This window comes from Erythrolamprus reginae, chromosome 3 (assembly GCF_031021105.1).
Source record: "Erythrolamprus reginae isolate rEryReg1 chromosome 3, rEryReg1.hap1, whole genome shotgun sequence".
Classification (NCBI taxonomy): Eukaryota; Metazoa; Chordata; class Lepidosauria; order Squamata; family Dipsadidae; genus Erythrolamprus; species Erythrolamprus reginae.
Window position 1 is genome coordinate 44,556,960 of NC_091952.1, and position 72,089 is coordinate 44,629,048.

Consider the following 72,089-nt stretch of genomic DNA (forward strand, 5'->3'; position numbering starts at 1 on the left):
TCAAAAGCAGCAGGTGCATAAAAATATACCCAATAGCTGATTTTTAATGTTGAGTTTTAATTATGGTTACATTTGCTTTGCTTACTTACTATTTGTTTTTATTAATATGTAACAATAAGTAGCAATACAATAGAGACCCTAACACTAATTAGCTTGAAACCAAAACCTTTATTATTCAACAAACAATCATTGAAAGTTGTGACGAAGTAGGTTTATAACCAATCCTCAAACTTGTGCTTGTTGCATCATTCCTTCAATTATGCGATGGGCACTTCACAACCTGCCCACATTTACAATTATCACATTCATGTGATCACCATTTGCAACTTTCACAGTCGGCTTCCAACAGTCAATGGAGAAGCTAGCAGGAAATCACAGGTCGTGATCACATGATGTTGCATTTAACAACTTAAGAACAGAAGTCATAAATCCAGTGTGGTCATGTGATATTTCACTTAATGATTGTGTTGCTTAGCGATGGAGTTGCCATCCCAATTGCAGTTGATAAGTGCGAGCTACAGTACTTTACAATACTCACTGTACTTTAATACACTTTTTTCCCAATGTTATATTCAATTCTGGATTACAAACAGCAATCAAATAATGCAGTTATCCTAAATTGTAATTAATATTGATAGTTTTTCCTTTCTTATTTCCAATCATCTAAGTTACCTAAATGATACAGTTTTAACATTCTTCAGTTACCATAATACTATATACTTATGGGGGGGGGGAGTATTTAGTCAGAGACCATTTGTGCAACTTCTCCCACTTAAAAAGATGAGACAATATTTTTTTTTAATTATTATTATTATTATTATTATTATTATTATTATTATTTATTAGATTTGTATGCCGCCCCTCTCCATAGACTCGGGGTGGCTCACAGCAATGATAAAAACAATATACAATGACAAATCTAATAGTTAGAATCTAAAATAACAATAATACATTTTAAAAAGTCTAAAAACAAGAAACCCCAATATATAAAAAACATACATACAGTCATATCATACACAAAATAAACTACATAGGCAGGGGGAGATGTTTCAGTTCCCCCACACTTGACGACAGAGGTAGGTTTTAAGGAGTTTACGGAAGGCAAGGAGGGTGGGTGCAGTTCTAATCTCTGGAGGGAGCTGACTCCAGAGGGTCGGAGCCGCCACAGAGAAGGCTCTTCCTCTGGGTCCCGCCAAACGACATTGTTTAGTTGACGGGACCTGGAGGAGACCAACTCTGTGGGACCTAAACGGTCGCTGGGATTCGTATGAGGAAACACATCAACTATTAGAGACAACATGAGAAAACACATCCAGAAAATCAAATTGTCTGATTTTTAATAAATTTATTTGCAAATTATGGTGGGAAATAAGTATTTGATCAATAATAAAAGTTCATCTCAATACTTTGTTATATATCCTTTGTTGGCAATGACAGAGGTCAAAAGTTTTATGTAAGTCCCCACAAGGTTGGCACACACTGTTGCTGGGATGTTGGCCCATTCATCCATGCAGATCTCCTCAAGAACAGGGTTGTTTTGGACTGGCACTGGGCAACAGGGACTTTCAACTCCCTCCAAAGGTTTTCTATAGGGTTGAGATCTGGCTAGGCCACTGCAGGACCTTGAAATATTTCTTACGAAGCCACTCCTTCATTGCCCATGCGGTCTGCTTGGCATCATTGTCATGTTGAAAGATCCAGCCACGTTTCATCTTCAGTGCCCTTGCTGATAGAAGGCGGTTTGCACTCAAAATCTCATGATACATGGCCCCATTTATTATTTCGTGTACATGGATCAATCGTCTTGGTCCCCTTTGCCCCAAAACATGATGTTGCCACCCCCATGCTTCACAATAGATATGGTGTTCTTTGGGTACAACACATTCTTTCTTCTCCAAACATGATGAGTTGCGTTTCTACCAAACAGTTCTACTTTGGTTTCATCTGACCATATGACATTTTCCCAATATTCTTCTGGATCATCCAAATGTTCTCTAGCAAACCTCAGACGAGCCCAGACATGTACTGCCTTAAACAGGGGGATACGTCTGGCACTGTAGGATCTGAGTCCCTGGTGGTGTAGTGTGTTACTAATGGTATCCTTTGTTACATTGGTCCCAGCTCTCTGCAGGTCATTAAGTTCCCCTGTATGGTTCTGGGATTTTTGCTCACTGTTCTTGTGATCATTTTGACTCCACAGGGGGAGATCTTGGATGGAGCCCCAGATCGAGGAAGATTATCAGTGGTCTTATATGTCTTCCATTTTCTAATTATTGCTCCTACAGTTAATTTCTTTATACCAAGCTGCCTGCCTATTGCAGATTCAGTCTTCCCAGTCTACAATTTTGTTTCTGGGGTCCTTCGACAGCTCTTTGATGTGACTGTTTGAGGTTGTGGACAGGTATTTTTTATACTGATAACAAGTTCAAACAGGTGCCATTATTACAGATAATTTTATTTATTTATTATTTTATTTATTTATTTTGTCCAATACACAATAAGGGTTTTAGTGGGTATATATCTATATACACATAGTAAAATACATGATGAAGGTTATAGAAGAGATACTCATAGTAAAATATATCTAAGAAATAATAGAAAAGAAGGTATAGTAATAGAACATATCAATGAAAGACTAGAAGAAGAGATATAGGAATAGAAGAAAGGAATAGGAGATATAGGAGAGCAATAGGAGAGGGGACAGAAGGCACTCTAGTGCACTTGTACTTGCCTCTTAGGAATCTGGATAGGTCAACCGTAGATAATCTAAGGGTAAAGTGTTGGGGGTTTGGGGATGACACTATGGAGTCCGGTAATGAGTTCCACTCTTCGACAACTCGGTTACTGAAGTCATATTTTTTACAGTCAAGTTTGGAGCGGTTAATATTAAGTTTAAATCTGTTGTGTGCTCTTGTGTTGTTGTGGTTGAAGCTGAAGTAGTCGCCGACAGGCAGGACATTGCAGCATATGATCTTGTGGGCGATACTTAGATCTTGTTTAAGGCGTCTTAGTTCTAAACTAATTTAATGAGTGGAGGACAGAGGAGTCTCTTAAAGAAGAAATCCGTCTGTGAGACCCAGAAATCTTGCTTGTTTGTAGGTGACCAAATACTTATTTTCCACCATAATTTGCAAATAAATTTGTTAAAAACCAGACAATGTGATTGTTCTGGGTGTGTTTTCTCATGTTGTCTCTCATAGTTGAGGTCTACCTAGGATGTCCATTACAGGCCTCTCTCATCTTTTTAAAGTGGGAGAACTTGCACAATTGGTGTCTGACTAATACTTCTTTTCCCCACTGTATAAATAAACCTTTTAAGATTTACAAAAACATAAGCAAAAGCAAAATAGAAATCACCAACAGAAACAGCACTTTCAATGTTGTAACTATTCTTTGTCTCCGCGAAGAGGTTTTCTTTTCCCATTACAGTAGACCTCCCCAATCTGATATTCTCCTGATCGACTGATACTACAGACTGCTCTCTACATGGGGCTACCTTTGAAAAGTGTTCGGAAACTTCAGATCGTGCAGAATGCAGCTGCGAGAGCAGTCATGGGCTTCCCCAGGTATGCCCATATCACACCAACACTGTGCAGTCTGCATTGGTTGCCGATCAGTTTCCGGTCACAATTCAAAGTGTTGGTTATGACTATAAAGCCCTTCATGGCATCGGACCAGAATATCTTCGAGACCACCTTCTGCCGCATGAATCCCAGCGACCGATTAGGTCCCACAGAGTCGGCCTTCTCCGGGTCCCATCAACTAAACAATGTTGGTTGGCGGGCCCCAGGGGAAGAGCCTTCTCTGTAGCGGCCCCGACCCTCTGGAACCAGCTCCCCCCAGAGATTAGAACTGCCCCTACCCTCCTTGCCTTTCGTAAACTCCTCAAAACCCACCTTTGTCGTCAGGCATGGGGGAATTGAGATATCTCCCCCGAGCCTATATAATTTATGTATGGTATGCTTGTAGGTATGTCTGTTTAAAAATGGGGTTTTCTTAACTATTTAAATTTTAAACTGTAAATTATTAGATTTGTCATGAATTGTTTTATTGTGTTGTGAGCCGCCCCGAGTCTACGGAAAGGGGCGGCATACAAATCTAATAAATAAATAAATAAGTTCTAATGCGCCATCGCCTCCCGACCGCCTTTTCCCAGCAGACTTTTAGCCATTCTGGCTATTTTTTCTGAGAACTATAGCCCCAACGCATTTTGAAGCCACCTGTTTAATTAAGACACCTTTATACCTTCTAGATGAATAACCAGAGTTAGTTATAAGATGAGCAGCTATATAAATGTAATAAATAAATGAGTAGACCTAAGTGCTAAAGCCCACTGCAACAATATCGCCCAAAAGGCTTCTAGAGTTGTTAACCTGATCCTACATAGCTTCAGCTCCAGCAATCTCACACTACTCACAAGAGCCTACAAAACTTTTGCCAGACCCATCCTTGAATACAGCTCATCTGTCTGGAACCCATACCACATCTTGGACATCAACACCCTTGAAAACATCCAAAAATCCTCGTACTTTCTCCGTTTCCAAAACATACCAGAGCAAGCAGAAAAAGATGTACCAAGTAAAATGGTGAAGATATTAACAGATAATTTACAACTAGATGAAGATGAAGTGAGAAACCATATAGATGAGGTCTACAGAATTCAGACTAACTACGCAAAGAAAAACAGAGTCCCAAGAGAGGTACACATACGCTTTACAAAAAAACAGCGAGAGACGAAATTTATAGATGTACCAGAAACGAGCAAATAATGTGTAATAACAAAGAGGTAATCATACTAAAACAGGTTCCTAAAAGAATCAGAGAGAGGCGTAGAGAATTTCATTTTTTGACAGCAAAACTGATGAGAAAAGAGATGCCATTTAGGTGGTTAATTCCAGAGGGACTGTTAATAACCTGGAAAGGCAAAAAAATCAAGATAGACTCATTTGAAAAGGCGGACAACTTCATATTTCAATACTTGGAAGGAGAGAATGTAAGCGGTTCTGAAGTAGGATCTCAGACCAGACAGGAAGGAAGAGAACAGAGGCAAGTAAGTGACGAAAGAGAGAAAAATCTTAGTCCAAGAAAGGAAGAAAGAGTGACAACAAGAGCGGCAGCGAAAAAACAATAAGAATAAGAAAGAAAAACAACAATAAGAAGGAAAAGGAACATCAACGAATAAATAAATAAAGAAACAAATAAACAATTTAAAGGGGGGGGAAGGGGAAAAAAATGAAAATCCTCAAAATCTTTTCAGTCAATATAAACGGGTTAAACTCTATTATTAAAAGAAAACAAACGATGAATAAACTACAGAAAGAAGAGGCAGATGTAATATGTAGGCAGGAAACCCATATGAGAAATCAAGATCGAAATCTACTTCAAAATAAGAAATTAGGAAAACTATTTACTGCTTTAGCAGACACAAAAAAAAGAGGTATAGCAATTTATGCAAAAGAGAGATTACAACCTGAATTAATATATGCAGATCCGGAAGGAAGAATTCTTAATTTGAAAATTAAAATTGGACAGAAATCAGCAGTCTTGATGGTGATGTATGCCCCAAACTCAAACCAGACAGAATTTTATCAAAAAATAACTGACCAAATAACACAATTAGGAGGAAAAATATATGTATTATAGGAGATTTTAATGCAATTCACAACACACAATGTTGTGGTGCAGCCTGAGGCTGCTCAGGGACCGGCTGCGTCTCTGCTGGCTCCATGCCCGGAGGAGGATGACAGCGCAGAGGAGGGGGCTGAACAGTCGGACGGGGGAGAGGAGAGTCAGGAATGGGATGAAGGAGAACAGCATGAGAGCCCCGGGGGGGGGGGGCTCTCCCTAGCTTGGAGTCACTAGGTGATGACGCACAAGCTGTCATTGACATGAGACAGAGACGTTCACAGCAACGAAAGGAGCAGTTAAAGAAATATTTTCACCCTTGAATTAGAAACAGCTGGGTTTGGGTGTGGTCCTCATCAGCAGGGTTTAAAAGGCAGGCAAGGCCTTGAAGCCATGTGGAGTGTTATCAATTGGAGTTGCGGTGACCTGTTTTGATTCTCAGCGTCTCTGATCTTGGCTTGTGGCCTAGCAGTCTGGAAGACTCGTGGGAGGCGTATGTTTGCCTCGTCTTGGCAGCAAGAATCTGGTATTGCTTCATGGACTATTGTCTTCGTGTATATATTTGAAGTTCCAGCGTTTTTCCTGTTTGTAAGGACATTTTCTGTTACCTGTGTTTTCCTTGAATTATATAAACTGTCTTTGCCTTTTACCAGTGTGTCTGGATTCTCTTTTTGGGTTGGTATTGGCTTCTGGAGTGACCCAGACAGAACAGTATAACACTCCACCAACCACCAGACACCTGGTTCACAGTTTGGGGGTGGTTTGTTTGTTTTTTCTTCCTGCTCCCTGCTGCTTGTTCCTTGTTTGGCATTTTTGCTTTTTGGGTTCTTGTTTTTGCCTTCCACCATGGCAGTTTCTGCAGCTGACATGCAGGCTGTGTTTGATGAATTGCGCAGGGACATTGCGCAGTTGACCCAGACGGTCCTGGTGTTACAACGCCAGGTGGAGGATTTGTCCCACCAGCCGGCCCCACCTCAGGCGCCACCCGTGGTACCTCCTCCAGCGCCTTTGCCGAGGAGGAAATGTTTTGTGGCGATACCAGAGAAGTTCTGGGGAGATCGGCGGCTGTTTTCTGCGTTCTTGAGCCAAGTGCAGCTGTTCATAAACGCCCAGATTGTGCACTTTCCTGGAGATGACCACAAGGTGGCGTTTCTTTGTAGCTTGTTGGCTGGCCCTGCAGCGTTGTGGGTGGCACCTTACCTGGCTCGAGATGACCCTCTACTCCAGAACTTTGCTGCTTTCTGTGACCAGCTCTGTCACCAATTTGCGGACCCGGTGCAAGAGCAGACAGCCACGCGGGCGCTGAAGCAACTGCGCCAGGGTTCGCGCCCTCTGGCGGACTACATGGCTGAATTTCGGTCCCTGGCTGGGCAGGTCCAATGGAATGAGGCTGCCCTGCTCGAGGCCTTTCAGGATGGATTATCAGACACTATGTTGGATGAGCTGGTGCATGAGGTGCTGCCCGTCACTCTGGACGCTTTGGAGCGGCATTGCCTGGCAATTGAGGCCAGGCTGTTGGCCAGGGAAGTCCGTTGAGCGGGACGGTCCAACCCCCATGCGTCAGGCGTCCCGCCGACACCTGTTCTACGGCGGGGATTGTCAACCGTAGGAACCCCGACTCCGGCCCCTGCGCCCCGACGTTTTCCACCAGCGCTGCCTCCACGCTGATGGATCGTGTTTCTGCCGGGGAGCCGATGGACGTGAGTTACGCCCGACCCCGCCAGACCCCGGAGGAACGGGGGTGTCAGCGGGCATCCGGGTTGTGTTTCTATTGCGGGGCCTCGGGACATTTTGCTGTGGTTTGTCCCCACAAGAGGCGGAGCACGGTGGCTGCCGCCGTTCCAGTACCCTCCAGCTCTCCTGTGCTTCCAGTAGCTTCCCCCGTTCAGTTCCAGGAGACAACCCCTTGTGTCACTGTTCCTGTCATGGACACTCTGATGGCGGGGCATTCGTCTGGACGTCCTCAGTCGCCGGAGCGGTTGGGAAACGAGGGGGGCCCGGCTTGGTGGCAACACTAGGTCGGGCGGGGATTCCCCTTTCTCCCGACTCCGCAGCTACTAACTCTGGACCGTTTCGACACCTGACGCTCTCTGTGATCCTGCATATTGCGCAACGGACTCGGACTTATCCAGTGTTGGCCCTCGTGGATTCGGGGGCGATGACGAATTTCCTGGATGAAGCCTTTGCCCAATGCCATTCCTTGCCCCTTTGCCCTGTCATCCCTCCGTTAACTGTTGAGACCATTGATGGGCGGGTGTTGTTGGCTGGCCCCATCCGTTTCCAGACCCTGCTGGTGTGGATGTGCATCGGAACTCATGAGGAGGCCCTACAGTTCTATGTCACCAAGGGGCTTCATTTTCCCCTCGTGCTGGGGTTGTTGTGGCTGCGCGCGCATGACCCGCATGTGGTGTGGTCCTAGAACCTTGTAACTTTCTCCAGTTTGCAGTGTGTGGACCACCACCGACATGTGTGCGCAGCCCATGGCCCAGTTGTTCCCGGGATCCAGTTACCTCGTTGCCTCGCGGAGTTCACTGATGTTTTCAACGAGAAGGAGGCGGATCAGCTGCCACCACATAGGTCGTACAACTGCGCCATAGACCTGATCCCTGATGCCAAGCTCCCGGCTGGTCATTTGTACTCCATGTCAGAGCCGGAGCTTGTGGCTCTCAAGGAGTTTATTGAGAAGAATCTGGCCAAGGGTTTTATTCGGCCGTCCAAGTCCCCCTTGTCTGCCCCTGTCCTGTTCGTGAAGAAGAAAACAAGCGATCTTCGCCTCTGCTGTGACTATCGGCGCCTTACCGCCATCACAGTACGTAACAGGTACCCCTTGCCCTTGATCCCTGAACTCATGGACCGGTTGCGGACGGCAACGGTGTTCACGACAATTGATTTGCGCAGTGCGTACAATTTGGTTCAGATGAGGCCCGGGGATGAGTGGAAGACAGCGTTCGGCACTCGTTACGGCCACTTTGAATACACCGTGATGCCCTTTGGTCTCACCAACGCCCCGGCCGTATTTCAGCATCTGATGAACGATGTGTTCCGGGACATGTTGGACCAGTTTGTTGTGATTTACCTTGATGACATTTTGGTATATTCCCCGGCCCATGCCATGCACTTGGGCCATTTGCACCGGGTCCTGCTCCGGTACGGGAGCAGCATTTGTATGCCAAGCTGGAGAAGTGCCAATTCTTCCAGACCACTGTCGAATTCCTCGGGCACATTTTAGCTCCAGGTGGCATTTCCATGGACCCGGGCAAAGTGGCCGCGCTTTAGTTTTGGCAACCTCCACGTCGGGTTAAAGACGTACAACGTCTCTTGGGGTTTGCGAACTACTATCATACTTTTATTCCGGGGTATGCCACATTAACCACGCCCTTGACTCGGTTGTTACAAAAACAAGTCCCGTTTGGTTGGAGGGAGGCAGAACAGCGGGCTTTTGATGCCCTGAAATCAGCGTTCATGGCTGAACCACTCCTGCGCCATCCTGATCCCGCTCAGCTGTTTGTGATGGAAACAGATGCCTCGGACGTAGCGGTTGGCGCAGTGCTCCTCCATGCCCATCCTCCTGGTGACATTCTGTTTCCATGTGCCTACTTCTCCCGCAAATTGTCACCCTCGGAGAGAAACTATACAATTTGGGAGAAGGAGCTCTTAGCAGTGAAGGCCACCTTTGAGCATTGGCGGCATTACCTGGAGGGGGCCCGTCATCAGATTGAAGTACGGACGGACCACTGGAACCTCAAGTATCTCCAGACGGCTCGGAAATTGAACCAGAGACAGATCCGCTGGTCCTTCTTTTTTGCGCGGTTCAATTTCCGCATCAGGTACACTCCCAGCGCCCAGAACCCTTGAGCGGACGCGTTGTCTCGCAAGCCGGAGTACACCCACCCGAAGGAGCCGGCTCCTCTGCAGACGATCCTTCCCCCTACAGCTTTGGCTGCGACCCAGGGCCCCGTGGACTTGTGTCGCCGTTTACGGGAGGTGCAGCGGGGGGATGGGTTCATAGCGCAGAGGGTGCAGGAGTTAACACCCAATTCCCCATGGACATTCCAAGATGGTCTGCTCCGGTACCGGGGGCAGCTGTATGTTCCCGCTGGCCAAGTGAGGGGCCTGATTATGGCCCAGTGTCATGACTGTCAAGTGGCGGGGCATTTTGGCCTTTTCAAAGCATTAGAGCTGGTCACTCAGACATTCTGGTGGCCACGCATCCAAGATGATGTGCGTTCCTATGTGGCCACCTGTGTCCGGTGTCATATGGCCAAGGGGGTGACTGGAGCCCTGCCAGGACTACTGCAACCCTTGCCCACGCCCGGGAGACCCTGGGGTGCCGTGTCCATTGACTTTGTGACCCATTTGCCTTCCTCTGCTTGCTTCACGGCAGTCATGGTGGTGATGGATATGCTCACCAAGATGGTTCATTTTGTACCTTGCACTAGGGTGCCCACTGCCCAACTCACGGCCCAAATGTTTATCAGCCACGTTTTCAGATTGCATGGGCTCCTGGATCGTGTGGTCTCTGACAGGGGAACCCAATCCCGAGTCTTCGGAGAGGGGCGGCATACAAATCTAAGTAATAAATAAATAAATAATAAATAAATAAATTCACAGCCTGGTTCTGGCGAGAATTGATGTCGGCCCTGAATGTGTCCATGTGCCTCACATCAACGCATCACCCCCAGACCGATGGAGGCACAGAAAAGGTCATAGGGATACTGGAGCAATACCTGCGGTGTGTAGTGGCGGATCGCCAGTCTGATTGGTCCCGGTTCTTCCCTGTAGCGGAGTTTGCTTTTAACAACTCCCGCCACTCCTCGACCCAACTCACGCCCTTTTTTGCAAATTATGGCTTCCATCCTCGCTTCTTTCCCTTGACCCTCCTAGATTCCCCGATGCCTGCTGCAGAGGACTTTCTCTCGGAGCTGCAGGCTGTCCACTAGATAAGGCCAAGGAGGACTATAAGAGAGTGGCTGACCGCTCCAGACGGGAGGTGCCCCCCTTGGTGATGGTGGATCAGGTGTGGCTGTCCATGAAATACATAGCCTCCAAATTACCTAGGCACAAGTTAGATCCCCGGTTCCTGGGCCCTTTTCCCGTCGAAAAGGTTATCAACCCGGTGGCCTACCGGCTTACCTTGCCGGCCAACTTGTGGGTCCACCCTGTGTTTCACCGTTTCCTGTTAGTCCCTGTCCCTCCCGATTGTCCGCTCCGTCCCAACGTTCCCGTGTTTCCTGCCCCGTGTGTTCGTGACCACCTCCCTGATGCCATGGTGCATGCCATTCTGGATTCCCGTTGGGTGGATGCTTGTTTCCAATACAAGGTGCAATGGGTGGAGGGGGACCCTGATGATTGCTCCTGGGTGGAAGCCGTGTTGCTGGACGCTCCCAACCTTATTCGGGATTTTCACGCCCAATTTCCCCAGAAACTATGTCCTCTCTGCTGGCAGGTGGGGAGGGGCCTTCCGAGGGGGGATGGTGTTGTGGTTCAGCCTGAGGCTGCTCAGGAACCAGCTGCGTCTCTGCTGGCTCTATGCCCGGAGGAGGATGACAGCGCAGAGGAGGGGGCTGAACAGTCGGACGGGGGAGAGGAGAGTCAGGAATGGGATGAAGGAGAACAGCATGAGAGCCCCGGGGGGGGCTCTCCCCAACCAGTAGCTTGGAGTCATTAGGTGATGATGCACAAGCTGTCATTGACATGAGACAGAGATGTTCAGAGCAACAAAAGGAGCAGTTAAAGAAATAGTATCACCATTGAATTAGAAACAGCTGGGTTTGGGTGTGGTCCTCATCAGCGGGGTTTAAAAGGCAGGCAAGGCCTTGAAGCCATGTGGAGTGTTATCAATTGGAGTTGCGGTGACCTGTTTTGATTCTCAGCGTCTCTGATCTTGGCTTGTGGCCTAGCAGTCTGGAAGACTCGTGGGAGGCGTATGTTTGCTATCTACAGCTTCGTCTTGGCAGCAAGAATCTGGTATTGCTTCATGGACTATTGCCTTTGTGTATATATTTGAAGTTCCAGCGTTTTTCCTGTTTGTAAGGACATTTTCTGTTACCTGTGTTTTCCTTGAATTATATAAACTGCCTTTGCCTTTTACCAGTGTGGCTTCTCTTTTTGGGTTGGTATTGGCTTCTGGAGTGACCCAGACAGAACACACAAAAGGATTACAAAACAGTAAATAGGAAAACCCAAGATAGGAAAACCTTACCAAAAAAAATTCTTTGAAATGGTGAGAGAATTTAATTTATTAGATTTATGGAGAGAAAGACACACGGGAAAAATGGAATACACCTTCTTTTCACCACCACAAAAATCGTGGTCATAGACATGGCTTGGGGAGATTATGGTTTGGACAATTGTATAGAAGAAGTTGAAATCGGACCTAATATATGGGCGGATCATCACCCAATCATAATTAAAATAAAAGAACCCAAAAAGGATTTCTTAAAATGGTCTCTAAACCAGACATTACTCAAAGAAAAAGATTATATTGACCACATAAAAAAGGAATTAATTTTTTTTCTTCATGACAATTGGAATGAAGAAGCCTCCATACAGATCCTATGGGACACCATGAAAGCGTACATAAGGGGTGTGACAATATCACATTCAGCCAAACTAAAGAAAATTAAAACCCAACAAATTAAAGAATATCAAACAAAAATCAAACAATTAGAAATAGATTTGCAAAAAGATATACCAAATGAGGAATTAAAAGAGGAAAAAGATAAACTTAGACACCAAATCAATTTAATAACACAGGATGAAATAGCGTGGAAATTAAAAAGGGCTAAGCAATATTACTTTGAAAATGCAAACAAACCCGGTAGATGGCTAGCTTATAAACTCGAAAAAGAAGAACAATATATTCAATTCCTAGAAGATAACAAAGGAAGCAAACACGCTACAATAGAGGAGAAAAAACAAATTGCTATCAATTATTATAAAGAACCATATAAAAAAGAAGTTAAATCAATAGAAGATCAAAAAACATATATAACAAAAACGGAGATGGGTGAATTAACAGAGAGTGAAAGAAGAACACTAAACAAAGAAATTACGATGATAGAATTAGAAGATATAATAAGGAACTTGAAAAACAACAAATCACCAGGCCCCGATGTTATTCCCAGTGAATTCTATAAAGAATTCATCATTAATTTAGGAGAACTTCTATTGGTGGTATACAATGAGGTGTTAGAAAAAGGATTAATACCCAACTCCTGGACAGAAGCAACTATGAGCCTAATACCAAAAAGTGAAACAGATAAACATAAAATACAAAATTACAGACCCATATCGCTACTGAATGTAGACTACAAAATATTCATGAGTATCATGGCAAACAGATTAAAACCAATTCTAAACAACAGGATACACTCCGACCAAAATGGTTTCCTACCCGGTAGATTTATCAGAAACAATACAAGGACAATCTTGGACGTCTTAGAATTTTACGAAAAGCACTCTGAAAAACAAATGGCCCTCATTTTTTTAGACGCTCAAAAAGCATTTGATAATTTGAACTGGGAATTTATGAAGGAATTGACAAAACAAATGAAATTTGGCTCTAAATTTATTACAATGATTGAAACTATCTACCAAAAACAATACACAAGAATTTCAATCAATGGGGACACAACTGAAAAATTCCAAATTGAAAAAGGGGTCCGACAAGGATGTCCACTATCTCCTTTATTGCATATCTTAGCTACCGAGACAATGTTAAAGCAGATTAGATCTAACCCAAAAATACAAGGGCTGAAAATTAAAAACCAGGAATTCAAATTGCAGGCATATGCAGACGATTTAGTCTTCATATTAGAAAATCCAATGGAATCAGGAAAACATATAATGGAGGAGGTAGAGGAATTTGGTAATGTAGCAGGACTAAAAATAAACATACAAAAAACCAAAATTATAACCAAAAACATGAATAAAGAACAAGAAAAAATTCTAGAAGATACGTTGGAAATTAAAATTGCTAAAAAGGTTAAATACCTAGGTATCATATTAACAAAAAATGTAGTACAATCAAAGAAAACAATTATGAGGCCCTGTTGAAAACAACAGAGAAGCAATTAACCGATTGGAATTAACTCCACATTTCTTTATTAGGAAGAGTAGCAACATAAAAATGTCAATTCTACCAAAATTCCTCTACCTCTTCCAAATGATACCGGTAAAATTAGATAATCATTTCTTCACCAAATTAAACAAAAATATGTCAAAATTTATATGGAACAATAAAAAGCCTAGAATAAGATTGAAATGGCTACAGGATAAAACTAGACAAGGAGCTTACCAGATTTTAAAATCTACTATCATGCAGCCACCCTTCTTTGGATCATAGACTGGATAGAAATTAAACGTGAAAGATTATTAACATTAGAAGGCCATGATATGCTAACCGGTTGGCATAATATCTTGTGGAATCAAAACCAAAAAATCCCAACATATTTTTAAAATCATATGATCAGAGATGCCCTAATAGCAACATGGCTAAAAATAAAAAAAGAACATTACACAAGAATTCCCAGATGATATTCCGGCATGGAAGCCTTGACACATCCAAACACAACAGAACTAAAAAAAATGGTAACTTATAATCAAATATTAAACTCAGAAGGTAATATCAAATCAAGAGAAGCTTTAGCAGAACAAAATATCAAAATTGATTGGTGGCCCTACACGTTAATATATTCAAAATGGCAAACTGACATAAAAAAGAAGGGATACAGGAAAAAGATACAGATTTTGACAAATTGATATTAGGGGAGAAAAAAACTTCATAACAAAAACATACAACTATTTAATACACTATGAAATGGAAACAGAATTAGTGAAAGGATCTATGATTAGTTGGGCAAGAAATATTGGATATAACATTTACATTGACCAATGGGAGGCAGTATGGAAAAAGAATTATAAAATAACCAAATCAGCAGCATACAAAGAAAATATTAGAAAAATGTTTTATAGGTGGTATATATCACCATCAAGACTAGCTCAAATTTATCCCAAATTAAAACCAAACTGTTGAAGATGTACAAACACAAATGGAACATTCTTCCACATGTGGTGGATTTGTCCAAAAATCAGAACAATATGGATTAAAATTAGAAATTGGATATATGAAATTACTAAAATTAAACTACAACTCAAACCAGAGATTTTTTTACTAGGTATAATAGATTTAAAAGTTAAGAAAGAAGAATACCATCTAATACAACACATAATAACGACAAGCAGGATCACTATAGCACAAAACTGGAAGAAAGAAGAACCACCAACAGAGAAAGATTTGATCAAAAAAATGCTTGACTGTGTATAATATGATACATTAACACAAAAATTGAAAAACGATAAAAAATCACAAGATATAGACACATGGAAAAACTTTTATAATTGGGTCAATGATCAGGGATTAAAAAAAACCAGAGGTACGTAAGAAGGATATTAAAAAACGGAAAGAAAACACAATAACAATCCAAATATAGACCAACATCACTTTATTTATTTGTTGACAATTCTTTTCAACTGAGATATTATTTATTTATTTATTTATTTATTTGTTTATTTGTTTGTTTGTTTGTTTATTTATTTATTTATTTATTCAATTTTTATTTATTTATTTATTTATTTTATTATTTGGATTTGTATGCCGCCCCTCTCCGAAGACTCGGGGTGGCTTACAACATGTTAGCAATAGCACTTTTTAAACAGAGCTAGGCTATTGCCCCCACAATCCGGGTCCTCCTTTTACCCACCTCGGAAGGATGGAAGGCTGAGGTAACCTTGAGCCAGTGATGAGATTTGAACCGCTGACCTTCAGATCTACAGTCAGCTTCAGTGGCCTGCAGTACAGCACTCTACCTGCTGCGCCACCCCGGCTCTTTATCTTTATATTATTGTTATTTCGATATAAGTATAGATATGTATATATGTACAATTTACAAATATATATGTATATTATTTCGCTGATATGAATATCCGTAAAATTATACTAAGATATGTTGCAAAGTGGCAGCAGGGATAGGGGTGGGATGGAATTATATATTATATTGTTCTTTAACAGACAAGTTATAATTGTACTCACAAACTAAGAATACAATGATCTGTTTATGTGTGTCTTTTATATATGTAGATAATTTAATAAATTCTATTTTTTTTAAAAAGAAAACGTCCAAAGATATTTCACCAGAAGAGCCCTTCACTCCTCCACTCGAAACAGAATACCCTACGAAAATAGACTAACAATCCTGGGTCTAGAAAGCTTAGAACTACAACACCAAAAACACGATTTAAGTATTGCCCACAAGATCATATGCTGCAACGTCCTAGCTGTCAATGACTACTTCAGCTTCAACCGCAACAACACAAGAGCACATAACAGATTCAAACTTAATATTAACCGCTCCAAACATGACTGTAAAAAATATGACTTTAACAATCGAGTTGTCGAAGTGTGGAACTCATTACCGGACTCAATAGTGTCAACCCCTAACCCCCAACACTTCTCCCTTAGACTCTCCACGATTGACCTCTCCAGGTCCCTAAGAGGCCAGTAAGGGGCATACATAAGTGCACTAGTGTGCCTTTCCTCCCCTGTCCAACTGTCTTTCCTTTATCTCATATTTCATATATATTTTCTTCCTTTCATGTATCTTCTCTATTTTTATATATTTTCTTTATATATATTACTACATGTCTATTCTCTTCTATATGTATTGTGTATTGGACAAAACGAACGAATGAATGAATGAATGAATGAATGAATGAATGAATGAATAATAAATTATGGCAATAGTGTCCCAGGCTTTCAGACAGAAAATGCAGATTCCAATGTAAAATGTAAAACCCCAGATACTGGAGTTGAGCTACATGCTTTACCACTAAGTCATGGTCCTTTCTCTCTAGTACATTTGACATTTAACATCATGTAATTATCACATGTGATCACTATGCAATTATAGAATGCATGTGTATATTTAGCTGGTATAAAAAATATATGTATGCTGACTGATGTATCCTGCCTTTCAAAAATAAAGACTCAAATGCTATCCACTTAACAACATGCTATAAAGCAAAAGTTGGCATTGGGAGGACCGCAAAGATGCTGATTTTAAAATATGTTTATATAATATTTCTAGGCCACTTTTTATAGCAAAAAGCTTCCATCTGCTTTTCATAACAAGGGGGAGAAATTATTTAAGTCTGTAAACAGCCACGGAGAAGGCCTTTTACCTTGTTCCGTATATTCCCTCTCTGCTTGTTTTGGATTCAATCTCTGCTGCAAGAAACATTTGTTAACATTTTTTGGCTACAAAGCATCTTATTATGAGCTTTCTTTAGATATCCTAAGTTGCCTTTTAAAAAAATATAAATAAAAAAGAAGGTAAGAAGTATTTCACATACAGTGTTCCCTCGATATTCGCGGGGGTTACATTCCAAGACCTCCCGCGAAAATCGATTCTCCGCGAAGTAGCGGTGCGGAAGTGAAAACACCATCTGCGCATGCGCGCCCTTTTTCCATGGCCGCGCAAGGGCTTGAAGTTGGAAGCGGGGAGCGACAAAAGTTGGCAGGGCAGTTTGGGCAGCCGAGAGCGTTCAAAGAAGAGTCCCCAACGTTTCTTTCTGCACAAACGCGGTTTGGAAAAAAAAAGATCGGGGCAGCGCCGAAGGGCAGGAATCGCCACAAGTTCCTCCGGATTTTGTTTTCACCACCGCTGGGATCGCCTCTTCTTAGCGACTTTTCCTCCTTTTCTTTCATTCGGCTGAAAACGCCAGCCTTCTTTTATTCCACCCTCCCTTCCTCTCTCCGAGCATCTGGGCTTTTTGAGCGAGTGGGGCTGTGTATTTTCTTTCTTGGGAAGAAGAGGAAGGGGCAACAAGAGACCCCGCGATTGCCTGCTCCCCCCCCAACACACACGCATGCAAACGCACCTTTCTTCCTCCACCCCTTCCCATCCCCGCAACTCCTGCTCCGCGGGGCTGTTTGACTCGGTTCCCACTGCCTTGCGGGCGCCTCTGTTCAGAGGAGAGCGCGAAGCTTCCTGGGTGGCAGATCGGCTGAGTCGAGTCCGTCCTCCCCCTCCCCCTCCCTATGGTAAGAGTCGGGGCCGTTTTCGTCTTCGGAGGCAATAAAAGGAGGGGGGGTTGATGGGGATAAGGAGAGAGATGAGAGAAGTAGGGTTTGGAGAGCCGGGCTGTACAATTAAAGGTGGGGAAGTTCCCCATCCAGCTACTTTGTAATAAAAAATCTCTCGCCGCGTAAGTTTGGTGATGACGTATGACGTCATCGGGTGGGAAAAACCGTGGTATAGAAAAAAACCCGCAGACTATTTTTAAATTATTATTTTTTGAAAAACCATGGTATAGCCGTTTCGCGAAGATCGAGACCGCAAAAAACGAGGGATCACTGTACATGATTTTCTTAAACTTCACAAGAACTCTAAAGTAAGTAATTTTTTTTAAAAAAATCTAAATATTGTAGATTGGAAAAAAAGTGATGCCCAAATTAAAGGATATAGTATTAGGTTACCTAGCAGCTCTCTGTGGCAAGATGCCTACCTAGATGTCTTAGACTAATCTAGCTTTCCCAGACCTGATGTGTAGATGTGTTTTCCCATCCAGCATGGACATTTTTGAGAACCATTTTTGAGTGTGGAAGGCACTAAATTATAGGAGACTCTGGGATATAGCTGGCACTTGTACAGAATCATTTGGCAACTACATATTTTTTTAAATTGTCTTCTGCTGTGAAGGTAATCTACTCTGCTTTTAACTGATTGTGGATATCTCTCTCACTTCAAGGGCAGAGTGTGGTGGATTGTACTTGTATTTGATTCAGAAACAGTTTGATTATCATGTTAACTGTCTATTGAAAGGATAAAAAAGACACACCAAACAGATCAAATTGGTATTTCCATTTGAAATTTGCAATGGAAGGAAAACAACTTTCCAGGCTTTGTATCATCACCCATGGGACTGATTGAATGCTACTAAATTCATTCTGAATTTGAAGCAAAGATTAAAAATATAAATAATGCGCCGGAAAATAATTTCTTTATAGAGGCCATTATGTACATTAAGAAAGACTCTGGATCTTGTGGAGAAAGATTTGCATAGTTGTTGCTCTTCTGGATTACAGCATCAATGTATTGTGCTACTCCACCCTGATAATTAAGGTCTAGTAAGGAGAGTAACTGGAAAAGTAACTTTGGATTTAGCCTTAGGAATCCTGCATGCCTTTTCCTTGATGGCTATTATATCCACATTATTTTCCAGAGTCTTTTGTCCCTTTTGAACTGCAACATCAGCCCAAAACATCTTAGAGATATAACTGGGTATGGAGAGACCTGTGCAGGCAGTAGGCTTGGGGAGATAAAACCTATCTCTGCAAGACAAACTCAACAGTTTAAGGAAATTCCTGGTACTGAGTGGCTGGAGGCCAAGTTCCAACTTTCTGTACCAAGAAAGATCTCATAAGCTGAGCTTTCCTAATGGGCAGCTTCCCGTATAGTTTTCAAAGGACTAAAACATTTCCTATTAGTTTATGTACAGAATGCTGCCAAGATTGACAAGTGAAATACACAGAGGGAACCAGTCTTTTGTGCCCAGGGCATGGAAAACCCCAACTTTGCAAAAGCAGAACATCCTAAACTGGAGAAACTAAGGGAAAATGCTCTACTTAAATCAGCAGTGCTCTTTTTATGTGTAACAGGGGTCTGCTAAACAATTGGACTTCTATACTTGAGTAGGAATGGACTATTATGGGGTTGTCCATTTTCAAGTTAATTACTCACAAGGTGTTTTGGCAGATTTTTGCACCATAAATACAAGACTAGAAAAAAAAGACCAATTATCTTTCTCCTACCACACATACTTTTTGCCACTGTATCTGACAGAGAAGGCAGCTGAGACTCCTTACAAAGTGATAAAATTGTCATTGCTTAGAATATCCAAACAGATATTACCAGTCTGCATACATATTATCGAAGAAAGAAATTAGACTTGAAGGTTCTGTTGTTTTGAAAAACAGAAAACTCCAAGACTAGATCAAGACTGAAGTTAAATACTACTCAACACAGAGAATCTATGAGACATGCTTGTGTAATTACAACTATGCAGAAACAAAGGATGCTGTGGTAACTAAAATAATAATAGGTTAATTGTCACATAAGGTTTAGATTAACATAGTTTGTATTTCCCAGATAAAATTGGTATCTTGATATTTTTTTCAAGACTTTATATATAGCAGATGAATATTCATTGGGGAACCAGTGTTAAAATTAAAAATGATTAAATATTAGTTTATAGTATTTTGAAATAGTTTTAGCTCTTTGAAAAGCTGACTCATTCAGGTTTTCATACAACCAGAAATCCATTTTTAAAAGTTTTCTGGCCATCAAGTATCTGGGATTTTTGTCTGTTTTTCCTAATCCATATGCAACTCAGAATCTTGAAGTAATTTATTCCAAAAGAGTATTTTTGATCAGAGGGTATTGCTTTAAATAGTGTAATGAATTGGGATTATGTATCCCAAGCATTACCATAGGATCACAAACGCTGTTATCAACCGATTAGCACATTTCATTGGAATGTCCTGCAATCAAGGCCAATATGCTAATTATGGAAATCTCAATATTTATAGCCCAAAATGTATCATCCACACATACGAGGTCGAGTTGGGGAATTCCAGGATTTGTAAATATATTTTTTAAAAAACAAAAACCACATTTAGGAAGCAAAACAACTCAGAACTGAATAAACTCACTGGGCTTTTACACTGAGTGACATAGAGTAAGGGTAAAGAGAAAACCAGGGAATAGAATGCCAACGTAGCTAGCACCCTGAACCATAAAATTCTAAATTGTAATTTCCTGTTGCAGCTTTTATCCTAAGAAAGTTTGTTTCACATCACATCACATCACATCAGTGGTCCTACTGCATGATACATATTACCAGAATTCAAACAAAGCAGGCAAATAATTGTGAAGGGAAGAGCCTTCTCTGTGGTGGCCCCGGCCCTCTGGAACCAACTCCCCCCCGGAAATTAGAACTGCCCCCACCCTCCCTGTCTTTCGTAAACTACTCAAGACTCACTTATACCGCCAGGCATGGGGGAGTTGAGATATTTCTTCCCCCTAGGCCATTACAAGTTATGCATGATATGTTTGTGTGTATATTTGGTTTTATAATAAGGGTTTTTAGTTGTTTTATTATTGGATTGTTACATGCTGTTTTTATCATTGTTGTTAGCCACCCCGAGTCTACGGAGAGGGGCGGCATACAAATCCAATAAATAAATAAATAAAATAAAATAAATGTCAGATATCCCACATTTCTGGCATTTACCATCAGCCATGCAGTTTGGACAAAATTAGATAAACCCATTGACTTTGTTTCTTAAGTACATCTAATCATCAATAGTCCATTGTAGAAACATAGAAACATAGAAGTCTGACGGCAGAAAAAGACCTCATGGTCCATCTAGTCTGCCCTTATACTATTTTCTGTATTTTATCTTAGGATGGATATATGTTTATCCCAGGCATGTTTAAATTCAGTTACTGTGGATTTATCTACCACGTCTGCTGGAAGTTTGTTCCAAGGATCTACTACTCTTTCAGTAAAATAATATTTTCTCATGTTGCTTTTGATCTTACCCCCAACTAACTTCAGATTGTGTCCCCTTGTTCTTGTGTTCACTTTCTAGCATTCTATATATCTGTAGTTAAAATGTTGGCAGCAACCTACAGTACATGGCACTTTTTGTATGCTTTTCTTTAGAAGCTTGGCTAGCAGGAGATATTCCATTTCCTCATTCTGGAGAGGCCACCCAAAAAGATATTGAGAGATCAATTTATGGGATAAACACCACCCATTAGGTATTTATCTAATGAGCAGAAATAATCTCCTGTTTACCTCCTTCCCTTCTTGTATTATCTGAGTAATTTCAGACATTCAAAACTGTTGTGGGGAACAGGGGCCCAGCGTCAAGTCCATGCACAAGGAAATATATTTGTTGTCTTTTCTCTTGAAGGATATGAATCTTCTTGTGGTTGCACTTCCAAATCGAAACATGTAATTTACATTTATATTACTTTTGTAATTGGAGGAGAGCTGTATTAGTGTATAATGGCAAAAAATCAGGAAGTGTCTGGAAGTACCTTTTCCAAGTAATACGTTTTATTAAAAAGTGCAACTAGTGAAAGCTTATGCTTTGAATAAAATTTCTTAAGAAGTCAGTAAGGGGTGTACATAAGTGCACTAGTGTGCCTTTCGTCCCCTGTCCAATTGTCTTTCCTTTATCTCATATATAATATATCTTCTCTTCTCTTTTTACATATTATCTTTATATATATTACTTCATGTCTATTCTCTTCCATATGTATTGTGTATTGGACAAATGAATAAAATAAAATAAATAAATAAATTTCATCCCTGTATTGTGTATATTGTGAATTATGCATCTATTATTACTAGTGTCCTCCTCCCCAATCCTTATTCCATGTTTAAAACACCTATTATATTTCTGAAATTTTAGGGCAAAAGGACCAACAACAAAAGATTTTTTGCTAACCCTAATTTTTAAAACATTCACAATAGGAAGAAGTAAAGGGCCCCATGATAGCATGGGGCCAAAATTTCAGTTATACTATAAATTTAGATGAGTGGGAGAAACTATGGACATCTAACTATAAATTAATGTTATCTGTCCCATACAGAGAAAACATATATAAAACGTTTTACAGGTGGCACTTGCCACCTGCTCGATTAGTCAAGATGTATCCTAGACTATCCCCAAAGTGTTGGAAATGTAAAGAGAAGATAGGTACTTACTACCATATGTGGTGGACATGCCCACTAGGTCAAGGAATTTTGGAAGAAAGTTAAAGATATTATCAAACAAATCATAGGGGGAAAAAATACAATTAAAACCAGAACTCTTCCTCCTGGGAATAATTAGGCACAAAATTACTAAAAACGATAGACACTTAATACTACATATAACAACCGCAGCAAGAATCATATACGCCCAACATTGGAAGCAGGAGACCCTCCCGATTATGTTCAACTTGATATCAAAGGTCTGTGAGGTTGTAGAGATGGCTAAGCTTACTCAAGAATTACAGGATAAAGATAACAGGGAATTTCACAATACCTGGGACAGGTGGCATGTCTGGATAAACAAAAAATATATACAAATGTTTAAAATTTTAATTGCAAATACACACTCAAATGAAAATGGAGAAAAATGGAAATAAAAATAAACTGTTGTCAAATGTAAATATAGTTACTTTAATGAACCACTATATCACAGAATAAATATGGTTTAAACGAAAAGAATCATAGAGAAATAGATACTGATAATTTAAGGAGACTAATGTGCACCAGTGAGTAGGAATTGAAATAGTTGCAAATGAATAAGCTGCAAATAAAAATATCCTGCTATACAGCAGGTATCCATTCTAAGTTCTGATACCAAAGTTTCTCAATGTATAAAGCATAATGCTTTATTGTCTTGTTTGTATGTATGTAGATGCTTTCTTTTTATGTTGTCTTGTATTTATCAATGTAAATAATCAATAAGGATATTTTTTTTAAAAAAATAAAACATTCACAACATACAATCATATTCTAAACTGATTTTTGTTGTTCAGTTGCTAAGTCATGTCCAACTCTTCACAACCCCGGAGACCATAGCATGCAAGGCCTCCCGGTCCTCTCCTGACTCTCTGAGTTTGCCCAAATTCTTGTTCGTTGTGTCCATGATGCTGTCTAATCATCTCGTTCTTTACTGTTCCCTGCTCCTTTTGCCTTCAATGTATTCCAACATTGGAGTCTTTTCCAATGAATCCTTTCTTCTCATTTGGTGGCCAAAGTGTTTGAGCTTCAGGTCAGTATCCATCTTTCCAAAGAACAGTCAGGATTGAGTGCTACAATCTTGATTACGTTAGTGCAATAAACCATGATCCAGATTGTCTAGGTCTGGAATGGCGTTGGTTCTATTCCAAAGCAAAGGGCAGCATTCTCTCTTTGTTCCTCACATTCCCCCATACTCTTCACTTCCATTTTTGTCTGCAATATAATGTAGAGACCTGGTTTTCTGTTCTATATCTTAGTCTGATGGGAATGTTACCCTTGCTCTAGGATCCTGATTTGTGAGTTGTTTAACTCAAGTTGTAAAGTTTAATTTCATGAAGAGTGGAAGGAACATAAAGTGAAAGATAGATCTGTAACCAGAGAGAAAGTACTAGACCAGGGATCCCAAACTTGGCAACTTTAAGACTTGTGGACTTTAAGACTTGGGGACTTGTGGAGTTGAAGTCCACAAGTCTTAAAGTTGCCAAGTTTGAAGGACTCTGTACTACACAGTCCAGTGACATTCCTTTCACATTTGATCTAGTAGTTGTTCCTAGTCTTCCAATCTTATATATGGTCCCTAAATGATTTTTTTTCACTAGGCCAAATAGTCCCACAGATTGCTTCCACCCGAATAGCTCCATCAATGTTCAAGTTAAAAACATTATTATTAAAATATAACAAAGAAAATTGAATTTCTGCAGGCAACTTTGTTAAGCAGAAAGGAAGAAATACAGGTAGAAAACAAACAAGTAATTGAAGAAATAGCAACACTGGTGAATATGATTGATGAGACAAGACAGTTGATAAACTAGATATGAATTATGTATGTGATCTGCACCAGTAAAATGAGTGACATTTATTTCTGGCTAGTTCAACAAGTTAGTGTTAGCAAGAAAAGATTCACAACATAGAGACCATAATAAAAAAGACTGAAGAATTTTTTAATGAAAAGGATAAACTGGCCTGCCCAACTTGTGAAAAAATGTGAGGACAATAAGCTAAAGTCATTTTCATATTTTCAAGTCTAATATTTAAGAAATAAAAAGGGAATAAATAATGTGTTGTTGACTAAGGATAGCAGGAAAAAATGTATTTTTCAATGAAAGAAAAATAATTGGCCTGGTGGTTAAAACACCAGTCAAGAATGCGGGAGACCTTGAATTCAAGTCTCACCTTAGCTATGAAAGCCATCTGAGTGACTTTGGGCCAGTTACACTCTCTCACTTCACATGGTTGTTGTTTTGAGGAAAACAGGAGGAGGAAGGTGTTGGATATATTTGTTGCCTTGAGTTGTTTATAAAAATAATAAAGGCGGGATATAAATAAGTAAATAAATAAATGTTTAAAATGCAACATCCTGCCTCTTAAGCTTGAGGTTTTATTAAGTTTTGCAATCCAGGAATAGATCTTAACTTGCCTTTCTCTCATGGAGCCTAATTAAAGTTTGCGGAATATAATTTTCTTACCAATTAGAGCACTCTATATTAGCTCAAACATATTTCTGGAGTTGGAAAAGATTGAGAGTAATGGCAAACTCTGTTATCTCCTCCAATACTTTACTTCAGTCCAAACTTTCTAATATTTACTCTGCTTGAGGGAGCTGCCCTGAATCTTCAGAGACAGGAAAAGAGTCAGCAACCTTAAAGGGCAAATTACATTAATAATAAGATTTATTGACTCCATTCTCTAGTACAGTGTTTCCCAACCTTGGCAACATGGAGATATTTGGACTTCAACTCCCAGAATCCTCCAGCCAGCGAATGCTGGCTGGGGAATTCTGGGAGTTGAAGTCCAAATATCTTCAAGTTGCCACGGTTGGGAAACACTGCTCTAGCAGAGCAGTTAACATTGCAATTCAGTTCTGTACGAAAGGATACGACCACTCTGATGTCCTCGGGCTGTGGTAGTCCTCTGCTCAAAGTAAACACTATCAGTAGTCACAAATCACTACAAACTACTCCATTCAACTATTTAAGAGGTACTCTGTACCCTTCAAAATACAGTTTAGAAATGAAGTGAAATTATCGTTGGACAGATGCAGAAATAGAATATCTCTTCTTCTATTCCTTCGTTGATATGTTTTATTCCTATATCTTCTCTTCTATTCTTTCTTAGATATATTTTACTATGAGTATCTCCTCTATAACCTTCATCATGTATTTTAATATGTGTATACACACTAAAACCCTCATTGTGTATTGGACAAAATCAATACATAAAATAAAGAAATAAAGAATATAGCTGCTAGATAAGCAAAAATCTGATGGGTGTAACTTTATATTATGTGGATTTCCTGAGAGATTAGCACCACCTCTCCAATTTATTGTGTTCTGCTGTGTCTATTACTAAGAAAGAAATGCTGCACACTAGCCTGCATTGGTCCTTCAAAGCAGACCATTCTGTGCAAATGTCCATCCACAGAGATCCCTGCAGAGTGTTAATCTTCAGTGGATTAATGCCAATGAATGATTTCCAGGCTGCTTTGATATTTCCAGAAACTATGGAGTCTCCTCTCTTCAGAGGCTGTGCAAGCATCCCCTCCACCGAGTTCAGCAGACACAGGAGGTTAAAGCCCATAGCTTCAAAAGAGTTGAAGACTGGCTCAGTTGAAAATAAGGCCTGAAGGTTGCATCATCAGACCAACAGGCCAAGTCATGGGATCACCCAAGTCTCGATTCCCTAGTGATGACTCCCTGGCATGTCTGAAAATAAGCCCATGAATAAAAAACAAGAAGGTGATGCAAAGAGATTCTTCCATAGAGCCTCCTAAATTCAAATGGAAAAGATAGGAATGTTCAGGTACATCCCAATTTCATTTCACAGAGATGCATATACAGTAATACCTCATCTTACGAACTTAATTGGTTCCGGGACGAGGTTCGTAAGGTGAAACGTTCGTAAGATGAAACAATGTTTCCCATAGAAATCAATGGAAAAGCCAATAATGTGTGCAAGCCCATTAGGAGAATCCAAAATATTAAGGCTTTAAAAAAAAAAGTGGCGCACAGAGGCGAACACCTTTCTTCTCCCTTGAGCTCCATGAGCCTTTCCCTCCCGTTTTTGTTCACCTCTCTCTCCTCATCTCCCCCACACCTTTCTCCTCCCTTGAGCTCCATGAGTCTTTTCTTCCTGTTTTTGTCCCCCTTACTCTGCCCAGCAGAGTGCCCGTTTTTGCGATCCTGGGATTCCCCTCCTGGGATTTCCCTACAACATTGCAAAAACGCGGAAGTCAGGAGGTGGGGTTTCCCATGGAGGGGAGCCTCAGGGGATCCCAGGATCGCAAAAACCTGCGTGTGGCTTGCAACGAAAGTCTGGGGAATCTAAGTGGCGGCTTGGCAGGTTCGTAAGGTGAAAAAAGTTCGTAAGAAGAGGCAAAAAAGTTCCGAACCCTGGGTTCGTATCTCGAAAAGTTCGTATGATGAGGGTTTCGTATCATGAGGTACCACTGTATTTTGAATAAACCCACCCAGGTGACCCCAAAGTGATCCTTTCATGGATCCCTCCTGAAGTCAAGAGAAAGATCCCTGACCCCAGAACAGCATCTCATCATGATGCTGCCAAAACATTTCATATTAATCTTTATATTTATGCTGTTTAATTCCTCAACCAGTGGCTTTTTGGATGCTTTGGATTCCAATTACTACCCTAACCAGTTGTGATCATACATAAGGGAGCACCTAACAGGATCATGGCTCACTACCTTTGAAGGACACTGTGTTGAGAAAGGTTAAATGTAGAATTTTGAACAGGAAAGTGTAGAAAAAAAATTGGTCAATATTCTTTTTCTTAAAATCTAAGATACGCTATACTCAAAACAAATGGGATCAAACAGGATTTTATTTTTAAAAAACTTATAAAAGCAATCAATATGTTACACTAAGTAAATTCTTGCTTAAACCTCTTGAAATAGTGGGAAGAGTAAATAGTAGTTAAATAAAAGAAATCACTTTGATGAAATGGTTGGAGGGTTTTCATGGTCCGTTTTGTTAATATATAAGTACTGTATCTGTTTTGAAAAATTACTGCCAGGATATCTTCTGAATAAGTGTTTCCCATCTTTAGCTGGGGGTAAGGAATTCTGAGAGTTGAAGTTCGTTTATTTTTAAAGCTGCCAATGGTGAGGAACATTGGTTTGGATTGCAGTAGATCTAAATTGCAATTGGTGTCAGTAGTAATAATACTGTACCATTGTAATAACCAATGTGCATGTGACTTCAGGGAAGTTATTCTTCAGGTATGACTGAATGTTAATACCCAGAAGTCTCAGTCAATATGGCTAGCAGTAAAGAATGCTGAACTTTGTTGTTCAATAACATTTGCAGGGCCAAAGTTTCCTAACTTCATATCATAGATGACAAGGGATGAGCAACCTAATTCAGAGACGCAGCCAAAACAAGCGCATAGTCTAATCTCTCCTTTCAATGCCTGCCTTGAAATCCATAAACGATATTCTCTTTTTTTTCATGCATGGTGGACGTGTCTCAAAACAAGGAAATACTGGAGAAATCTTCATAGTTGGCTACAGGAAATAACAGTAACTAATATTGAATTCACCCCGGAACTATTTTTTTTTAGGAATTATAAAGAAAACTTACCCAAGAAACATAAAATATCTGCAGCAAAAATTATGTGTGCACAGAAATGGAATGATCCAAGAATACCAGAAGACAGAGAAATAATAAAGAAAGTATATGACTGTGCAGAAATGGCTCGGTTAACCATGGTAATAAACGATAAAAAAGATTCAGGCTTTTATCTGGACATTGTGGTACAAATTGATAAGAAAAAGGAAAACTAATCTACAATGAAAATGTGTATGATGTAAGAACATATGTATAGATATATAATCTTATAATACATGGATAAGAAGGAAAAGGTTGGATGCTAACCTACTTGAAAAATATTTGGATTTGTGTCAATGTTTTTTTATATGTTCTGTTTTTTTTTTCATGTATAAAATTTAATAAAAATTACTTAAAAGCAAACAAATTATATTCTCTGACAGCTTTGCAAAATCTCCATACCAAAAAGTGCAGAGCAGTCATTTTTGTCACTTTGATATTTCTTTTTAATACCAAGATATTTGCTTCTGGCCATTTCAACTATGCAATACTGTATCTAAATCCCTGGTTCCCAACGTGGGGCCCATGCCCCACAGGGGGGCAATTTCATTTTAAATGGGGGCTATTGGAACCTTGTTTAAACCTAGTTAATGGCCTTTTAGGCTTCCTCTGTGTAAATAATTCCACTTTTTGAATAATAAGAATTCTATTGGGGGGGGGGAGGCCTTAGAATTTTAGAGATGCTTAGGTAGCGCAAAAAAGTTTGGGAACCACTGATCTAAATCTTGCTTTATTGCAGTGAAATAGGACCCCAAGCACACTTCCTTCTAATGTGGAGAGGGAGCTCAACATAATAGAGTGACCTGCTCTCATAAGTTGTAAAAATATCAATTGATCAACTGAGGGGAAATACATCAAGTACAATTCGAACTCAGGATTCATAAGAGACGAAAACACCCATTTGACCCCCCACAGGCCTTCAGACATTTCACCTTTAAACGTTCCAGGGATCAGCTGATCCTTCTGGACATCCAGGGGGTTGGAGATCTGTACAAAGATCCTCAGATCCATACCGAGAGCGGCACAGATTTTGGGGATGAAAAATATCAATATTTCACTCCTGGGGCTGACGCCTTTTGATCTCTCTTCCAAAGAGAAGGACGCCTTATTTCACAGTAGCAAACTACTTGAATTGGCTCAGACTGTCGTGCGGGGTACGGAAGGAAAGTGTGGCAGTAGCTGTGTGTGAACTGTTAAATATGCGCTGAGGTAAATGTAAATAGTTGAAATGGTTGCTGCCTTCTGATTGGATAAGAGTTTGACAGCCGGATTTTAGCGGGAAAAATAAAGTATAAAAGGAGCAGACTGGCGCTGTTTATTCCAGTCGCGTTCTCATTTGAAGTCACTTGCAAAAAGAGTTGTGCTGCCTTTACCAATAAAAAGAGCTTTAAGAACTGACTGTCTCAGTATTTTTCACTGGCGACGAGGAGCGGTGACCCCACATTTTTGGAAGAATGAACAACCTCCCCGTCGGCCAAGCTCCTGATCCTTTCGACCCAGAGAAGTCGACCTGGGACGACTACCTCGCAAAATTCAAAATCTTCCTGGAAGCTGCAGGGCTCGGAGGTGCTGACAGCCCAGAACAAGAGCCATATTCCTGAATTACTGCGGCTCTGAAATATACGACTTAGCCCAGATGCTGACTGATCCATTGCCAGCAAACTCCGTTTCCTGGGATGTCTTGACTGAAAAACTCGCCTCCCACTTCAAGCCGACCAAGCCGGCCATCGTCTACCGGCACCAGTTCTCTCACATGAGCCAGATCGACGGCGAATCGATCAACCAATATGCGACCCGCCTTCAAACCGTCATGTCAAAATGCAGGTTTGACAACCCTGAGGCACGACTAATTGATGCCTTGATCTTCGGCATGAAGAATGCCACGGTGAGGAACAAGCTCCTCACGGAATATGAACCGTCCCTTCAAACTGTCATAAAGACAGCTCAAACAGCTGAAGTTGCTGAAGCATTGTCGGCGGAGCTCAAACAGAATGACAAGCGGGAAGTAGTTTCAAAAATCGATAGCCAACCGTTCCAGTCTGAGCCCATGGAAGAGCCAGAGTCACACTTTGACTCCAACAAGTCATGCCTCCTGCTGAAGCCTGACCCCTGCCAACAGAAGCCACCTCGACCTTTCTATCCTTGTTCCGGCTGTCGAGGGAACCATCCGCGCCAAAAATGTCCTTTTAAGAACTCCATCTGCCGCCGTTGCCACTGCCGAGGGCACATCACAGAGGCCTGCAGAGCCCCCCTGCCAGAGGATACTTTCTCCACCCTGCGATTGACTCGCCAACAAGCCCCTTCTTGGCAGACGCGAGATGCTCATCCTTCACGTTTTCCCCCTCGCAGAAACTACGGCAACTGTAACCTTGACCACATCAGTGGTAACTTCGCACATTCGGTAAACAGTTTCATATCCTGTGAATGGGTCTTCTCTTTAATGTGTGATAACTTTTTTTTTTTTTTACTTCTTATTCGGGCCTGACCCCAAATTTTCCATGTTTGTGGTGGAATGCAGTTCTGACTCCACTCCCGATATTTTTGCTAATTTTCCAAGTCAGAAAAGTGTTCTTAAAAAAATAAATTGGAAGACGTCATCGATCCTCCCTGTTTTGCTAGGAGATTCATTCTTGTAGATCGCTTGCCTGGCTGTTGGCTTCATTTTCCCAAAAAATTTTCTATAAGTGAGAATAATTTTGTTTTGCAGGTTTATTTGCTTACGCTTCAGAGTGGATCCCTTCCAGATTGTTATGGTTAAGCCATAAATCTTAAAACAGTTATGAAGGGAATCATGATTTAAGGACCTTTTTCTGCAGCAGTTGCTAACCGCCTGGATCCAGCCATTAGAAGTTATGAATGGTTGTTTTTAACAGCATTTTTACATTGGTTTTTTTATTGTTCCTTACATATTATACACCACGCAAAGTCCCTAAGGAGTCGGGTGGCCTACAAGCATGAATAATAAATAAAATAATAACATAAAATAAAATCAGTAAAGAATGCTGAACTTTGTTGTTCAATAAATTTGCAGGGCCAAAGTTTCCTAATTTCATTTTGTAGATGACAAGGGATGAGAAACCTAACTCAGAGACGCGGCCAAAACAAGCGCATAATCTAAACTCTCCTTTCAATGCCTGCCTTAAAAATCCATACACTATGTTCCCTGACAGCTTTGAATGACCTCCATCCAAAAAAATGCACAACAGTCATTATTGTTACTTTGACACTTCTTTTTAATACCAAGATATTTGTTTCTAGCCATTTCAATTATTTTTCCCCGTGTCATCTATTATACAATACTATATCTAAATCTTGGTTTAGTGCAGTGAAATAGGACCCCAAGCACACTTCCTTCTAATGTGAAGAGGGAGCTCTACATAATAGAGTGACCTGCTCTCATAAGTTGTAAAAATATTATAATTGCTAATCCAATTATTGACTGATCAATACTATCAATTGATCAATTGAGGGGAAATACATCAAGTACAATTTGAACCCAGGATTCGTAAGAGACGACAACACCCATTTGACCCCTCACAGGCCTTCCGCCATTTCACCTTTAAACGTTCTGGGGATCAACTGATCCTTGTGGACATCCAGAGGGCTGGAGACCTGTACAAAGATCCTCAGATGGCGGCCCTGCTGACACCCACCCACCCTCCCGTCTCTCCGTCTGCAGAAACGGGCGCGTGTCAAGGAGGACCCTGCAGCGAAGAGCGCTGAGGACCCCGGAGAGATCCGTCACCGAGCAGCTCCCAGCGGCTTAAGGCGCGTCTTCCTGCACACCTCCGGTAAGCAGCTCCCCCGAGGGGAGGGGGGGTCTCCTTTTGATGCCCCACCCTCATCTCTCTCCCTTCCCCTCCCACAGGACGACGCCGGTCCTTGGCCAAAGCCACCAGCACTGCCGCCCAACCGTCTCTCCGCCTGCAGAAATGGGGGCGCGTCGAGGAGGACCCTGCAGCAAAGAGCACTGAGGACCCCGGAGAGAGCCATCCCAGAGCACCTCCCGCAGCGGCCAGCGGCTTAAGGCGCGTCTTCCTGCACACCTCCAGTAAGCAGGTCCCCCAAGGGGAGGGGGGTCTCCTTTTCATGCCCCCCCATCTCTCTCCCTCCCCCCCACAGGACGACGCAGTTCCTCAGCCAGAGCCACCAGCACTGCCCCCACGGCCGAACCCTCCACAGGTGCGCGTGGGCGGGGCTGTCTGGGTGGGGGAATGGGGTCAATGTTGGGTTGGGTGGGGGGTTCCAGCCATGGGGGTCATCCCACCCCCCCTGAATCTCTCTCCGCTTATCCCATCTCTGACTTCCAGAGGCCCCTCAGATGCCTTAAGCCCCCTTACCTAGATTCTCCCCCTGTCTCCCCACAGGACCCCCGGCTGCTCCCGTGGGTGGAAGAGGGCGGAAGCAAGCACCCTGGGACCTGAGGGTGCAGGTCAGCGACCTCAAGATCAAGATCAGAGAGTACAAGCACCTTGTAAAAGGGCTGACAGAGGAGAGGACAAGGCCCTCAAGAGCCAAGCGCAGAGGATCAGGCAGCTGAAGGCCCTCCGCTGGGAGATCGCGGAGGGCAGGCGGGAGCAGGCAGTCCGTCTGAAGGCCAGATAGGTGAGGGGGGGCTGGGCCAGTTTCCCTTTGGCCTCCACCAGGAACGACCTCTGCAGGCCCGGCATGGCGGTGGAGGGGAGCCGCCCTGGTCAGCAGCTCTCGCCCAATTGGTGCCTTTTGGTAATTAACAGTTCTGTTGGTGCGGCCTTCTAGCCATAGGGGGCACAAGAGGGCCCACTTTTGCACAAGCGCTTACGCAAACACACACACACACACACACACACAGGCCACTGGGCCCTTTGCTAGTAAGCAGCGATAACTGGGAGGGGGAGGGAAGCGAGGGAGGGGGAGCTTTAGCAATAGAAATAGCATGGCCTGAGTCTGCGGAGAAGGGTGGCACCCGAGTCTAATAAGTAAACAGGTTTAGACTCATCTACCGCTTCACAATGATACGACGTCATCTACGGCTGCGGCCTGGCCACAAATTACAGGGGAATGTCGGGGGATTTTGAAATGCTTTCCCTGCTGGACACCCTGAGGAAGGAAGGCAGGCTTAAGGAGGGGGCAGGCAAAGGAGGCTGAACGGACCCTCCCCTCCCTATTTATTATTTTAAGATTCCGATGCAGGGAAGTGCAAAAGACGTAGGAAACCTAATGTTAATAAAAAACGGGCTCCCGAACCCCAATTTCCTCTTGCTGCCCAGGAGGTGCTTCTGGAGGTGGAGAAAAACCTATCCGGGGAACAGCAGCTGAACAAGGGGCTGACGGCCCGGCTGGACCTGATGCTTACCACACTATCCTGATGTAAAAATATTACAATTGCTAATCCAATTATTGACTGATCAATACTATCAATTGATCAATTGAGGGGAAATACATCAAGTACAATTTGAACCCAGGATTCGTAAGAGACGACAACACCCATTTGACCCCCCCACAGGCCTTCAGCCATTTCACCTTTAAACGTTCCAGGGATCAACTGATCCTTCTGGACATCCAGAGGGCTGGACAAGTGTACAAAGAACTCCAGAAACATACCGAGAGCGGCACAGATTTTGGGGATGAAAAACATCAGTGTGTGGGAAGGATGGCCTTGTTCTTCCATTTCACTCCTGGGGCTGACGCCTTTTGATCTCTCTTCCAAAGAGAAGGATGCCTTATTTCACAGTAGCAAACTACTTGAATTGGCTCAGACTGTTGTGCGGGGTACGGAAGGAAAGTGTGGCAGTAGCTGTGTGCGAACCATTTCCGGGAGCCATCCCGCCCCCTCCTTTCCCATCTTTCTGAAAACTGACCCAAAAACTCAGAGGACGAAAGCATGAGTGACATGGTGCTCAACTCCTTCCCCTGCTCGTCATCTTCAGCCACAGCCAAACATTTGAGGGTCTTCATTGGCCTCTCTTTAATGAAGTTGACAACTTGGTTCACAAAGACCATGACAGACTTGTTATTCAGCGGGATTCTGAAAATGGAGGGGACGGTGGATGCCCCAGTGAGAAGAGGAGTGATCACAAAGACATGGATCCCCGAGAAAAGGGTCATGCTCACTGCAATCGGAGACACAGATCTGATGAAGACAGCTTGGATCAGTGTGGAGTAATGGAATCTCTACAATGGCGTTTGAGTTCACAGTCACAGACCTTCTTGTGTGGCAGTAGAAGTTCAGAGACTCAATGGCTTGAAGCTGGAGAAGAAGATTGGAAAGTCCATCCTTGGAAAAGTTCACCCCTGGCCATGGTTCGTTACCATGAAGCTGGCCAATTTTACGAAAAGGATCATTTGTGGGACCAAGATTCAACTCTCTTCCATCTGCAACATGCAGCCAGGTGGAGAGAACTGGAAGCCATCGGGTCTGGGCCTCGTGTATTCTCAGCTACAGCTACCTTATCATATACTCGCAGAAGTCATTCAACAGGACACAAAGCATAACAGAACCAAGAGCTTCGAATATTTGTGCCGAGCCACCGAGTCTACAGAAAATCTTCTCTATTCTTGTTGGGAGAACTTAGGACGTGGGTGTGAACCTGGCTCCACACCGAGAGCAGGATTGGAAACAAGCCTTGTATTGCTAGGACAAAGCTTTGAACATGACTGATTATGACGAAGGGGGAGAGTATGACGGCACTGAGGATCAGAGAGGAAGAGCTTAAGGCCAGAGAGGAAGAACTAATGGTGACTGGAGAATTTAATTTGGACCCAGAATCTGCTAAGATCAGGAGAGCTTTTCAGGGAATTGAGATACTCTTTCCCCCTAGGCCTTTACAATTTCATGCATGGTGTGGCTGTATGTATGTTTGGTTTTATAATAAGGGTTTTTAACTGTTTTAATATTGGATTGTTATAGGCTGTTTCTATTACTGTTGTTATCCGCCCCGAGTCTACGGAGAGGGGAGGCATACAAATCCAATAAATAAAATAAATAAATAATAAGCAGCTGAAGATGCCACGCAATCAATGACGGGTCGACTAGCCACCCAATACTATCAGAAAGCTGAAGAGGTTTGGGTCATGATGGAAGAATGAAAAACTGCAAAAGATCCCTGCACTCTTCCCTTGTATATTTCGATACAGAGACCCTTTTCTAAATAGAAAGAAAACCTATTTTATTCCGAAGCTTTATGGAGAACCAGGAGAGAGAGGGAGAGTGACTTTTTTCATATCCTGTGAACAGGCCTTCTCTTTAATGTGTGATAACCTTTTTTTTTTTTTACTTCTTATTCGGGCCTGACCCCAAATTTTCCATGTTTGTGGTGGAATGCAGTTCTGACTCCACTCCCAATATTTTTGCTAAATTTCCAAGCCACAGGACTGACTCCTCCAACCTAGCGCCCTCCAGAAATATTGGTCTGCTCATTCAATCCCCTCCACTCCTTCCTGCTTTGCTAGTCATGAAAGGTGGAAGAGATCTGGAAGATCGCACAGTGATAGCAGGGCTGCTTTGCAGGGATGTCACAGTGGTTAGAGTGCAGCACTGCAGGCTACTTCAGCTATAGTTCAGCAGTTCAAATCTCACCACCGGCTCAAGGTTGACTCAGCTTTCCATCATTCCAAGGTGGGCAAAACCCAGATTGTTGAGGACAATATGCCGTTTTTAATAGGAAAGTGAACACAAGAACAAGGGGGCACAATCTGAAGCTAGTTGTGGAAAAATCAGAAGCAACATGAGAAAATATTATTTTACTGAAAGAGTAGTCGATGCTTGGAACAAACTTCCAGCGGACGTGGTTGGTAAATCCACAGTAATTGAATTTAAACATGCCTGGGATAAACATATATCCATCCTAAGATAAAATACCGGAAATAGTATAAGGGCAGACTAGATGGAGCATGAGGTCTTTTTCTGTCGTCAATCTTCTATGTTTCTATTCCGTAAACCACTTAGAGCAGGGGTCTCAAACCTACGGCCCGCGGGACAACTGCAACCCGCAGGACAATAGTTTGCAGCCCCCACCTCAACATCAAAGTATAATGTTAGTGTGGCCCGAATGGAAGGTATCCAGGGGCTGCGGACAACCCCAGATTGGCAAAGCAAGCAGCCTCAGGAAAGCCCCCCACCCCCCTCCTCTCTTCCCCGTTAGAGGGTGGCCGACTCGAGGGCGCTTGCACAAGGCGGGCTTTTTTGGCAGAAAGTATGCCGTGGTTCCTCCTCCTCAGTCGCGAAGCCTGCTTCTTTTCCCCCTGTAGGTTGCTGCCACCGCTGGCGCCCCGACGTGCCTCATTGTGGCCAGCGCTGCTGCAGCAGATGAGGCCTGCGGCTCGGGCTCTCCTCCCCGCCCTCCTCCCAGCTTCTTCAGCTTTTACAGGCGAAGGCGATGGGTCCGACGGGTGAACGGAAAGGCAGGGTGGGGTGTTTAGATCGGGGAGGGTGAGGTGTCTCTCAACCTTGGCCGCTTTAAGACTTATGGACTTTAACTCCCAGAATTCTCCAGTCAGCTATGCTATGGCTATTCCTCAGCTATGCTGACTGAGGAATTCTGGGAGTTGAAGTCCACAAGTCTTAAAGTGGCCAAGATTGGAGACCTCTGGTTTATAGAAAAAAACAGAGAGGAAGGAAAAGAGAGAAAGAAAGAGGGATAGAGAGAGAGAAAGGAAGAGAGAGAAAGAGGGAGGGAGAGAGAGAGAAATAGATATTTATTTATTACTGATTTATTTATTTATTTTCTTAGGAATTTGTTAATTAATTTTTATTTTTAAACCCAAAAGAAGATGAAAAAATAAAGACATTTGATAACATTGGAATGTTTTTGTAAGAGTTTTTTCTTGTGGAAAACCTGATGCTGCCCAGCCTCAACCAGCCTCTACTTCCAGCGGCCCCCTGGGTAAATTGAGTTTGAGAGGGCTGTAAAAACACTATAAAGTGGTATATAAGTCTAAACGCTCTTGCTATTATTTTTACAAACCCAGCAGGGAGGCCGCTTTCAAAGGTTTACAGCCAAGTATTATAATAATAATAATAATAATAATAATAATAATAATAATAATAATAATAATAATAATAAAAAATTAGATTTGTATGCCGCTCTCTCCGAGGACTCGGAGTAGTTGCATGACTGACACTTCAGCACTCTGGAGCAGTGTTTTCCAACCTTGGCAACTTGAAGATATTTGGACTTCAACTCCCAAAATTCCCCAGCTTGGGGCACCCGGTTCTGCATCCGGGCCCTTCCACTTGTTCCTCTCTCTCTCTCTCTCTCTCACGCACCCGTCGTGTTTTCAAACCAGCCTTTTTTTTCTTTCCTAGTGGGCGTGGCCTCTCCTTGCGAAATCAAATCCAAAGCGGCCCGTCATGAATATTTAATCCAACCCCCGACCAATTACAAGCAGGCTCCGCTGTTTCAGAAGCTCAACTCGATAGACAGAAAGTTTTAGAGTTTGGGGGCTGGGTTTTTTTTTTTCTCTCTCCCCCGCTTCGGGAAAGAGCTTTAGCGCTCGATCAGTGCCCGGAGCGGAGCTGCCGGATCGAAGGCAGTTTCCCCGAGCTCTTCCCCCCCCCTCCCACAAGGCTCGAGTCGACCGCGCAAGATGAGCGTAGCCGTGGAGGAAGCCGTCTTGCCGTCCATCTCCACCTTCGCCGGCTTGGTGCCGCTGGAAGAGAGGCGTCCCGAGATGGTACGGGGACCTATTGGCGGAGGGAGTCCTTCGTTCGGGGGGGAAAAAGCGAGGATTTGCGGATTCTCTCGACTCGGGGAACGAGTGGTAGTGGAGGGTGGCGTTCCCCAGATCGGGCTGATTTGATGTCCCAGAAAAGTCGCGTTGCCATAATTGGCGGAATGTTTTATCTGGCGTCCCCAACTCCGTGCATAGCTAAGCGTCGTCGGAAAGGACAAACTTTGTTAGTAAAGGATTCTTGAGCTCACTTTGAACAGTTTCGCGCACGGGAGGATCGTTGTAGTCGAGACGCGCACGGAAGGATTTTACAAACGTTGGGGGGGGGATTGAAATTTAGATTATTTTTAGAGAGAGCGAATATCCCTGGCAGGAGATTCGAACCGGTCGGGGCAATTTTGAACGGAGGAACGCAACCCACCCCCACCCCCCAAAAAAACCTCCAACTCTTTTTTTCCCCTCCAGCACTTTTCTGTTCCGAATGGCCCAGGGGTGCTTCCTTCACTTGCCGCCTTGTGCTTCTTTGCCGTCTCCGATGGTGTTTTTAGCCAGCTACACTTTTGCACTTTTCGCATGGGCTGGAGACTGGAACGAGACGCGCAGATCTGCGGCAGAAGCAAACTCGTTTTCTCGACCGCGTTCTTGAAAAGCCGGCGGAAGGCAATAGTTTCAGGAGACCAACGCCAGCTAGGCTGGTTAAGGGAAAGTTTTGGACTTTGTTTAAACCGGAGCAAAGTTGTGGGTTCCCCCCCCCTCCCCACGACAACCCCTTGCCCTGTATATACAAAATATGCCCCCATTTTAGTGGAGGGGTATGAACGTTGTTTGGTGGTGGGCACTTTGAGCTCGATGTTATATATTGTGTGAATGTTACTATTGTAAAAATTGTATTTAAAAAGACAGCCTGTCCTGAGCAATAGGGGGGTTGCCAGCCCCATTCTCAACTTATCCGAGGTGGGCGCGTTTATTCTGGTCCTGGTCCAAAAAGTACGTGCGGAGACTAAGCAGGGTGGAGTTCCCAGATCGGGTTGATTTGACGTCCCAGAAAAGTCGCGTTGTCATTATTGGCGAAATGCTTTATCTGGAGTCCCCAACTCCGTGCATAGCTAAGCGCCGTCGGAAAGGACAAACTTTGATAGTAAAAGATTCTTTGAGCAGTTTCGTTGTAGTCGAAAGCAAGTTAAGCCGGGCGTCCGGATTTTGCGTACCCCCGTTTCCCCTTTTCATGTGTTTAATGGGATTCCTTGTACATCTTTGCGAACAAAGTTCAAAGTTCTTTTTCGTAATTATACAGACTAATGATGAGAAATATGTAGGCTCGAGTTCTGCTTTAGCAAACAAGAAAGGAGCGTTCTGGTAAACACCTTAGTTGGGGGCTCGGAAGGAAGGGATTCAGGTAGTACGATCCCTCGGCGGGCAGAATTAAACGGATTTCGGCAAAAGGCGCTGAGGTCCGGGTTTCTGTTGACACTCAAGGCTTAAGTCCGGGGCGATCGCGAGGGGGGTTCGCGCAAAGAAAGTATTCGCGGTGGCGGTGCGCAGAGGGCGGGACCTGAACAGTTCAGGTTAATTTACTCCTCCACCATTCATTCCCCGGGGGAGGGTACTTGGGGACAGCTGATTCGGAGTTTCTTCCGATCCCGCGGTGCGGGGTTCAGAGCAGCTCGGGTCTCCGGGAAAGCAAGTAGAAGGGGAACTTCTACTAGGAGAAGAAGAGCGCGTAACCCGTTTTTCGAGTTTGTGGGGGCCGGGATCCGACTCCCGGGCGTATTCGCTCCTTCCACGGCGGTAATTCTTGCTCTTCCCTTGGCAGAGGCTGGCTCCTCCTCCTCCTCTCGTGGAAATCGCCATCAAGAGGGAAGCCGACGAGCTCGGGAACTTCGTCGACCTGGAGTTCATCCTGGCACACACCACCAACGGGCAGCCCAATGGCGGGGTGGGGCCCGCGCATCCCGGCGCCAACCCCAACTACCCCTTGCCCGAAACCCCGGAGAGCTGCGGAACCACCTACGACAGCGACAGCTCCAACTACCAGCCCCCGAACAAGTTCGCGGCGTCTTACTTGCCCAGCCCTGGGCACAGCTACGTAGCCGAGCTCTTCACTCAGGACATGCAGCAACCGCCGCCTCCCCCCAGCCACTGCGAGCTCCAGCGGCGGGAATACACCGAGCTGCGCGCCCCGGGCTTGGCCCACCCGCCCTCCGGCTTGCCCGGCGGGATGCCCTTAGATCACCTGCGCGTCAAGCAGGAGCCGATGGACGGGCATTCGTGCATGCTGAGCGGCCCGCCCGAGTGCCTGGCGTCCGGAGCCCTGGACCACAAGCCCCTTTTGATGCAGCCGCTCCTCCAGCACGCGGCCTCGGGCTTCCCGGGCGAGCCGATGGGCTCGGGCCCCCAGTGCCAGATGGGCGGCGAGCTGGGCCCGCAGATGGGGGCTCCCCAGCATTACCCGCGGCCCGCCCACCTCTTCCAGCCCGGCTTCCCCGGGCAGATGCCGTCCCAGTTCCACGGACACTTCAGCGTCTTCCGAGAGCCCTTGAAACCGCGCCCCCAGGGCCTGCCCGCCGGGCTGCTCGTCACGCCGCCCAACTCGCCCGTCTTGGATTACTACGCTCCGATGGGCCCTCCGGAGGAATGCAAGCCGAAGAGGGGCCGGCGGTCGTGGGCCCGCAAGCGCACCGCCACCCACAACTGTGAATTCGCGGGCTGCGGGAAGACGTACACGAAGAGTTCGCACCTCAAGGCGCATATGCGGACCCACACGGGTAAGGGTGCCGGGCAGGGTCAGGAGAGGCCTTGGGTCGAGGGGAGGATTCTCCGCTTTGGTGGGTGTTGGGCGTGCAAGCTACTTATTGGGGGGGAGTTACCCCACCCGAGGGGATAAAATGTAAAGACGCGAGAGGCCCCCCCCCCCCCAAAAAAATCGGCTCTCCCGCCGATTACCTCAAGGTTGAATGCTACAGGTCCTCCGGAATTAAGCGTCTTCCAAATGTATTGCTTAACTTTCGGGTTTCATGGACAATGGCTGAGTCATATTTACAACATATGTAAATATGCTGACTCTGTAAACCGCTTATAAAATCACTATGAAGCGGTATATAAATCTTATTGCTAATGCAGCTGGACCGATGGCTTTATTCAGCCCATCAACCAGTTTTAAGTAAAAGACCACTTCTGGATTTGAACTGTATAATTAATAGACCATGTATGGTCTCTATTGGAATAAATTTGGGAGGTTGTGAAGATGACTAGTACTGTCACCACAGTTTCCAAAACAGTGGAGGGGGACGGACAATTGTAGCTACTCCCCCTCTATTGGGTCAAGGTACCATACGGAGTACATTGAGTGAGAAAAGCAGGTGTTACCATGAATACACGGAACTATGCAATCTACACTAAAGGGGTTGCATGAAATTATATTGAAAATGCAAGAATCTATAGACAGACATCATGAGCGGGCGAGAGAAGATATGAGAGAAAGGAAAGGAAATATTAGAAGGATGGACAACCAAATGGGGAATCTTGAGGGGAAAAACTACTTATAAAAAACTATAAGTGCTGCTTATAAATAATGAAAAAAGACTGAAAGAAATGGATTTGAACTCTATTCAAAAGTATGTTTATCTCCTCTGTTCAGTGGGGCACTGTGTGTTAGCCTGTAGCCTGAGTATTTTAACAATAATCTGATTATCAGGTTGGCTGTACAATTACTTTTCTCCTTATTCCGGAGATGGGCTGGAGGGAGATGGGGTGGAGGCAGGATCCAGAAGATAAACGGTGCAATCTAGAGACTATAGATTCAGTTCTATAGCCTTTCCTAATGGGAATTTAATGAATCTCCACGAATTTTAAGGCTGTCTGTGAGATGCAGTCTGCGGAGAGGGGCGGCATACAAATCCAATTAATAATAATAATAATAATAATAATAATAATAATAATAATAATGCTAAAGTTGCACTTCTTTTCACCAGATTGGAAAGTTCATTAAACTTTTCCCTCCCTGCTCTCTTCCAGGTGAGAAGCCTTATCATTGTACCTGGGAAGGCTGTGGCTGGAAATTTGCACGGTCAGATGAACTGACACGCCACTACCGCAAGCATACAGGCGTCCGGCCTTTCCAATGCCAGCTATGCGACCGTGCGTTCTCTCGATCAGATCATCTGGCCCTGCACATGAAGAGGCATGTGTGAAGCATGGCTGGCTCCTTGGGGCAGTGGGGTGGACTATGGTAGGGCTGAAGAAGAGGGGAGGGGGGGATGCGAGAGACTGAGGACTCTATTTATGAAGGGATGGAATATTTTCTTATTGGACTAGCTAATTTATGTATATATTATTGAAACATTTTAATATTTAAAGAGGAACTCTATTCTTATGGAAAAAGTATGTATTTAAAAGTGAATAGTTACACAAATCTGCCTGCTATTTAGGGACTGTAGTTTAAGAAAAATTGTCCTGGAGGTTTGGTGTGAGCAGTGTAACTGGCAGAATTATCCCCAAACCCTCAATGTACAGCATAATGCAGATCCCATCTTGATTGTCTCAAGCTGTTCATACAATTTTAATTATTGTTTGTTTTACTACACAATGGTATTTTTTTCCTTGTCATGTTAAAAGACTCTGTTTTATAAAACTACTTTCTAAAGTAGACCTTGAAATGGGGAAAAAATTAAAGGGGGTGGAAATATGAATCCCTTTTTGTTCTTCAAATGGGTAGTACAAAATAAATGAAAATCCAGACATAACCGTCCATATTGGTTTATAATATGCACAATTGATTATGGATTAAAGGAAAATAAGTTTTCTTGGCTTCTTGAAAGTAATGTTATTTTTTTTTTTTTGCCAACCTTTTAGTATTAGCTTTTTTGGTATTAAATTTCTTTTAATGACGTTTTGTTTCAGCTGTAAAGTTTCCAGTATGGTCAATCTATACAGACCAATAAACAACCTGTGATGATGTAACCCTTCTTAAAGCAAGTAACATCCACCAATAAGTCTCCAGCTGACAGCAGTGCGCGTTTTGGGATTGTCCAACTGAAGAAACTAAAATGGCCACTTCTGGAATAGGTTGTAAAATAATATATACTCTGAACAAAGACAAGAGTTGTGTTGGTAGGTTGTGCAAGCAATAGTGTCTAGGACAAATGTTTTGCAACAAAGTTCTGTCCTCAGAAGTAATGCTACAAACCAATACACTTCAGGTTCCCATCTTCTTTTTCTTGCTCAGGGATGTGCCAAAACAGGACCAAAATTGCCTTGATTCATAATTCCGAGACGTTGTAAAACTTCTTGGTTATAAACAGATCCTTGAAAAAAGTGCCTTATGAGAGTAAATAGATATAAACTACTATTTCAGTGCTATTAACCAATGAAGCCACTGTAAGTTGCACGCCTGTGCATGCTTGTTTGTAACAGCTAATCACCACTTGGTTTGCATATCATAACAAGCCATAAATTGGTTTGCTGATATCAGATTAGCATATTATATAAATGTAGATATTATTTATAACCATGGTTTATGCCTTAGCATGTTTCAAGCCAGCTAAGAACAAACACATTTTCAAATACTTGTAGTACTGCAATTATGATTAATAATTATTTAATTATACCAAATGAAAAGATCTGTTTTTCCTGTATCTTATTCCCAGATAAGTGTGCATAGGGCTACAGCTAAAATATGGTTTATATATATTAATTATAATACCTCAACCTGTTGTATAAGATTCAATCATGTATGGAAAAAAGCCATTTCTATTGCTTTTTAACCACTGTGTAAACTTAACTCTCTTTTAATGCATATTAATGAATTTTACTGATTGATGCCACTCCAGCTCTCAGTACTGAAAGCACATGAATCTATGGCATTTTCTGAACTCTGTATTCATTTGCACAAAGATGCCTGTAAAGTACTACAATAGGTTGTTCAAGAAGGCTAATTATTAATAGGCCATTGTTTTTAAATCATCAATAAATTTAGATGCCGGTTGAACCATTAAATTACTATTTTATGGACCTGATATCTGATGGGGGCGATTCATTATACCCTCTGAGCGTTGTTAGACCCTTAAAGATACTTTTGTCTGTAAGCAGGGAACCCTTATTGCTCCATATGTTGCTTCAAAACTCCTATAGCCCAAGAACCATCTAACAATCGGACTGAGACTGATGGGAATTGATACTTAAACGTTTTTAAAACCCATAGGGTCTTTCTCTGGAATTTTATCTGTGTCATTGGCGATATCCTCTAAAGCACAGGTGTCAAAGTCGCCGCCTCATGCCGTCATGTGATATCATGTGACATTTTTTCCCATTTGTGGAGCTGGAGTGGGTGTGGCCTACATGTGACACATCCGGCCTGCAGGCCGCCAGTTTGACACCCCTGCTCTAGAGGATCATCATCAAGCCAGGTACTGCAGCAGCTGCATTTATTTTTTCTAAATGGCTTTTGGATTTTATTTTTATAGAGGGCATTTTTGTCCATTTCTGCTATACTTGAAATGTTTTTTTTTTGGAGGGGAAAAAAAGACCTCCTAATATGTAGCTTATGCAAAAAAAAAAGTTGTAATTCTTTTTTTAAAATGCTGTAAATGAATATGTGTGTTTTGTTTTTTAATAGCTCAGGTCCATTTAATAAATGACCTCAGCTCTGGTATGTGCACTGCACCTGTCTGTACAGTTTGTGAATTGCCAACTCCCATGCAGAATGTTAGCTTTATGTATATGCATACCTAGAAATATTGTCGATCCAATATAAAATAAATAAAATATAATAAAAAGCAACCAATTTGTTTCTGATGTGATTGGAAAGTCTTTAAATAAAAATAGTGACGTTATTTGTTTAAGAGATGTCTAAGCACCATCTTTGAGGGCAAAGGCAGCTTTCATATTTAAGATCTAAATGTAAAGCTATTTTTAAAATACATAAAAAGCAATCTAGTTACAAAGTTCAATAAACTGGTATCAGCAGCAATGCCTCTACTAAATCAGGTTGAAGAAAACTGTACTACAAATCTTAAATTGAAGATATACGTTTATTATTATTATTATTATTATTATTATTATTATTATTATTATTATTATTATTTATTAGATTTGTATGCCACCCCTTTCCGTAGACGTTGCCAGATCTCATTTCACAATATAAAGGAATCTTATCATTTGCCATTTTTCAGTAACTACACCTCTTTGGAAAACAGATTTGTCTTTTTTTTAAACAAAACTTATTTTCTTTTCCTTATGTGGCTTAAGTAAGTCAAATTCAGAAGTCAGATCCTGGCTGTAGAAAGGACTTTTAGATTCTCAGTTTAAAATTATCCCAAGTTTGTCAGTTCATTTTTTTGAAGCTGGGCACTGCCCATCCCTCTGGCTCAGTTGAGTTCCTGCACTGGATCTACTGGTCGTTTCACTCCTCACTAAGTACTGAGGCTTCCTTTTAAATTAACATGGGGTGACTAAGCTTTAGCAGGTCTTTCTCCATCTTCTCTCCCTCCCACAGCCACTTATGTACTTCATTTTAGGAGCCAGACTTGTGTAGACTTGATGTGGCATTACCTGCACTGGCAAAACCGATTATCCCAAACTATGTAAGCTGTGGCTAGAATTGAAGACTGGAGAAGTTTCAGCCACATGCAAGAATTGCAAGCCACAATCATCTACTTAATAATTCTGCTGGAGAAACATTATTTTCTGTTGTTTATTTCTTAGGTGATTGCAGAAGGGAGGGGTTTCTGCATTACTGTCCACAGTACAGAAACCTTGGAGTATTTCTGAACCTCTAGTTAGAAATGAAATTGAGGCAACTATTTTGTAAGGCAGAAACAATATAAACATTCATGCAGTCCACTACAGCGAAATTAACATATTTGCCCTTCTGGAATTGAACATAACTTTCAAATATTTGTTTTCACTTTCCTGCTACAGAAAGATTCCACACAAGCTGACATTATAAAAGTGTTTTATTTCTCATGCTGGAATTTATTTCTATGACTCATTAAATCTAGTATAGACATGAGTTTTGGATATGGTTAACCCACTAATGCATTATTTGGCTCCAACAAGCTACAATAGTTATATTTCTATGTGTGCTGTTAATTTTATACTGGGAGGGAAGAGCTACATACATTTGGTTCAGGCGGAAATCATTTCCTCCTATGATAGAATCTTAACAAACATGCAGAAAAACTGGATAAAACTGAAATGATTTTGTAGAATTCTTGATTTTAAAAGCCAGACCAAAGTTCTGGATGATTTTTCCAGGGTTTTGTTCAGAAAAGCCTTTGTTTGTAAATGGGTGAAAACATGAATAAAGTGAATTTCTGGTGAATTGGGAAAGCTATACTAGATGAGCTTTGCGTGTGTATGAATAACTGGCTTTGGAAAAATTGTGTTCCTAAGCTACTGAAAATATCCTGTAATGCTGGAAAAGCTGGATCCAGAGTTTGCCTTCTTCATCATCTTGGAATAAAAATCTGCAGTGTAAGATTGATTTGAATCTTTCTGAGAAGTGGAACAGGATGTTTCAGCCTACATTTCACAACTGCCACTTAGGCGTTTGGATGTCTGTTGCTTTATTCAGATAATACTTGACATCAGCATCCTAATGAGGGCTATAAACAATGCTTTTTACCCTTTAAGGCAAAGGGATTGTGTTCAATCTGCCCAATATTGTCCATAAAAATAAGCAAAGGCATGCACATACCAATAAAATTAACAAAAGCAATAAAGTGGGAATGCAACATAAATGGCACAGGGAAAAGAGAAACAAACGTTGTAAAAATTATCATACCAAACCTAACATAGGTACTTTCAATTTCAAAGTTCAAAACCACGATGCTAAGATTCAGAGAGGCAAAGGAATATCTTAGCCAGATGGTGTGTAAGCTAAGTCCAGCAATCTTCAGGAAGGCTTCTCCAAGCCAAGGCAGTAACAACCGAGGGTGTTTGCGTGTTCTAATCACATTTGCGGGTGGTGAAATCTAAAGAAAGCTTCTAACACATTGTTTTTCAGCCCTCGGCTATTCTTGAAGCTGCAGGTCACAAGTCTTAATATTGCTAAGGTTGAGAAATGATGCTTTGCAGGTAGACCCTAAGCTTAGCCTGTTGGAAATTGCTATCGTTTGGGGATCTTGAACTTTTACCTGTCCTGCAAAACAGGGGCTGCTTCAGAAAGTGTACCACTGTTACTGGAATAATATCATTGTGTCAGAGGCAGGAAAATAGCTTTTCATACAGTCAAACTATGGAGCGGAAATAAATCTTTACCAAGACCATTCTGATGAGTTCTTCACAATTGTGCCTATGGCACTTGGTGTCATTCTGGAACTACTGTCCCTGTCCTGAGAGCTGATCAGAGAAGCAGAGGGAAAGAGAAATCCCTTGAGCGACTCAGCCAATGATGTTGTAACAGGCTAGGAAGTATGAATCTCTTAATAATTTGATCCTACAAAAGGGTAAATGGGACCTCTGGTTTTACTTGCTGTAAAAGGTGCAAAAAGGGGCAACATGTATGATCAAGGAAATGGAGCACCTCTCTTATGAAACCAGGTTAGAACACCTTGGTCGCTTTAGCCTTGAAAGACAGCGTTTAAGAGGTGACTTGATTGAAGTGTATAAAATCATGCATGGGATAGAAAAGGTGGATAGAGAAAAATTATTTTCTCTATCACACAATACTAGGATGAGGGGGCACTCCCTAAAGCAGTGTTTCCCAACCTTGGCAACTTGAAGATATTTGGACTTCAACTCCCAGAATTCCCCAGCCAGCATTTGCTGGCTGGGGAATTCTGGGAGTTGAAGTCCAAATATCTTCAAGTTGCCAAGGTTGGGAAACACTGCCCTAAAGCTCATAGGTAAGAAAGCGAGGACAAATAAAGGAAAATATTTCTTCACCCAGAGGGTCGTTGGTTTATGGAATTCACTTCCAGAAGAGATCATGACAGCTGTCAGCCTGGATAGTTTTAAGGCAGAATTAGACAGATTCATGGATGCCAAGTACATCAGTGGTTATTGAAACGGATGTCCATGTGCCGCCTCTATGTTGGTTGTGGCAGGCAGGATTCCCTTAAGTACCACTTGTTGGGGGTCAAGGGAAAGGGAGGGTTTTGCCTTCTCTTTCTGCTCAAAATCTCCATGTACAATTGGTGGGCCACTGTGTGACACAGAATGCTGGACTCAATGGGCTTTAGCCTGATTCAGCATGGCTCTTCTTATGTTCTTATTTCCGGCAATAAATGAAACAGGGAGGGAACCAGCCCAACTCTTATACTAGTAGGACCCATTGTTAGCTAGATTTGTGCATAGAAGGAAATGAAGCTATTTATACAACTATATAAAGACAGCCTGGTATTCTATGTATAGTATATAGTAGCTGGGGTAATATTCTAGTGAATCCATATTCTAAGTTAGATTCTAAGAAGCAGCACTTTTAGCTTATGATACAAAATCTTAACACTGGAGTGATGAGGAAGATACTCTACTTCCACTAAATTTAAGAAAATACTTTTGATTTGCCCCCTTGTGCTGATTTTCTGTAATGCATTTTCACATTAGTTGGACATTACAGAGCTAAAATTGCATAACACCATTAGCTTCCAAATTTCATTATGAGGCAATTTTTAATTAAGTTTTCAAAAGAGTTGCAAGCTTTGAATTTCAAAGAAAACAAGAAAATGTAAGATCCAGAAAAGAAAAAAGAGAGGAGAAATATTTTGGTACCTGAGTCATATAATTGTAATTTCCCAAATTAAAGTTGTAATCACGCACATTAATCTCCCCCAGTTTAATGGGGAATGGGGAGGATAGGAACTCTGATCAGATACCCCTGAAGATTGCCAAGTTAAGATAGGGTACATCTTGTTCACTTATTTGAGAATACAGAATTCTGAGAGCGAGATGGCAGTACCTAAATTTATTAAGTAAATAAATAGCACTGCAATGTTAAGGTGATTGTGATATGGAGGCAGAAGATGAACAAAGGAGGGCAGATTGATAAAACGAAAGCACTAATTAGTATGACACATCTAGCTAATTATTGTTTGATTTGTGGAATCTTACATGTGCCAAATGATTAAGATATTAAATTCGACATAGTCTTTGATGGAATCCAAAAAGATCTTTCTATAGGACTAATGTTCAGAGCAAATAACACCACAGAGCAAATAAAGTAACACACATTAGTGCATTGATGAAGATGTTGCTATTGAAGGACCATCTAGCTATGATAAAGATCTTGAAGTTATGAATGAAATTTTATGATGATGATGATGATGATGATGATGATGATGATGATGATGACTTTGTCAGATTTATATCTCACCTTTCCTTCAGGACCTCAAAATAGGACACACAATACTTGACAGGTGTTTCAAAAAACCTGTATAAGATTTTTATAATCTTGGGCCATGATTGAAGATAGCTTTTGAAAGAGACCAGAAGATTAATGGTAGATAAAGCCATCAGTGGGTGCTAATCAAAAGCTACCATCTCCAGAAGAAATGATAGTGGAAAGGAGAGAGAATAACAGTAGAGAACCTCCTGAGAAGGTTTCTGGTAGGCCTTGTTTGGGAAACTAACTACCTGTGTGTGGATAGTCCCTGTTTTCTTAAAAACTGAAGTGCCATTACTTTCCTAGTAGGTTCTTATTTTCTTTATATTATTTTCTTTGGCAGTCTTGTTTACATTCCCATTAAATATCCTTCCCTGGTTTAGCAATATTGGTCAAACTGACTAGGAATTCAAGAAACTAGAAAGCAACATTTGGAAGGCTCAGAAGAAGAATGTTTTTAGCTGAGATTTTACCTCATTGTCACTAACATTAGAAAAGTAATTTCTATTGACTTTTGTTTCAGGCATCACTCTGCCTTTCCACATTTTTCTCTACATGATTTTTTAAATTGAAAATTAAGCACAGACTCAGCATCACTTTTTTCTTCTTCTTCCGTTAGGCCTCAGTTGAACTATCCTGTGACTTCAGCCCTGCTAACCCAGGAGTCTCAGTGTGCATAGGTTGTGATATCAACAAGATAAAGGCTTTTTATAGGGAAATCTGACTCAGAGTGTGACTGATGTCTGATAGTACGAGATATGAATGCCAGGCAGCAAGGAGGAGCTGGAATTATCACTGCCCTGTGAATTCAGGTGCCCAAAAGCAAATGTTTCCTAAGGGTGGGTCTTGCCTGTCCACTGGAATATGAGTGATAACTGTGATTTAATAATCTCAGTGTTCAGGTTGTAATCTAAGCAGAGTTATAGGACACTGTGCAAAACAAAACAAAATAATTGGAAAAAATCAGATTTAGGTATAAATTCAAAATTATGGAATATTTGTTCAAGAGAATATTTGTTCAAGAATAAACTGTAGCAAATTGCATTTTCTTACACAGATGTTCACAGAAAGCCTATCACTATAAAACTCAAAACATCTGAAGTTGGTATGGATATAACTAGTGATACAATATGAATGTATATTAAACTAAAACATAAGTTGTGTTTTAATTTAATATGCATTCATATTATATCACTGGTTATTTCCATATCAACTTCGGATGTTTTCATAATTTATCTTTTATCATATTTCCTTCGAGTTTCATGGGTAATGAGTGATAATTTCACAAGTACATATATATCCAATAAACTAAAAAGGTCCCCTTTATTATCTCTTGTAATATTTTCATGCCTTATAGTGAGAAATATGTTCCATTATTGCTACAAAGTCTCTGTGATTTGGTAATCAGCCTCAGATAAAAGGAGAGATTAAATAATAATGTATTATCATAGCTACAATGCAGCAATTTAGTTTTTAAGTATTTTTCATTGTGAATTTAGAATAGAGAAATTTATTGTATTGCACTAAATAGATCTGGTACTTTGTGATTTTATATCTGAAGGTATATTTGAAATATTTTTAGATTTGAATATCTGGACCATTTAGATATCCTATTAAAATATTATCAGGAAGACAAATCTTAATTTCAAAGCTAAGTAACATTTTCCTTGTCTCTGCAGTTAAGATAATGCTTATATCTAAATCCCACATTTTACTTTATGTTCAAACACTCATTAGCCTGCATATCATCCCAGGCCTTCTTATCTATTCAGATCAGTTTAGATTCTCCATATATATCGTTATGGCTGTGATCAATCTACATCACTTAGGCACTTAAATCCCAAAATGCATTTGTGTTTATCCGAGACTGAATGCAATATGATCTGAAGAAATCCCAGGATGATGTGCTTGTTCTAGACATCCTGGATTTCTTCATAGTTGACATGTGATAAATAGCTATCTATACCAGCTGATCCGAGTTACAAAATCTTTTACATCCTCATTCTTTCCATTTGGCCTTCTCCAGGTCCCGTCGACTAAACAATGTCATTTGGCGGGCCCCAGGAGAAGAGCCTTCTCTGTGGTGGCCCCGGCCCTCTGGAACCAACTTCCCCCCGGAGATTAGAACTGCCCCCACCCTCCCTGTCTTTCGTAAACTACTCAAGACTCATTTATACCGCCAGGCATGGGGGAGTTGAGATAGCTCTTCCCACTAGGCCATTACAAGTTATGCATGGTATGTTTGTGTGTATGTTTGGTTTTATAATAGGGGTTTTTAGTTGTTTTTTATTATTGGATAGTACATGTTGTGTTTATTATTGTTGTTAGCCGCCCCGAGGTCTGCGGAGAGGGGAGGCATACAAATCCAATAAATTATTATTATTATTATTATTATTATTATTATTATTATTATTATTATTTCTTATAATCTATTGATCATTTCATCAAGTCATCTCTTCTCATAACTTGCATCTGCGTTCAAACTGACAGGATATTCAGTTACATTTCTCCTATATTGTGTCAAACTCCCTTACTTTGTATTTTCTATAAAAAATAAGCTTATTCTGGATTGTAAGAAACCACTGTAATGATATGAATTAATGTTGTTTCATAGTGAGATTCCGTCTATACTCTCATGAATACTTGTTAATCAGTCTATGGTTTTTAATTTGTTTTTGTCTCTTCCAAGAATTAATTTTCATTGATGAATAATAATAATAATAATAACACATTTGCAAATCAACACTCAGTATTATGTGGTAAGATTAGTAAGAGAGGCCTTTCGGAAGATTGTGTGCAGAGTATGCATTCTTTGGGTGTAATAACTCTCTTCCAGAAGTCCTTTAAGCTGGGTGAAATTCATCAGGTTTTGAAGGTTCTAGAGAACCAGTAGAGGAAATTTTGAACCTGCAAACCCCAACTCTAGTTGGCCCCATAGTGGGGTAGGAATGGAGATTTTGCAATATCCTTCCCCCAGGAGTAGGGAGGGAATGGGGATTTTGCAGTATCCTTCCCCTGCCACCCCCACAGAACCGGTAGGGAAAAAAATTGAATTTCACCCCTGTGGCTTTAAGTCTTCAGAATACAATGTTGCCTCCTATTTGGGGTACCATATATAAATTTCACTGTTCCCCCTGTCAAAACAACTGTTTTTCAAAGGATGCTACATATGGGGTCCTTCCACAGTCCTGCTGTTTGAGAGAGATAAGGATGCTAGATTCTTTTGGTAAAAGTTCTTAAGGGAAATAATTTCTATAATGTAGGTTCTTAGCACTGTAACCTAGTGAATCTTCAAGAAACACGCCTATCTTTGGGGGATAAAAAATAAATATCGCAAGAAAGAAGACAAAAATCAAAATCTGTTTTGAAAAAGGTAAAATATAATATTCCTTTTTGATCTTAACATGTATATACTAAATACTGGCGGATAATAATAGAGTAGTTTTGATTATAGACAGAAATATAAAAGAGAATTACAAGAGAAAATTATGGGGCTGGTCTGATTCAAATGGTTTGTTTCCAGTCAGGAACTATGTACAAGTGACTGGGGGGATTTTAAAAAATTACAGATCATGGAAAGAAAACATAGAGAAAATAATATATCTTCACGAAGACTTGTAATAGCCTGAGGTTGGATTCAACGCTGACATAAAACCCAGCATTATAATTAATACATAGAAATAGAGACAGACTTAGCTAAGCACCATGTTATAAAAAGAGAGATCTGAAACAAATTCCTGGCTTAAACATTATCTATTTCTTCACAACAAAGCTATCTGAAGTTTCTTTTCTTAATTTTTCCTGTTTCCTGAGGATTCCAATACATGGATTCTGAGGTTATTATAATCTGGATTTACCAGTTCAATGTTTTGCCCAAGCTCTCTCCAAATTCATTTTTCTTTCTCCAGCAGAGGGAGGTGCTGAGATAACTATATTATTTATATATATGATGGAGGATATTTCTCCCAAGTATATTGCATGAATATGTACTGAGTACTTGAAACTATCTGGCAAGCAAGAAAATTACATTTGGAGCTATTCCTTTGGAAATTGTACTTGGAGGTCACTCTCTGCCTTTGAGCAGCCAAAATGTATTCTTCTTTGATTAGCCTTGTATTAATTGACTTCCGCATTGACTTTGTTTTTATTTTTTTTAAGAACTGAAAAGTGGAATAGAAACTGAACACATGCATGTCTTGAGTAGCTCAGGTGGTCTAGGAGCTTATTTGCAAAGCTTATTTGGTTTTAAAGTATTGTGAAGACAGATTGAATGAGTTAGGCATGAGAACAGGAAACAGGTACGATAGCATTCTTCAAATATTAAAAATGATTTATTTGATTGAATGATTAAGTGATTGATATTTAGGAGCTCAAAGCAGCATGCCGAAACCTTATTGTCAATTACGAGTTTGTCAATTAGGAGTTTGCTTCTGGATGGACAGTGGTACTGTACTGCATTTCACTTCATAGCACTTTCCTCCTGATATAGCCAGGATGATTTCTAGCGTGGAAATGGATATTAGATTTCTGGATTTGGAAGATTTCAGTGCCCATTCTAATATCGCCCAGTCATTGGAATGATGCTTCCTGACAGGATGCAGTCCTAAGGTAGTGCTGAGGACTACAAGCTTGAAATCTAGGTACAGTAGTCCCTCACCTATCGCTGGTGTTACGTTCCAGACCCGGCCGCAATAGGTGAAATCCGCGATGTGGAATTTATCGACTGATAGTACTTATTTAAGTATTTATATTGTAATTGTTTGGTAAGTTTTCATTGTTTTAAGTGTTTATAAACCCTTCCCACACAGTATTTATTTTAGATACAGTATTTAAATACAGTATTTACAATTTTAGATATATTTTTTTTGAAAAACCTGCCGATCGAGTTCGGCAGGCTGTTTAAATCTGCCGATCGACTTTCTCAGAAACCCGCGAACCAGCGAAGATCCGCGAATGATTTTTCTCATTAATATTTCTTGAAAACCCGCGATGAAGTGAATCCGCAGTAGGTGAAGCGCGGTATAGCGAGGGACTACTGTAGTTGTTGACTTGCACTAATTCACAGATTAATGTCTTCCCTCCTAGACTATTTTAAATTATCACTGAAACTGATGGGAAGGTGATTCACAACTTTGCCATGTGGTAAAATCAAAATTAGGCAGCCAATTCCAAGGAAACAATATCCTTGAACGTTATAAATGTTTAATGTTTTATTTATTTTATTTATATAACATTCAATTTTCATCAATCAGTATATGCTCTGTTTTATCCACAGTCGTTTTAGTATTCATCACAATAACATTGATAATATAATAATATAATAACAATGACATTAACTTCTTTGATAACTCTCCATATTAACATTTCCTCTCTGTTGTAATCATAGGTTTATAGGCACTGAACTTTAGGAATGGAATATTACTGGAGGGTGATGTTTTAGCCTAATTGGGTGCTGAATAAAACCTTACTTCTTCCTCTATTGAAAGGAAGCAAAGTCCAGGCTGAGCAAGCAAGCTGCAGAATCCATGACCACGTGGAAAAAAATTAACTTGATATACAACATGAAGAAAACCTATAGCTGACTTCCATATAAGGAAATATATGCCTTACTCTCATTCCTTTGCCAATCACCAGTAAACACACAATCCAGGAAAAGGCAAAGAATGGAGCTTCCGTTAATTATCTATAGGGAAGTCATGAGAAGATTGCCTTATACAATGCATGAGTGAATGGTAGTTGGGGGATGGCTTAATGTATGTGGTGTTCGTGAATTGGTTATTCTGTACCACATGTCAGGAAAAGTGAAATACAATAAGAGGAGAGATCTCAATACAATAGAAGTCATCTCATTGAGAGAAAATTATCTTCGTTGCTTCATTCTGATGTGGCAATCATGGCATTCTGTGCCTCCCTAGAGGTCAACCCACTGGGGGAGGGCTGTTTGCCTTCACCTCTCTTTATATCTTCTTTCTAACTTCTTTTTCTTTTGTCTAGCCATTGATAAAATACATCCCATATAAAAACATATCCAGTTTCTTCTTTATCCTTAATAGTGAGCATTAATCTATCCATTTCTGCACATTCTAATGTTTTCTTAATTATATTCTCATCTCACTCATCAGAGATGGATGAGATAGGTGAGCTGAATTTAGAGCACTGCTGGAGGAAAACAGGTACAAGTCTGACAAGGCAGGGTTTAAAATCATTGTTAACGCCTACCTCATGGCAGTAGGGGCAGCGAAATTGCAAATGCAATAAAAGGGCATAAATAATGCCGAGTTTCACCCATCGGCCCTGTTTAGGATCACTCAGCCCCTCCCTAGGTGTTCTGTCGGGCTCTCTGGTAGACTCCTCTCAAAAATTCACAGGTACAAATTTCAGACACACACACATTTGAAAGTTCAAAACAATGTTCTTTATAAGGAAAAATTCACTTAACCTAAGCCCTCTTTTGGTATAGCAAAGAACACTTGTCTCCAAACAAACTGGTAATTTGTACAAGTCCCTTATCAGTTCTGTGATACTTATCTTGCAGCTGTGAGGCAATTCACAGTCCTTCTTTCACAAAGTGAAACACACTTTGCTCTGGTTTAGTTTCAAAGCGGGGGAAAATCAGCGCACAAAAGGTCAAAGTCAGTAAAGCAGTCATGAAACACAATGATCAGATAATCCTCCACAATGGCCAAACCCACAGGCTGCTATTTATAGCAGCCTCACTAATCACCACAGCCCACCCAACCACAGGTGGCCTCATTTTCTTTGATAATACTCTCTCAGTTGTTGTTGCCTATACATCGCTCTCCGCATGCCTGGCTGTATCATTAACTCTTGTTCTGAATCCAAGGAGGAGCTAGATAATTGATCTCCTTCTGAGCTGTCTGCCCCACTCTCCCCCTCCCTGTCACTCATGTCTTCTTGGTCGGAGGAGCCTTCATCAGCAGATTCCATGGGGGGGGGGAGCAAAACAGGCCTGCAGAAATTTGCTGAAAACCTGATGGGTTAAATCACTCTGATTTGTTCTCTGTTGGACTCCAAATACAGGACAGGGAGTATGCTTACCCTGTTATCTGAGAGCAATTTAATTCTATTTAACTCAAGACAGAAACCTTGGGGCTGTTAGCACAACCATCTGCTTATTAGATAATTACCCCTCCTGGTTGATGAAAGTCTCAAGGTCAATGACATCCAGATGCAAAAGTTCCTAATCCCATTTAAAGAGACCTTGGTTTGGTCCCTGTTCAAGACACTGTCACTTGACCTCCCCATCTAGATAATTTTTCTCCTGTTTCCACTATCTCTTTTTAAGGCAGGTGGTGTGAAAAGTGCTTGCGCTGCAGCTCAAGAGGATTCTGGGCAAAACTGATTATCTGAATGCCTTCCAGTCAAAGTTTCAGACTTGACTATGGGACAGAAACATCACTGATTTCACTTGTAGATAAATTCTGGTGAGAGCAGGATATGGGTATAGTGCATCCATTCTTGCTCTCCTTGACCTCTTGTTTTTCATTACCATCAATTATAATACCCTTTTAGAGTGGCTAAAATGACTTGGGGCTGGGGGAGAAGGATTTTACACTGGCTTGCCTCCTTTGTTCAAGGCTGGTTCCAATTAGTCTTGATAGGTCTACCCACAAGTTCTCTTTTATGGGGTGTTGCAGAGCTCAGGAATCTATTCTTTTTAAACATCTACATGAAGCCACTGGCTGAGATCATCCGACACCAGGGGATGAGGTGTCTTAAGGTAAACTAACATTACTCAACTATATATCTCTTTCCTGTATGATCCATAGTAATGATGTGGCTGCCCTCTCATGGTACCTGGAGGCTTTGGGGATCCAGATGGGGACAGTGGTTGAAAGAGATTACAAATCAGGAAATTAAAAGGACTCCAGAATTTTTTTTTATAGGTATGTCACCCCAAAAATACAAAAAAGATATACATTATTTGATAACGCATATTTTAGTAACAACAAGAATAGTCTTTGCTCAAAGGTGGAAAGAGACAGAAATTACAAAAGAAGGTGAGATAATCAGGAAAATTATTGAGTTTGCAGAACTGGACTTGATGACATGTAGAGGTTGAAGAATCAAGAAGAATCGGAATATTATAAAATTTGGAATAGGGTCTACGCTTGGCTGAATGCAAGACACAAGGAAAGACATGAATCAAATTATGAAAGACTACGACCACTTGGGCAATACAGTCAAAAAGATAGGGGCACAGGTTGTCTTCTCCTCTATTCTACCCACAAGAGGACAATATCACGTCAGAGAACGCAAAATCCCACAAATAAACCTCTGGCTAAAGAGATGGTGTCGCCAAAATAACTTTGGATTCCTTGACCACGGTCTACAATACCTTCAAGAAGGGCTCCTAGCAAGAGACGGGCTACACCTTACCAGAGCTGGAAAGAACCTCCTTGGAAATCGACTAGCCCAACTTATCAGGAGGACTTTAAACTAGAACTGAGAGGGGTGGGTGACCAAAGTAAGAGACTGAATAATTAACAAAACAAGAAAGGGGTACAAGTTAAGCCCACAAATAAACCAGAGGATAAAAAATGTCCACCCAGAATCACACACAAACACCTAAAATGCCTGTACACTTAATGCACAAAGCCTGGAGAACAAACAAGATGAACTAGAATTACTAATACATGAGGGCCAATACGATCTAATTGGTATTACAGAAACATGATGGGATGAGTCACATGACTGGAACACACAGATAAAGGGCTACAATCTCTTCAAGAAAAACAGGTCAAACAAGAAAGGAGGTGGAGTTGCTCAATCAATCAATCAATAAGAAGTACTCAATGAATTTAATGGATATATATATAGTAAATAATTTTGAAATTATATGAAATATGTTATTTTTCCTTTGATATGATCTAATCAACAAATAGGTCTTTACTAGAGACTTTGATCAAGAGCGGAGCAATTGAAGCTCCTCCTTTTGTGTTACATGTTATGTTTTTTTCTTTATGTATGTATGCCTTGTTTTGTCTTTGAAAATAATAAAAAAAATATTTTAAAGATAAAGTGTGTTGGGTGCATGGAACTTGGGAATCTGGGAATTTATCATCTTTAGTTCTGGATTAAGAACTTACTGTCACATGAATCCCACAGAGTTGGCCTTCTCCAGGGCCTGTCAACTGGACAATGTTGTTTGGCAGGACCTAGGGGAAGAGCCTTTTCTGTGGGGGCCCTGGCCCTCTGGAATCAATCCCCCCAAGAGATTTGTACTGCCCCCATCCTCCTTGCCTTTCATAAGAGTCTTAAGACTCATTTATGTCGTTAGGCTTGGGCCAATCTTGGCCCCTGGCTAACGAATGATTGTATGATCATTGTATGAATGGGTGTGATTGATAGCTATTTAATTTTAATTTAATTGGATTCATGTTATTGTAATTTACTGTTTTTTATGTGTTGTAAGCCACCTCGAGTCTTCAGAGAGAGGCGGCATAGAAATTAAATAGACAGACAGACAGACAGACAGACAGACAGACAGACAGACAGACAGATACATAGATAAATATACTCCAGAGAGACCCAGTGTACAATGAACTCAAAATTACATCTCTGAGTATATAACACTTGTGATTAGGAATACTTTGCACAACATTGTGTTGTGCACCAGTTGCAACTTTTCCTGGATTGTGAGTGTTAGGTCCGGACGGACATAAGTCAAATTTGCATGCCGACCACAGATTGGCTAGAGCGCAACCAGCAAATTTAAAGATATGTCAAGCCATGCCTCCAGGCAAGCCGCTTTATTAGCGGCTTCCTTGGGTGCGCAGCTCAGTTAGTTTTTACGCTACAGCTTGATCTAAATAAACTTTAGAAACAGCAGCTATAGCGTCCTGCCTCTTCCTTGCCTGAATCTAACACTGGTGCCGAGGAGCTAAGAAGAACCACGTGGCAATCCACCATCATAAGACAAACACGTGGCAACATCTAGAAGGAAGAAAAAAACCATGGCATTGCAGATCGCACTGCCAGCTGGGCTCAATGCACAGAAGGAAACCTGGAAGACTTACAAGTCCAGATTCCACCTGTTCCTGTGAGCCAGTAATCCCCACGACTCTCCAAACGATAGGAAGAGGGCTCTCTTCCTGAACTACTGTGGTATGGAAATTTACAGTGTTGCCTAGACGTTAGTCAATCCAGAAGACATAGAAGAGGTAGACTGGATAGCACTAAAAGAAAGCTAGCAGCACCCTACCAGCCTGCAGCCTCAGCAATGGTGAGTAGAAGTTAATTCTATCATCATAGACAGAGGGAAGGTGAAAGTATTAACCATTTTGTTGCAAGCCTAAGAGAAATTGCAACAAAGTGCAAATTTAAAGACCCAGAACACAAAGATCAAATAATCTTGGGCGTGACGGATATTACACTGCAGAAAAAACTGCTAGTACAAGACGATGCAGGTTATCCTGAAAGCACCTCCCCAGAAAGCAGTGGTTTCACATGCCTCTGCTGCAGATGTGCGCCGGACGTCCTGGGAGGATTCTGGGGCAAGGAGCAGAGGACTCTGAGATGCCCCAGCTGTGGGATTATGCATGCATCACAGACAGCTGTAGATGCTCTTATGGGAGCTCCGACATGACAATTTGAAAAAAGTGGAAAACATCCCCCAAATCACCATAAATCTCTTTTAAAGATAAGCAGAGCTGTATAGCAATTACAGAAGTTCAAAGAGAATCTAAGATTTACGGCTGCAAAGGAAGACAGACTTTCTTTCACTATCATAAAAGTGAATACAGACCTTAACAAAGGAAAAGAAAAAAATAGTGGAGGGAGGAGACCCGAGCCTGGGGGGGGGGAGGGTTAAAATTAGATAAACTGCTTCAAATTGTTGGATGCTTTGAAGAAAGATTTAAATGTGTGGAAGGGAGGCTGGGAACCCTTGCCCAAGATATTCAAATAGTTAAAAAAGGAGCAGAAGAATCAGCTGGAAAAATTCAAAAATTAGAGCAACAAATTAAAAGCCAAGCCAATGAATATAAACAGTACAATTATAGGCTTACCAATCTGGAGGATCGTCAAAGGAGAAGACATTTACGTTTGCGTGGTTTTAGGCCAGATTTTGCTCTAGGCTTGAAATTAGCTGAAGCACTTTTTGATTGGATAAAAGCGAACGGCGTTCAAATTGTTTTTGATGACATAGAACAAGTTCATTGGGGCGTTCCATGTAGAAATCCCGAGAGGCAAAGAGACATTGTTATGGCCTTGGCCAGTGAGAAGAAAGCTGAAAAGATTGTGCTGGCCTCAATCAAGATGGAAACGAGATGGCATCCACCCCAGAGTTCTTAAAGAACTCAGATCTGTCATTGCTACCCCCCTGACTGATTTGTTTAACCAATCCTTGTTAACAGGAGAAGTTCCTGAGGATTGGAGAATGGCCAGTGTTGTGCCTATCCACAAGAAGGGCAGTAGAGAAGAAGCTGGTAACTACAGGCCAGTTAGCTTGACATCAGTGGTAGTTAAAATGATGGAGACTCTACTCAAAAAGAGGATAAATCAGCACCTAAAAAAACAATAACTTATTGGACCCAAATCAACATGGCTTTACTGAAGGCAAATCATGTCAGACTAATCTCATTGATTTCTTTGACTATGTCACAAAGGTGTTGGATGAAGGTGGTGCCGTGGATATTGCCTACTTGGACTTCAGCAAAGCCTTTGATACGGTTCCACATAAAGAGTTGATAGATAAATTAGTGAAGATAGGACTTAATCCCTGGATAGTTCAATGGATTTGCAGCTGGCTGAAGCGTAGACATCAGAAAGTTATTGTTAACGGCGAGTATTCTGAGCAGAGTCAGGTTACAAGCGGTGTGCCACAAGGGGCTGTTCTGGGTCCTATTCTTTTTAATATGTTTGTGAGTGACATAGGGAAAGGTTTGGTAGGGAAGGTTTGCCTATTTGCCAATGACTCTAAAGTGTGCAATAGGGTTGATATTCCTGGAGGCGTCTGTAATATGGTAAATGATTTAGCTTTACTAGATAAATGGTCAAAGCAATGGAAACTGCAGTTTAATGTTTCCAAATGTAAAATAATGCACTTGGGGAAAAGGAATCCTCAATCTGAATATTGTATTGGCAGTTCTGTGTTAGCAAATACGTCAGAAGAAAAGGATTTAGGGGTAGTGATTTCTGACAGTCTCAAAATGGGTGAACAGTGCAGTCAGGCGGTAGGAAAAGCAAGTAGGATGCTTGGCTGCATAGCTAGAGGTATAACAAGCAGGATGAGGGAGATTATGATCCCGCTATATAGAATGCTGGTGAGACCACATTTGGAATACTGTGTTCAGTTCTGGAGACCTCACCTACAAAAAGATATTGACAAAATTGAACAGGTCCAAAGACGGGCTACAAGAATGGTGGAAGGTCTTAAGCATAAAACGTATCAGGAAAGACTTAATGAACTCAATCTGTATAGCCTGGAGGACAGAAGGAAAAGGGGGGGACATGATCGAAACATTTAAATATATTAAAGGGTTAAATAAGGTCCAGGAGGGAAGTGTTTTTAATAGGAAAGTGAACACAAGAACAAGGGGACACAATCTGAAGTTAGTTGGGGAAAAGATCAAAAGCAACATGAGAAAATATTATTTTACTGAAAGAGTAGTAGATCCTTGGAACAAACTTCCAGCAGACGTGGTAGATAAATCCACAGTAACTGAATTTAAACATGCCTGGGATAAACACATATCCATCCTAAGATAAAACACAGAAAATAGTATAAGGGCAGACTAGATGGACCAGGAGGTCTTTTTCTGCCGTCAGACTTCTATGTTTCTATAAGAGTCCTCAGAGATATCTCCCAGGAAACCCTGAAAGGGAGAGCTGCTTTCCGCCCAATCTCAAGCCGTTTATATCAAAGTGGAGGAAAGTTTACTTGGGCTTTCCCTGCTGCTATTCTGGTGTTCCAGGAAAATAAGATGTTTAAGGCATGATCATTGGAGGAGGGGAAAGTACTATTTCATCAACTAGGTGTCGAGTTTGGAGAAAGCAGAGCAGTTGGAGAGCCACAAGGAGCAGAAAGAGGAAAAGATTATTCCAGCAGTCATGGTACCCCAGATGAGGAGGAAAGGCAAAGAGAGGAGCAGTGGAAGGAGTTGGGGCAGGGGGAGGCCATCAGAAAAGAGCAGAGAAGAAAACTAAGAAACAAGCCCGAGAGGATAGCAAAGAAGTGAAGAGTTGAAACTGACCCTGTCTTCTCTTTTTGGAGATGCTTCTGGAAATTATTGTTAATTTTTATTCTCTTTGGGGGAGAGATGGGAAAAAAGTAAAAGAAGGTATTATTCAATGGTAAAATAAAGGTGGGTGGGAGGGTTCCCCCCCCCAAATATATTAAAATGTTGCAAGGGGAGCTCAGTGATGTAGGAACGTAATCAGCAGAGGTGCCTCATGATTGGACAAGGGAAATTCTTGTCCTCCCCCTCTTTGGTGCGGGGAACATGGGGGGAGGCCTTTTGGGGGGGTGATTGGGGTGAGGAAGGGGAAAATAAGTAAACCAAGAGCAAAACAAGAGGGGGAAAGGGTTATATTTGTATATTATGAGTGAGTGTATTACAATAGTTTTAAATGTGAATGATTTGGGATAGGATTTGAAACGTTATAAAATATTGAGGATGGCTAAGCAAAATAAGGTGGATATTATGATTTTGACAGAAACGCATAAAAGACGAGGAGGAAGGGATAAACTGGTTAATGATAGAAATTGGAAATGGGTATATGAATCTCAAGGAACACAAACCCATGAACCCCAATTGGCAGTCAGAAAATATTACAACATAAATAAAAATAAATGAAAGCCAAACAAGCTGGAGTCTAGAAAACTAGACTCAGGGATGCTGGTGAAGCTAGTTTTGGATGGGGCTGTACTGCCTCAGAAAAAGCAGGTTCACAATTTGGGAGTGGTCCTTGTTCCCCCAACCATCACCGGAACTGCACCTAAGAGTGTTAAAATATTTGCACAATGGTGGCTATTGAACCAAATGTGATGCTCCTGAGTCGATTGGAGTTGGCAACATTTACTTGGATATATAAATAAATAAATAAATATAACCCTTTTTAACCACTGTAATATATCTATGATCAAAAGAAGTGAAGACAATAACAATTCACTGCCATTCCTGGACATCCTGGTCAGCCGAGACCGTAAATTAGAAATGGAAGTCTACAGAAAAACCACCCATATCAACCTGTGTTCCTCTGCCAAAGCAAGACCCCAACCTCACACAAGAGAAGCTGTGTACGGACTTTATTTAAATGAGCCCAAACACACTCCAGCAACCAAGAAACTAGCAGAAAAAGGAAATGGAGTATCTATACCACACATTCCAACAAAATGGCATTGATAAAGAAGCGAGCGATCCAGGACTGCGTGGATTTGTGCCGTGATGACAACAACGGCGCCGTGGTGGCCTTCAAGCGCCGCCCTTTGTGGCGGCCCACCACCTGTTCCTGCAGGTAGAAGTCTGGCGCCTTACCGGGAGGCGGAGGCAGGGACTTTATCAAAAAGTCCCCGACCACTCAACCCAATACAGCACAACCAACACAAACCCTAAAAAGAATTACAGTGCCATAATCAAGAATATCTCAGAAACCACAAATAGATTATTATTTAGGCTGACTCGGCCTTCCTTCTTCCAAGGTCGGTAAAATAAGGACCCAGATTTTGGGGGGCAATATGCTTACTCTGTAAACTGCTTAGAGGGGGCTGTAAAGCACCGTGAAGCGGTATATAAGTCTAAATGCTAAATGCTATTGCTATTACAACCGCATGGAATCAGTGTAGCACACAAACCAGCGGAAGCCCTCAAAACATCTTAAGGAAACCAAAAGACTCAGCAACCCCAGAGGAAAAAACAGGAGTCATCTACAACATACAATGTGAAAATTGCAATAACCACTATGAAGGACAAACAGGGAGAAGACTGACAGAACACATCCATGAACATCCACCAGCAGTCAGAAGACATGGTAAAAATCCTTCAATTTCACAACATGTAGACAGATTTAACCATAGTTTCAATGGAGCATTGTGACAATCCTAGACCAGGTTAAGTCCAAAAATGTCAGGGAATTTCTAGAAGCCTGGCCCTCTGACAAACCAGCCATCAATAGACACAGACATTAACCATATCTATAGACTATGCAAAAGAGATTAACAACCAGCCCAAAAGAGGTAATCTCTGCCTGCAATCAGCACTCAGATCAGCGTAGATTAACTCCAAGGTTAACATCAGACCAACAATCAAGTAAGCAATACCCCAATCAAGAAACTGCCAAAGAACCATCAGTAAACAGCCCAACCAAAAAATCTGTAAAACCACCGCAAACCACCCAGAAAGACAAGTTACCAGCATATAAACTGGTATATATTCTGGCCCTGGGCTCAGGTTGCTGCTGCTTAATGCCAGGTCGGTGGTAAATAAAGCTCTCCTCATCCGGGATTTAATCCTGGATGAGGAGGCCGACCTGGCATGTATTACTGAAACCTGGCTGGGCCCAGAGGGAGGAGTTCCTCTGTCTGAAATTTGCCCAGCTGGGTTTCAGATATGGCATCAACCTCGACCCCAGGGAAGGGGGAGGAGGAGTGGCTATTATAGCCAGGGAGAGCCTTTGCCTACGTAGACTCATTGCTCCAGAGATTGTGGGTTGCGAGTCTCTCTTGATGAAGTTGGACTTAGGGGTTCAGGTGGGCTTGTTTCTCACGTACCTGCCTCCCAGCTGCGTGTCAAAAGCCCTGCCTGTGCTGCTCAAGGAGGTAGCCGGGTTGGCGGTGGAGTTCCCCGGACTTATTGTCTTGGGGGACTTCAACCTGCCGTCACTCGGCGAAGCCTCTGGACTGGCACAGGAGTTCATGGCCACCATGATAGCCATGGACCTGACTCAAGTAATACAGGGTCCGACTCACAAGGGAGGGCACCCACCCGACATGGTATTCCTCTCTGAGCAATTGAGCAATGGTCTGAGACTAAGGGGCTTAGAAGTATTGCCTTTGTCATGGTCAGACCATTTTCTACTACAGCTTGACTTCCTGGCTCCAATCCTTCCCCGCAGGGAGGCGGAACCAATTAAGATGTTCCGCCCCAGACGCCTGATGGACCCAGAGGGCTTTCAGACGGCGCTTGGGGTTATTCCAGATGCACTCGTCCACAGTTCAGCGGAGTCTCTTGCGGAAGCCTGGAACAAGGCTGCAGCGGAGGCTCTTCATCGGATTGCGCCTTTGAGACCTCTCCGTGGTGCTAGACCCCGTGGAGCTCCATGGTTCAACGAGGAGCTCCGGGAGTTGAAACGCCAGAAGAGACGTCTAGAGAAGCGATGGAGGAAGAGTAAGTCTGAATCCGATCGAACACTTGTAAGAGCTTTTACTAAGACTTACAAAGTGGCGCTCAAGGCGGCAAGATGCACGTATCATGCCACCTTGATTGCATCAGCGGAATCCTGCTCGGCCACTCTGTTTAGGGTGACCAGCTCCCTTCTTAACCAGGGGGGAGTTGGGGAGCCCTTACAGAGTAATGCCGAGGATTTTAACACGTTTTTCACTGATAAAATCGCTCAGATCCGGGCGGACCTCGACTCCAATTGGAAAACAGAGTCGGCTGACAACGAGTCAGTCGAGGTGACTGGGGCCCGTACTTGTCCACCTGTCTGGGAAGAGTTTGATCTGGTGACACCTGATGAAGTGGACAAGGCCATTGGAGCTGTGAGTTCCGCCACCTGTTTACTGGATCCGTGTCCCTCCTGGCTGGTTTCGGCCAGCAGGGAGGTGACACGGAGCTGGGTCCAGGAGATTGTCAACGCTTCCTTGGGGAGGGGATCCTTTCCATCATCCTATAAAGAGGCGCTCGTGCGCCCCCTCCTCAAGAAGCCTTCCCTGGACCCAGCCGTACTCAATAACTACTGTCCAGTCTCCAACCTTCCCTTTATGGGGAAGGTTGTCGAGAAGGTGGTGGCACTCCAGCTCCAACGGTCCTTGGAAGAAGCCGATTATCTAGGTCCCCAGCAGTCAAGTTTCAGGCCCGGTTACAGCACGGAAACTGCTTTGGTCGTGTTGATGGATGATCTCTGGTGGGCCCGGGACAGGGGTTTATCCTCTGTCCTGGTGCTTCTTGACCTCTCAGCAGCTTTCGATACCATCGACCATGGTATCCTTCTGCACCGGCTGGAGGGGTTGGGGGTGGGAGGCACTGTTCTCCAGTGGTTCTCCTCCTACCTCTCCGGTCGGTCGCAGTCGGTGTTAGTGGGGGGGTCAGAGGTCGACCCCGAGGTCTCTCCCTTGCGGGGTGCCTCAGGGGTGGGTCCTCTCCCCCCTGCTATTTAATATCTACATGAAACCGCTGGGTGAGATCATTCAAGGGCATGGGGTGAGGTATCATCAGTACGCTGATGATACCCAGCTTTACATCTCCACCCCATGTCCAGTCAACAAAGCAGTGGAAGTGATGTGCCGGTGTCTGGAGGCTGTTGGGGCCTGGATGGGTGTCAAAAGACTCAAACTCAACCCGGATAAGACGGAGTGGCTGTGGGTTTTGCCTCACAAGGACAATTCCATCTGTCCTTCCATTACTCTGGGGGGGGGAATTATAGACCCCCTCGGAGAGGGTCCGCAACTTGGACTACACACACATTAGAATGATACGATGGCGCATGTTATATAATGTTGTTTATGTAATGTCAATATGGCACATGTCAGCATTTTGACATTATCAGGGCTTTTTAACTGAGCGGGTCAGAGCTTTGGGGGAATAATTGCATGACTGTAGCTTGCTAGATTTTTATAGAATGCTTCAGAAAGGAAGTGAGTAAACACTATATTAAGTACCCAAAACGTTTGAACTTGCAAGGATCTGCAGGATTTCATTCCATCTTTATCGTGGGCTTCTCATCTTCTTACATTAGACCTTTTTGGCAACGCAAGTCTCTTTTTGGATTCTCAGTGTCTTTTTGGTTGATATTACAGAAGCCCACCCCTAAACCCAGCATAGAAGAATATTAAACTTGGAAGGTCATGATCTTATGCTTGACTGGCATGCCTTTATTTGGTATGAGAAGGAAAAAACACATTCTTATTTTAAGAAACATATAATAAGAAAATATTTATTAGAAGTTTGGAAAGATATAAAGAAAGATCATTTTCTAACTATTCCAGAATGGATTTCTCCATTAGATGCGATTTGCCACCCTAATTTAATCCAGGAAAGGAAGATACTAAAATATAAAGACTTAATAGATTATCAAATGAAATTAAAATCAAGACAAAAATTACAGGATGAGAGAATAACAATAGATTGGTGGCAATATGTTTAGATACAGTCTAGATACCAAAAAGATATCAAAATATATTCATTTAGGAAGAGCAAAAACTTTTTAGGAAATCTGTTAATTACAAAGCAGAGAAAATTAATAGGAAGAGAAATTGATTTACAAACCTGGGAAAAAGTTTGGGTATTGTTGTGATTCAGTCTGAGGCTCCTCAGGGAACGGCTGGAACTCTGCCGGCTCCATGCTCAGAGGGGGAGGATGAGGAACAGGAGGAGGAGGAGGACCAGGCAGACGGGGAAGAGGAATGTCAGGACGAGGAGGAGGGAGAACAGTCTGAGACCCCCGGGGGGGAGCTCTCCCCAGCGAGTAGCCTGGAGCCATTAGATGAGAATGCACAAGCCATCATAGATATGAGGCAGAGAAGGGCAGCACAAAGAAGGGGACAATTAGCCAGGTATTTCCATCCCTAATAGGCAACAGCTGGGTTTGGGTGTGGTTCTCCTCAGAAAGGTTGAAAAGGCAGGCCCGCCCTTCCTGTATTGTGGAGAGTTATCTTTTGGGAGTCCTGTGACCTTGCTTCGATCCTTGGCATCTCTGATTCTGGCTTGTGGCCTTGAAGGCTGAAAACTTGGGGAAGGCGTGGGTTTTATTATCTACAGTGGTGTGTGTGCCAGCAAGAAGCCTGTTGTATTGTCTGGCCGTCGTGACTCTTCTGTGAAGCTTCATAGCATTCCAGTGTGTAAGAACAGTTTTCTTATCTGTGTTTGTTTTCAAAGATATAAAAAAACTTTGCTTTTTACCAGCGTGTCTGGCTACTCTTTTTCGTTGGTGTTGACGTCTGGGGGCACCCAGACAGAACAGGTATCTACCGTAATTGGAAAATGACAAAATCAGTTTCATTAAAAGAAAATCAAATTAAGATGTTTTATAGGTGGCATCTGCCACTAAACAGAATTGCAAAGATGTTTCCAAACATGTCTCCAAATTGCTGGAAGTGTAAACAAGAAATAGGTTCTTTTTACCATCAGTGGTGGGCTTGCCACAAAACTAAGCCATACTGGAATATAATAGAAAAGTGGATAAAATATATAAAATAAAATTACTTTACAGGACATAAAGAAAACGCCAGAATTATTTTTATTAGGTATAACGAATCAAAAATACAAAAAGGATATTTTTTTAAATTATTCATATCCTGACAGCAGCTAGAATAGTTTTTGCAAAAAATTGGAAGGGAGGAGACATTCCTAAGGAAGATGAGGTAATAAGAAAAATTATACTTTCTTGACAGCAGACTACCACAAAATACCTAAATACTTCAAAAATCATTACTTACGCAAAACACTAATAACAATCTGGTTTACTATTAAAAAAAATTATTACACCTCAATACCAAAATGAATATCCCCCAATGAAATACTAATCTTTCCCAATCTTTTCTCGCACTCTAAAATTCTGAGATACCAACAACTACTCGACGAATCAGATGCTCTTATCCCTAAACAACAACTGAACAATCAAGGAATTAATATAGACTGGTTAACATATTTACAAATTAAATTAAAATACGAACAACACAAAAAGCAATTTGGATTTCAAAATAATAATGTAATAGACACGATTCTTTTCGGCCCCTCTACAAAAATGATCTCAAAATTGTACAACTACTTACTAATCCAAGAAAATCCCGAAGAGCAAGTGAAATGCTGTATGATAGCTTGGGCTCAGAATTTTGGATATACGATTAACCTAATTGAGTGGGAGAAAACATGGACATCAAATTATAAAATGACAACGGCAATGTCTTACAAGGAGAACCAAATTAAAATGTTTTATCGTTGGCATTTGCCCCCAGCAAGAATATCCAAAATGTTTCCCAACTTTTCACCGATCTGCTGGAAGTGCAAGACCAAACCTGGAACTTACTACCACACATGGTGGACATGCCCAATTGCACAAAAATATTGGACAACAATTCAATCCCTAATCGACCAAGTCATGTCAATCAAATTACCACTCAAACCCGAGCTTTATCTTTTAGGTATATTTAGACAAAACCTTACCAAGACACAAAAATATCTTATACTACAAATTATAACTGCAGCCAGAATATCATATGCCTCTCTTTGGAAATCTGATCAAGTACCCTCTTTCTTTACAATAATTACGAAAATTAATGAATGTGCTGAAATGTCTAAAATAGCAATGGAAGCACAAAACAAAAAAGATTCAGAATACTACGAAGTATGGGAAAATTGGTATAAATGGGTTTCTCAGAAAAAATACAAAAAACTTTTATTGTAAAATTCATACTCTATCACACCCAAAAGTACCTTCAACACTCAAATTAATATTAAAATAAATTAGAAAAGAAGCACCAAAAACTAATTAAATTTGCAACAAGAAAATATATTAAATCTCTTTTTATCTGTCTTCTAACTAACCCAACACACACTATAAACGTATTAACTACCTTTAGAATAACTAATCTTTATATACACCCATTATATCACCTATATACTCCCCACACTACAACTAAACAAAAGTCGTCCATAAAAACGTCTGCACTAAATGCAGATTCTTCTCTCTCTCCCTTTCCTTTTCTTTCTTTCCTCCTCCTTTTCACCGCTAGAACTTTAATGCCTATATATACTAAGAAATACGACATTTGAGTTATTTCCATATATAAATATTAAGATTATGAAAGTAAGAGTTATTACATTCCCTTTAAGACACTTGTGTATTACAACTCACATGTATTACAATTCTATCATAAATGTTTTGTTTTTGAATTCTCCCTCCCCTTCCTACTCTACCCCACCCCCAACCCTTCGTTCTGTCCCCCTTCCCCTCAATCCCTTTCCTTGTTTTTAATTATATTTGTAAATAAATAAAGTATATTTTAAAAAAAAATAAAAAATAAAAAATTATAGAATGTGCCGAAATGGATATGATGACAAGGCGGTTAAACAATCAAGAAGAATCAGAATTTTATAATATTTGGAATACGTTTTATGTAGGGTTAAACAAAAGGGAAAAAACAAAAATTTAAATCATTCAAAAATATGTATAGATATTAGAAATAGTTTTACTTTGTTAACCTTATAGGTAATAATTATATAAAAACAAAAATTCTTCTTTTCATTTGAATTATTAAGTTGATTTTATAATATATACAAGATACATGCTGGAAATGCAAAAAGAGAAAAGGTACCTTTTTTCACATGTGGTGGTCCTGCCCTAAACTACAAAAAACATGGAAAACAATTCATAGATGGCTTATAGAAATCACTAAAGAAGAAATAGAATACACCCCAGGAGGTATGCTTCTACGAATTTGGAAGAGACACTATTCTAAACAAACACTTCTTATCATAACACACATAAATACAGCAACCAGAATAGCGATAGCGCAAATGTGGAAAAATGAACAGACTCCAACAGAAAATTGCAGTCCTAAGGTAGTGCTGAGCCTGTGGCCATCGTGAGAAGCCACCTGAGGTGGACCTGCCACCAATGAATGAAGTAGTGCATCTTAGCACAATCTTTAAAATGCTGTACTGGTCACTTTTTTATCTTTATGGTCAAAGAAGAGAAGAAAAAAGTGGTGGGAAGCCGACCCCTGGGCCCCCGAAAGCCGTCCGGAGAATCTCCAACAGCCTGCAAGAGATCAGGTATTTGGACGAAACCTCCCCCTTGTGAAAACTGCTGTGTCCCCTGCAGGCAGGATGGGGTGCACACACACACACTCTACAGTACAGCAAGGAACACTTTAGAAGGCGAACATTGTTTTTCGTTGGGCCAAGTCCTGCATTGGAAGGGGTGAGTTTTATTTTAGGAAATATGTTAATTACAAAGCAGAGAAAATTAATAGGGAAAGCATATATACATGATAGGATATAAAAACATAGATCAGACTTTGAAAGACAATATGATAAGTTGGTGTAAAAATTTAGGAAGAGAAATTGATTTACAAACCTGGGAAAAAGTTTGGGTACCTAATTGGAAAATGACAAAATCAGTTTCATTAAAAGAAAATCAAATTAAGATGTTTTATAGGTGACATCTGCCACTAAACAGAATTGCAAAGATGTTTCCAAACATGTCTCCAAATTGCTGGAAGTGTAAACAAGAAATAGGTTCTTTTTACCATCAGTGGTGGGCTTGCCACAAAACTAAGCCATACTGGAATATAATAGAAAAGTGGATAAAATAAATTACTTTACAGGACATAAAGAAAACGCCAGAATTATTTTTATTAGGTATAACGAATCAAAAATACAAAAAGGATTTTTTAAAAAAATTATTCATATCCTGACAGCAGCTAGAATAGTTTTTGCAAAAAATTGGAAGGGAGGAGACATTCCTAAGGAAGATGAGGTAATAAGAAAAATTATAGAATGTGCCGAAATGGATATGATGACAAGGCGGTTAAACAATCAAGAAGAATCAGAATTTTATCATATTTGGAATACATTTTATGTATGGTTAAACAAAAGGGAAAAAACTAAAATTTAAATGATTCAAAAATATGTATAGATATTAGATATTTGTTCACCGTATAGGAAATAATTATATAAAAACAAAAATTCTTCTTTTCATTTGAATTATTAAGTTGATTTTATAAGTTGTGATATATACAAGATACATGCTGGAAATGCAAAAAGGAAAAAGGTACCTTTTTTCACATGTGGTGGTCCTGCCCTAAACTACAAAAAACA

General features: G+C 41.5%; 1 protein-coding gene across 2 annotated transcripts; it reads left to right on the forward strand.

Moving 5' to 3' along the window:
* The first annotated feature begins 37,510 nt into the window (after positions 1-37,510).
* On the forward strand, positions 37,511-44,543 carry KLF18 (KLF transcription factor 18). 2 transcript variants are annotated; one of them, XM_070745024.1, is made up of 4 exons: positions 37,511-37,769; positions 39,580-40,531; positions 41,781-41,946; positions 42,666-44,543. In XM_070745024.1, the coding sequence occupies exons 1-4, from the start codon at positions 37,683-37,685 to the stop codon at positions 42,715-42,717; spliced, it is 1,257 nt and encodes a 418-aa protein (XP_070601125.1). In that variant the 5' UTR covers positions 37,511-37,682; the 3' UTR covers positions 42,718-44,543. The 2 variants fall into 2 exon arrangements, with proteins under 2 accessions (XP_070601125.1, XP_070601126.1); XM_070745025.1 differs by lacking the exon at positions 37,511-37,769 and adding an exon at positions 38,710-38,904.
* Positions 44,544-72,089: the final 27,546 nt, after the last annotated feature.

Bases quoted from the DNA above. Each gene is read 5' to 3' on its own strand.
- KLF18 (XM_070745024.1), top strand. From the start codon at position 37,683: ATGAGCGTAGCCGTGGAGGAAGCCGTCTTGCCGTCCATCTCCACCTTC. The intron at 40,532-41,780 runs GTAAGGGTGCCG...GCTCTCTTCCAG, and splicing joins GCATATGCGGACCCACACGG to GTGAGAAGCCTTATCATTGT. The intron at 41,947-42,665 runs GCATGTGTGAAG...GTTTTGTTTCAG, and splicing joins CTGGCCCTGCACATGAAGAG to CTGTAAAGTTTCCAGTATGG.